Source organism: Cervus canadensis, chromosome 28 (assembly GCF_019320065.1).
Source record: "Cervus canadensis isolate Bull #8, Minnesota chromosome 28, ASM1932006v1, whole genome shotgun sequence".
Taxonomy (NCBI): Eukaryota; Metazoa; Chordata; class Mammalia; order Artiodactyla; family Cervidae; genus Cervus; species Cervus canadensis.
In genome coordinates, this window is record NC_057413.1 from 44,397,329 (window position 1) to 44,468,448 (window position 71,120).

The 71,120-nt window shown below is 51.2% G+C and overlaps 1 protein-coding gene across 2 annotated transcripts; it reads right to left on the reverse strand.

The window, feature by feature from the left end:
- Positions 1–3,479: 3,479 nt before the first annotated feature.
- On the reverse strand, positions 3,480–44,481 carry KCNK5 (potassium two pore domain channel subfamily K member 5). Of its 2 annotated transcripts, XM_043450447.1 has the most exons (6): positions 14,128–14,447; positions 13,629–13,726; positions 10,322–10,433; positions 8,906–9,072; positions 8,481–8,649; positions 3,480–6,042 (listed from the first exon to the last, which is right to left on the reverse strand). In XM_043450447.1, the coding sequence occupies exons 2-6, from the start codon at positions 13,644–13,646 to the stop codon at positions 5,183–5,185; spliced, it is 1,326 nt and encodes a 441-aa protein (XP_043306382.1). In that variant the 5' UTR covers positions 13,647–13,726; positions 14,128–14,447; the 3' UTR covers positions 3,480–5,182. The 2 variants fall into 2 exon arrangements, with proteins under 2 accessions (XP_043306382.1, XP_043306381.1); XM_043450446.1 differs by lacking the exons at positions 13,629–13,726; positions 14,128–14,447 and adding an exon at positions 43,919–44,481.
- Positions 44,482–71,120: the final 26,639 nt, after the last annotated feature.

The window sequence follows — 71,120 nt, forward strand, 5'->3', positions numbered from 1 at the left end:
GAAATTTCTTTATGTCTGAGGCCCAGAGACACGGAAGGGGACAGACGTAACTGGAGAGGGAGGCGGTGCCAGGAAGGGCAATGGGAGCCCCGAGGGGTTTAAAGCTGGAGATAGGGACTTTCCTGCCGGTCCAGTGGTTAAGACTCCAGGCTTGTCTTCCAATGCAGGGGGCGCGGGTTCAGTTCCAGGTCAGGGAACTAAGATCTCACATGCTGTGTAGTGTGGTCCAAAAAAAGAAAAGAATGAAGCAGGAGATACAAGGGGTCAGATTTGAGTCTGGCTCCAGCCTGCTTGTTGAAGCAATGGCTAGGTGGAGGAGACCAGATAAGGGGGCTCACTCATTCATTTGACAAGCGCTCTGTGGCATTCAACCAGGGGTCAGGCCACATGCTGCTGAGGAGGTCCAGGTGAGGGGTTGTAGTGGCCTAGATGGTGGCCAGGATGGAGTGAAAGGGGCAAAGATTTTGGGAGGCTCTCTCACTGCATTATATAGACACAAGCTGGCATCTGAATCCTGGACCAATATGTATGAATCTGACAACTGGGGACCCGTTATTTCCTGGATGGATGACTGACAGGCAGGGCTGAGCCCAAGTCTCAGGGGTCCCGGGGGAGAGGCAGCCATTCCTGGAGACCCACCCGGAGTGGCCCAGCCCAGCCTGCCTCCTTCCTCCCCTTGCCTCTGCCCCAGGCTCCAGAAAGCTTCCATGCAATCCAGGCTGAGAATAACCTTTCCAGTAAGTGGGTGAAACCCAAACATCCCAGTTTCTTTTCCTTGGTGCTGGCACGGAGCTAAGTGACTCCTCCAGGGTCACACAGGAGTCAGAGGCCCAGCTGGGATCCAGAGTCTGTGCTTGTTTTCTATTTCTGAGCGCCTCTCCCACTAAGGTTGCAGGATCTTTGAGAGCAGGAACTGTCTTCTCCGTCCAACTCTGTTTTCTAGAGATGTCTCCCCTAGCAGATTAGGAACTTTCCAGAGGGTAGAATGAAGAATGGAAATACAATTCAGGGAAGCTGTTTTGCTGCCATTAATAGTTATTTGGGGCTTCCCAGGTGGTGCTAGTGGTAAAGAATCCGCCTGCCAATGCAGGAGGCGTGGGTTCGATCCCTGGGTCGGAGAGATCTCCTGGAGGAGGGAATGGCAACCCACTCCAATATTCTTGCCTGGAAAATCCCATGGACAGAAGGAGCCGGGCAGGCTATGGTTCATCGGGGTGCAAAGAGTCAAACACGACTGAAGCGACTTAGCATGCATACACACAATAGTTGTTTGAATTTGTGACAGATCCTGTATTTGCCTCAGTCTCCTCATTTGTAAAACGAGGTTAATGATAATACTACCTATTGTGAGGATTGAGAGATATATGATAGAAGAGACAAGATTTTAAGAGTCTTGGGGGTATGAAGAGGACAAAAATACCAAGCAATACCAAGCACAGACCATGAAAAACAGCCAGAAATGAGAGCAAAGGGAACTTGACGGTAGGCTCCATGAATGGGATTTTTGTTACACGCTGTAGTTTTCCAGGTGCCCGGGACACAGCCTGGTCCAGGATGGGTGTTCAGTGAGCACTAGTTGGAGGAATGAAGAGAATTCCTTCTAATGGAATGAATAGAGTCCAGGTGTTGATGGTGGACAGGGGCGTGCTGGCTCAGAACTAGGGTGGGAAGGCTTCTGGGAGTGGGTAGGGGAAGGTCCAGGCCTGGAGGGCTGCTGGGAGTGGGTATATCTGATCCAGAACCCATAAAACTCTGAGGGTTTCACAATGCACCCCCATAACCTTGCCTGGGTTATGGATCCAGTGTTAAGAGGGGGATTTCCCTGCCAGGATCCTCTCAGCTTCTAAACCACGTCCTCCACCTGCCATCCCCCAGGAGTTCATGGGCACAATGGCAGTGATGTGCGGGCTCACCCCTCCTCCACACACAGGGTACCCCTCCTCGGCCCTTGATGCTTCAAGAATCCCTCCTGGGCCCCACCCTTGGCTCCAGCTGCTGTCCCCCACTTCCTGTTGCTAGAAAGCTCCACTCAGAAAGCTGACTCATCTCTAGTCACAGTGGCCCAAGACCACAACTCCGCTCCTTTTATCATTTGTGAGCAACTCTACAAAGCTGTGACCAGTCAAGTCACACCGAGAGCCTTTGTGGCCTTCACCGCACAGGGGGCTAAAACCCTGTGCAATGGGAGTGCTTGGAGCCACTTGGGTTGCAGGTGGGGGAGCTTTGTGAGATGGCCACGTGCTAAGGTAGTAAATAAAATTGTTACTGGGTTGGCCACAAAGTTTGTTTGGGTTTTTCCAATACGTTGAGGCTGTAAGGGCCTATCGCAAACCAGAGAAGTTTGGGTGTGTGTGTGTGTTGAGAGAGAGGGAGAGGGAGAGGAGAGGAGAGGGAGGGAGGGAGGGAGGTGGAGAGATGCTTTGGCAAAGGGAAGGATGGTATCAAGTCGTTGCAGAACCCGTTGATATTTTAAAGACATATGATCCTCTATAAACACAGCCACACCCTCGTGAAAAATGCGCCTCACTCCTGAAATCACAGAACTTTCCATTTTTTCCAACAGATTCAAACTTCTAACGAACGTCCTGTGCAGTGTGGGAAGGGGACTGGCCCTGGAAGAGGCCAGTCTCAAAACCACTGGGACCACGAACTCTGCAAATCCTCCCCTTAAAGCAGCAGTCTCTAACCTTGTTGACACCATGACCATGGAAGACAATTTTTCCATGGACCTGGGGGGTGGGTGGGTGGGAGGATGGTTTGGGGATGATTCAAGTGCATTACATTTATTGTGCACTTTATTTCTATTATTATTCTTACATCAACTCAGATTATCAGACATCAGATTCCGGAGGCTGGGGACCCCTGCCTTAAAGGATGCAGATAGGCCCAGCAGAGCCTGTCTGCCTGAGCTCAGAAGGGCTGGTCTCCAGGGTCCTTTCCTGGCTCACCCTCCCGGACACCCTTCCAGGGGACGCCAGACAAGCAAGGACAAAGCAGGTGATTGCTCTCTTCTGGTCCTGGGGGCTGCATGGGTTTGAACCCAGGGTCACCATCTATGAAGATTTGCCCAAGTCCTCTTGGGCCCACTTCCTCGCCTGAAAAATGGCGATGTAATCCCTACCTCACGGGACTGTTGTGTAAAGCGTGTAGAACAGGGTCTGGCTGGCTAGCCAGCCATAGTCCCCCCTACTCCTCTCCCCTGGTTCCTGACTCCTTCCTGGTTCTTGGACCCCTTCTGCAATGCTCTACCCCTGTTCTCATTTGGACCTGTCAGCTGTCACCTCCTCCATGAGGCCTGCCCTGACCACATCTTAAGTAGCCTGCCCCTTCTCCACCTCCCCGCCTCTTTGATGAGTTTGCTTCCTTCCTGACTACTCCAGTTCCCCCCTTGGCCCCCAGGCTGCCTTTAGTCCCCGCCCCGGTCCCAGTCCCTCCCAGACCGCCCCCCACCTTGTCCCCACAGCACACACCAGGCTGGCTTGTCCATCTCACGTTTTATTGTAAAAATGTTAAAATAAATTACATTTTACTTCATTTCCAGTATGTACATACAGTGTATGTGATTCCAGGACAGCCAGTGACACCCCAGCCAAGTGGGGTCAGGACACTAAGATGAACTCGTTGAAACATTTCACAGAAAGACAGAAGGCCGCTCCTCCCCACCCCGATGCCAGGCCAGCACACCCCTGGGCTATGGACCGAGTTGGGTGTGGATACCCACGTCCATCACCTTCACTGCTACGGGTGGGCGGGGTTCCGGTCCTCTCTGGCCTCACACCACGGGGGAGGGGCCTGAGGGGCAGAGAGGGTGTTTGGGTGACACCCAGCATGCAGTCGCCTGCGACTGATGCCCTCCCCCCATTCTGACACCATGACCTTGGCTGAGGTCACCAAGAAAGGTCCGACTGGGTTGAGGGGTAGGAGAGTGAACACCAGACATCCCAATGCTTGGGACCCCACTCTTTCACCTTTCCTCCCCGCTTTGGCTCTGAAGCCAACAAGAGATGTTAGGTATTAAAAAAAAACAGCAGTTCATTTAACAAAAGAACAAAACGAAACATGCAGGGCAGAGGCGGCCGGCTCTAGGGCGCGTATCTCGGAGAACCCAAGAACGCTGCCAGTCCCTCGCCAGAAACAGTCTGTGTACAGTTTCACATTATCATGTGCTCCCCCCATTGCAAACCCTTCCCTTTCTTACAAACACACAGCAGCTGGAGGGAGGAGCAGGATTCACATATCTAGCTGGGCCCCACTTGCGAGCCAAGAGCGATCCGGGGAGAGGCGAGGCCCTTGCTCTCAGGGAACGGGGAATGAGGAGCCGGCGGGGCAGGAGCCGGGGCAGAATAAGCCCACTCCTCCAACTCCAGAGTCCCAGCCTCTCCTTCACTGCTCTCGGCTGCCTGCTGTTGCTTGGCCAAAAGGTGACCGAGGGAATGGGGCCCTGGGCTGGGCTCCGTCCCACTGAGTCCACAGGCGAGTCCACAGGCGGGGCCGCGGGCCACGCTCGGGACCTGCTCTGGGTGCCCTGTCATCAGGAGTGCTTCAGCATCCGCCTTGTTAGCGCCCCGCCCCCTCCCTTAGAAAGACTCTTCCCTACTGAGGTTTGCAGCAGGGGGGGCCAGCCAGGCAGACGAGGTGGGACTGGGGGACGGTTAAACACGAACCCCAGGCAGGGCCCCGAGGTGCTAAAGTGCCCAGCGCCCCCCACCCTGGTTCTCACACCACCCTCACTCTCTCTCTGCAATGCCTGTCTCAGTGCCAGGCACACAGGAGCCCGTTAATATTGGTGAATTCACAAGGCCAAGGCCCGCGACCTAAGAGAACCGTGTGACAGTCTTAACCGAACGACAGGACAATGACCCTCGCAGATGCAGACCTTGCTGGGAGCGGTCCTGCCAGCCCAGGTGTCCGTGAACCATCAGATACACCAGCCGTGCTCGGGACAGATGCCTCCCGCTACCAGGGCACCCATTCCGCTGGGGAACAGAGGGCCTGTCCCGGGCGCCGTGTCTGACCTGTGGCATCTAGCTGCAGGGGATGAAGGTGAGGATGGCCCCTGGCCCCCCACTCCCAGTTCCAGGGCTGCACCCCCCGCCACCAGGGGCCAGGGTCCCAGCCATGGCAGGATGCCCCAGGTTGAGAATAGAAGCCTTGGAAGAGGGGGTGGGGAGCCGGCCCCGCCTCACGTGCCTTGGGGGCACTTTGCCTTGTTGTATTCGTTCATCAGCTGCTCATAAGGCACGGACAGCTCCGACTCTGTGCTGGTGAAGGTGGACTCGTCCGAGGAGGGGAACTCGCCCAGGTTCAGGGGCGCCTCGGCTGTGGGCCGCTCCTGGGGCCTCTCCTCCCCGGCCAGGTTGTCCTCCAGCGAGGACTTGGAGGTGTCCTCGTCCAACAGGCCAGCCTCCTTGTTCACAAAAGTGATGCTGGCGCTCTGGAAGATGAGCGGGTGGTAGTCCTGGGCATCCCACGCCTCGCCCTCCTCGCTGATGCGGTCCAGCTGGTTACTGAACACCTCGGAGGTGGGGGAGCCCTCTTCGGGGGGTCCGACCCCGGCTTCCTCTCCGCTGGGCCGCGACACGTGCCCTTTGCTCCGCAGTGTCTGGGATACCTCTTCCAAGCTGGGCACTCGGCTCTTGGAGTAGACCACCAGGGGGCTCAGCGAGGAGGGCAGGGCTGGCAGCCCGCCCCCCGGGGGCCCCGGCCCCGGGCCCCGCTCCCTACCGCTGCCTGTCTTCATGGCCTTCTTCCCGATTTGCTTGATGAGGTCGTTGTAAGTCTCCTCCTTTTTGGACAGGAAGCTGAAGATGTTGACGTCCTTGGACGCCGCACCGCTCGCCACCTGCAGGGCCTTCCTGGAGTGCGGGGAGCTCTCGAAGGACTCCTTTCGCCGCCGGCGCCGCTTCTTAATGGCCTTGTGCACCTCCACGAACATGCTCACCTTCCAGTTGACAAACAGCGACAGCCAGGCCAGTCCCAGGTAGATCCAGAGCTCCACGAAGTAGCGGTACAGGGCGTGGTAGTTGGCGCTGGGGTTCACACCTACAGGTGGGTCAGGAAGTCCAGAGGATCAGGAGAGGGCCAGCGGGGACCCAGAGACACACAGGGGGCCAAAGCCGTGTCACCCGAGAGCGGACGCGGCTCGAGAACACAGCAGGGATGGGGACACACCAGGGAAAAGAAAGGATACCTGTGCTGGACGCTGATGCCCCGTCATCCTGAAGGACCTTGGCCTGGCCACCCGTGTGCCTGTCCCGGACCCCAGCCTGGCCTCCCTCCACTGTGGAAGTCAGGAGAGTGGCTCCCCGGGGTGCGGGAGGCTCAAGGGGAGGGCTTTGGGGGAGGGTGGAGACAAGCCAGCGCCCAGCTCAGGAACTCAGCCATGAACCTTGGCCTTGCCGTGACCAACCAGCACACTGATTCACAACACTCTTTTGTGTACTCTGGGTGTACGTGTTACAGCTCCATTAAAACCTAGACAGAAATTACGTGAGAGGGCAGCTGGCATCCTCCTCCGGGGCATGGATTCCCTCATTTAGCATAAGTGAGGCTGCCGGAGGGGCCTGGAATGTCCAAGAGCACAGGTCCTGGCAAGAATATCCTAGACAGTCTTGATTCTCCTTCCACTGATGTCTGGCCGGCCTCCTGGCTTCCTGTTTCTACCCTCCTCCTCCTGCAGCCCGTAGGGCTCTGCCCTCTGCATACCTTCTCCTTCGAGGCCAGGCTCCAGACACCTGCCCCAGGGAGCCCTCCCGGGTCACCCCACACAGCTCTGGCTGCTCCCCTACCCTCCGAGATCATGGAGATCTCACCTTACATTTCCAGGTATGTTGATCCATATCATTACCTATCCTATGTCCCCCTTCCCGCCCTGAGACTGGGAGTAACTTGTACAAGTAACTGCAGGAAGGGGGCCATTTCTAGAGTGGGGCTCCCTTAGGGCAAGGACTATAAACCCCTCATCAGACTGAAGGGGGTCTGAAGGCAAGGGGCTGTCTCCCCGGCAGACAGGAGGTGCTGTTGATCTGGCTTAGGGCTCTGGTCATAAGCAGGTTATGAGGACAACCAGGGCCCTACCCTCTGCACACCTGCACAGCAACTCATCTGACTGTTTAACACCCTGTGAGTGGTGGGTGCTATTCCTTTTTTTTTTTTTTAACCAATTTTATAGGTGGGGAAACTGAGGCAGAGGTTTGGCATCTTGCTGGAGCTAAGAAAGTATAATTAAAACATTTTTCTGTGCTTCCCTAATGCAAAGGCTTCTCCTTAGCCTGTTCTGGGCCACATCAGCTAGACAAAGATGGGATTGTGCCTCCATCTAAATTTATCTCCCAGGGCAGCAGGCTCAGATCTGCCAGTGTCAGAGCAGCGTTCAGGCCTCCCTTGCTTCTCTCACCCACTCAGCTGCCCAATCCCAGCATTCCAAGTCTCCATTTACAACAGGGCGGGAGGGCAGTGACCTGTCCCTGCTTCCAAGGAAGGGGGCGGGGAGAGATCAGAGGTCCTGGGGCAGAGGTTGGGGTCAGCGGCCAGGGCAGCAGGCACCAGGGGAGCAAACACCGGCTCAGTAAAGGCGAACGGGGCTTTTTCAGGAGGATTAAGAATCAAGATGCCGTGCAGCCCACAGGCACAAGGACATAAGTGGCTGACAAAGGGGCCAAAGAATCTTATCGCCGCCGCCTGGATTAAGGAGAGGAGGGGAGGGAGGGAGAGTCCAGGCCAGAGGGAGCGCGGCAGCTTGGGAGGAGGTCTTTTTGGTCTTTCAAGCTGCCCAAGGCAAGAGCCAAGTTTCTGGCCTCTGAGTCAAGTGTCCAACACAGCGCCCTCATCACCTGTGAGCGATGGAAGGAGGCAGCTGTGATGTGCAGCAGTCCCTGACTCGGCCCACAGGGTCTCGGGGTAACAGACACAAATCCAGCAGGCGGAAGGTCCTGTCTCTAGTCCATAGTGCACCTAAGTCCCTAAGCTCAGACGACGGTGGAGAAGAGAGGAAGAGACCAGACACAAAACAGGAACAGAGGAGAGAAAAGCCACCTTGTAAGACAGGAAAGGGCCTTCCCAGGGGGCGCTAAGGTAAAGAACCCACCTGCCAGTGCAGGAGACCTAAGAGGCTTGGGTTCGATCCCTGGGTCGGGAAGATGCCCTGGAGGAGGGCATGGGAACCCACTCCAGCATTCTTGCCTGGAGAATCCCATGGACAGAGGGAGCCAGGCGGATTACAGTCCACGGGGTCACAAAGAGTCGGATAAGACTGAAGCAGCTCAGCACACACGCAAGAAAGCAAAAAAGAAGATGCCTGCAATGACTCTCTGCCTTGGTTTCCTCCTATAAGCGGCAGGGCCGGGTCAGGATCCCACTGGATGGAGACCCAGGACACGGGACGCCTACCGGGGCCCCCTGGTCAAAGTCAGCTGAGCTGAAACTGGAGGAGAAGCAGAAGAAGAGAGGGCAGGGAGGCAGAGGCAGGGGGCAGGACTCACCAGCCACGAAGTCGCCGAAGCCAATGGTGGAGATGGTGATGAAGGAGTAGTAGAGGCCCTCGATGTAGTTCCACTCCTCCGTCACCATGAACACGAAGGGCGGGATCACCAGGTGGACCAACACTCCCCACAGGATGAAGATGGCCGTGCACGTGATCTGAGCCTTGCGCTGAGGGATGGGCGGGGAGACCAAGTCAGACACAGCGGGGAGACCAGGAGAACCCAGCAAAGCACCCAGAGTGCGCTGAGGAGGTAGCCAGAGGGGAGGCCTCCTCACCTGGGAGGGCAGGGCGCTCTGAAACGGCTCCCTTGCCATCTGTCCTGACACTTCCGTATGGGGACCTAGGGATCCTTCCCACCCCCTACCACGGTCACTTGCCAGGGTCCTCCCCATCTCTGCCCAGGACCCAGGGGTGGGGACATACCAGGCTCACGCCTCTCTTGGTGAGGAACTGGCCCAGCCTCTTGGCACGTCCCCCGAAGAACTTGCCCAGGGCACTGATCCACGTCAGACAGAGCGGTACCCCAAAGAGACCGTAGAAGACACAGAAGAGGCGCCCGGCGGGAGTCTTGGGAGCCACGTTGCCATAACCTGAGCAAGAAGAAGAGAGTGAGGCCAACAGGGCCATAGTGAGGGTGATGGACCCAGACTCAGGGTGGTCCCCACCTCCACCACACACACACACACACACACACACACACACACACACAGCTGGCGCGCGCACACACACACACACACACACACACACAGCTGGGGGAAAGCCCATTCTCGAAGACCACTTGACACTGATCTATTATCAGTACTTAAGAAACGAAAATTTCCTTGAGCATGCTATGATCTTGATCTTTCACAGCACGTGACAGTATGGGCTACTTCTCCATCAGACTGGGAGCCCCCTGAAGGTGGACTAAACCTCCACCATTGGCAAGTCCTCCCCTAGTCTGTACGGCACCCTTGTGCAAATTAGAAGGCATAAGTCAATAGCTTCCCTGGGTAGACACTCCAGAAGCACTGTAGTAGATGGTCTCCGAAGATGGCCATTCATTTCTTTTAAAAAAAAAAAAATTATTTACTTTATTTTTGGCTGTGTTGGGTCTTTGCTGCTGTGCATGGGCTTTCTCTAGCTGTGGGGAACAGAGGCTACTCTCTAGTTGCGGCGTGCAGGATTCTCATTGCAATGGTTTCTCTTTTTGTGGAGCACGGGCTCAGTAGTTGTGGTGCATGGGCTTAGTTGCCCCTGGGTCATGTGGAATCTTCCCTGATCAGGGATTGAACCATTGCAAGAAAGTGAAAGTGAAAGTCACTCAGTCGTGTCTGCGACCCCAAGGACTGTAGCCTGCCAGCTTTCTTTGTCCATGGAGTTCTCCAGGCCAGAATACTGGAGTGGGTAGCCATTCTGTTCCCTTCCTTCAAGGATCCCAACCCAGGGATCAAACCCAGGTTTCCCGCATTGCAGGCGATGCTTTACTGTCTGAACCACCAGGGAATAAGTTATATTCTAAACCCCTAACTTCTGGGATGGTTGGTTATCAAAGATAACCAGAGCAGACACCCAGCTTGGTGAGTAAGCAGAGGCTGGGCTTATGCAGTGAGTAAACCTGCCTGACCTCCCGCATGGCTCTGGCTATTAAGCTGTGTTGTTTCTACTCCAAGAGCCCAGGTCAGGACTTCTGGAAGAAAACATTCTCCCACGCATGGCCAGTCACCAAGCACTTACTAAATCTCCAGGGGTGTGTCAAAAGGACAGCGTGCAACTGGCCCGATTTTAACCCAGACACAAGGTCACGTGACCAGAGCTGGGGCATGGAAGAGGGTATCCTGAAGGTCTCAGAAGACTTACCGATGGTGGTGATGACTGTGGCTGCAAAAATCATTGCATTGGGCCAGTTCCAGTTGTTGAAGGTCTGGTTTCCTGTGATGGCTACGCCCTGTCCTGCAGCATCAGATACTATCTAAAAGGAGACACACAGTGAAGATCAGAGAGGAGGTCAGCACTTTATGAACCTCCTTATAAGCATTCTTATTAAATCATCACAATAAGAAAGTGGCAATTATTGTCTTCAATTTATAGGAGATGAAATATTTTAAAGAGGATCAGAGAGGTCAAGTGATTTGCCCAAGGACACACAGCTGGGAAGACTATGAATCCCAGTAAACTGGATTCAGTAGATCTGGAAGGTGTCAGAGAATGTGCCTTTCTAACAAGTTTCCAGGTGATGCTGACGTTATGGCCCAAGGACCACACTTTGAGAACCATGCCAGACTCTATGCCTCTGAAAGAAGGCAGATATGATATAGAAAAGACAGGAGGACCTCCAGAGTGTGCTACTTCAGGATTGGCCTGGGAGGGACTGCCCCCCCACAGGCCTTTCACACCCTGCCCCTCATTGTCAGGGCACCCGCTAAGGTCAGTTCAGAAGCTTGCGGACCCATCTTCCAAGGGCGGACCCGTCAGCTGGCCTGGTCGTCAAGGTGGTGTGTACTTTTCAGGCTGACTCAAAACTGTCATATCAGTTCCCAAGAAGCTCCTGGCCACTTTGGAGAGCAGGTGAGAGGTCACCTGGGGAGGTCTACTGGGAGGCCCGGGGAGAGGCCCTTATTATCTATTCCAGGAACACAGACAGCTGCCAAACCTGTCCACCTGGCCTCCACCCCATCCTTGAGGGCTGCCTCCATTCACTCCACCCACTGTCAGTGGGGGCTGGGACCTCACAAGGTGGCTCCAAGGAAGGGCTAGGATCTGGGGTCCTGGCCCTGCCCCCAGGGAGAGGCCCAGGATGGACCATCTAGCCCAGAATCCAGGAACGCAGACAAATTCCCCCTAGAAATCAAGCCTAGGACCAAGGAGAGACAGAGGCAAGCATGGGAGTAGGAAGGAGAGAGAAAAACTGGAGTTCTACCCATGGCATGACTGAAGTTTGGTGAGAAAAGAGGGAAGGGTGGGTTGTCCTGGAGGAGCGTGCCGTTTGCAGTGGCAGAAGGCCAGTGTAAGTGGATCTGCAGACTTTGTCAAGAATTTTCCATGATGACATGCTCATCTGACAGGCTGTCAAACCACACGGCTCACTGCCCTGCCTACCCCCTCCCCACCCACCCTGCTATTTCCTGCTCATTTCTCTGCAAAGTAGAAGGACGGTGCCGCAGAGCTGGCCGGGCGCTTTACACTAGGACGTTCAGATAAGAAAGAGGCCAACTGGTCCATTCAGTTGTAGGTCAACCCCAAAGGTTTCCTAAGCCATGACATCTATGTTCTAAGCAGGAGAATGAAATGTCCCAGGGCCTGGGGTATAAACAGATGGCAAGGAAAGCAGGACCACTTGGCTGCCTCTGGCTGCAGTCTTTGCTATCTGAGATACCCATCCTATGGGGGCGGGGGCTGATGAGAGCAGCACTGTCCCGAGGAAGCACAGCCCGAGACGGTTGACAACTGACCCGGAAATCTTAGCATTGGAACCCCACCCCCGGTCAACCCCGTGGAGACTCGGAGGAACAGGAGAGATGTCAGAAGTTGCCTCCCCACCTCCTTCTCATACAAAAGGAAAGGGTGGACTCTGGAAACTCCAAACTGAACTCTCGCTGACTCCTCTCTGGAGACAGCAGAACACTTGGCGGATTCAATGAGGAAGCGCTGGGCACTGGAAGCTGCTAGCGCAGGTCCACCAGGGCAAGTCATGCTCAGCTAAGTGCGTCTCCCACTCCAAAGAGATGGCAAAGCCTTGAAGTTCGGTGGAATGCAGTCAATCCAGATAGCAGCGAGGCAGCTGAACAGATGGGTGCAAAGATATTCGTGTGGAGAAGACAGAAATGCAGGGAGGGACTGGGATTAATCCGGGTCCACATAAAGGCAGATAAACAACCCCAAGAAGTACTGATCATTATCAGTCTGGCCCGAGGTCTCCATCAAGGCCAGGCCCCTTGAATCTTTTAATCCACAGCACAGCAAGGACATAGATGGCTTATCAGTTTAATCTGCAAAGGATGCAAATCTGGGAACAAGGCTGGGGTGGGAAGCTGACACGCTGCAATGGCACCATGGACTGGAAAAACGGGCCCCGGGCCCCTCTGCTGGCTCAGTGGTGAAGAATCTGCCTACCAACGCAGGAGACATGGGTTCAGTCCCTGGTCTGGGATGATCCCACGTGTCACGGACCAACGAAGCCCTTGTACCACAACTACTGAGCCTGTGATCGAGAGCCTGGGACCCCCAACTACTGAGCCCACGTGCCACAGCTACTGAAGCCCAAGAGCTCTAGAGCCCATGCTCTGCAACAAAAGAAGTCACTGCAAGGAGAAGTCTGTGCACCCCATCTACAGAGTCATGCTCACTCACCGAAACGCAAGACAAGCTCGCACAGTGACAGAAGATCCAGCACAGCCAAAATAAATCAACAAATAATCAATTAAAAAAAAAAAAAGAGTTGAGATCTAGCTTAAAAAAAAAAATGGGCCCAAACTAACAAGATACGGCTGTCTTTTAAATTTTTCATGTCTTATACTTTGGGTTAGAAGAGACTGACCCAAAGGGTAGAAGGGAAAAGCCCTTGGGTTTTAGCTGACCACAAACCAACAAACACTAGAGTGGCTGCAAAAAGAAAGAAAGGTAAATACAATCTCGGGCAGTGTCAACAGCTTATCTCTTCCGGGCTGGGAGGCAACCAGCCCACTGTCCTCTGCGGGTCAGGCCACATGTGAGGCACTCTGTTCCATTCTTGGCTGTCAGACTTCATGGTATGCTAACCTAGGGGCCAAGGTCCTAGAGGGGACAGCTGTGAATTTGTTGGATAATGAGCTACGCCAGAATGGACGGCCCCTGATTAGGCATCCACTCCTGATCATGGGAATGTTAGACCCAGGAAGGTCAGTACACATCAGGGATACTGAAGGTGTGACTGCAACAGGGGTTTCTCTGGGGAGGCAGCACCCTCTGGAAAGGTTTGCCAGTGCTGCCTGAGTGGGAGCCTCCTATGTGCCAGGCACTGTTCGGGCACCAGGGAGAGAGCTTCAAGAGCAGCTTCTCACACAACTACTCTTGTGGGTGATGGGGTGGGCAGGGACCAGAGAGGTGAGACCCCCGCGATGCTCAGGACAGCCCCGCCCCCTAAGCCCACACTGTTCCCACTGAGCCACACAGGATTGCCAAAGGTTACCTGTGACTCTGGAACCATTTAGTAAGTGCTGGTGAGTCAGTGGTAAAGAATTCGCCTGCAGGAGACACAGATTCGATCCCTGGGTCGAGAAGATTCCCCTGGAGAAGGAAATGGCAACCCACTCTAGGATTTGTGTCTGGGAAAACCCATGGACAGAGGAGCCTGGTAGGCTGTAGTCCATGGAGTTGCAAAAGAGTCGGACACGACTGAGTGACTAAACAACAATAACAAGGAGACATCACATGTAAGAGCTGGCAAAACAGGGTAACTGAAGAAGGCATTACTGTTGGGAGCCTTGCAGCAGAAAAGCTGGCTTCCTGCCCTTCACCCCACTGATGGTGTGTCCTTTGGGGCCTCCGTCCTGGGTTATCAAGGAGTCACAGCCCTATGCGCTGTCCCCTTCACCCCCATTATCTCTCCACAGACACCCAGAGAGGGGCGGACAAATGGGGACATTCCAAAGAGCCCTGAGCCCCCCAGGGCCAGAAGCGCCACTCACCCTTACAACAGTCCAATGGCAGTGATGTCCACAGGTCAGGTCAGGAGACAGAGGCTGAGAGCTTAACTGGCAGAACTGGGCCAGGTTCTAGACTTTCTCTTGCAAGTCAGCTGGGCTCCTCACCTCCCTCCCTTCCCTGCTCCTGGAGGCCCCAAGCTTCTCTGCCCAGGGTTCCCAAGCAGCTGACCTGGGGCTCAGCCTGGCTCCATCCCCATGCTGGGACAGAGAGCAGGATTTCGGTTCTGCTGTGGGTCAGATGCCTCTTGCCCGGGCTTTTATACATATTCCCTGACTGGCTCTTCCCCGAATCTGCCAGGCATCACCTGACAGGTGAGGAAAGCGAGGCTCGGGGAGCAGAGGTCCGGATGTGAACTTGGGCAGCCTGCCACCTGTTCGCACCCTGGGTCACTGCGGCTCCAGTTGGAACATCTCACTGATTAAGGTCAGGGGCAGGGCCCACAGGCTGGTGGGACCCTCTCCCCCAGAACAGAGAGGCTGACCCAGGACTGAGGGCATCCCTGGGTGAGGGGAGCCATTAGACACATCGTCTGCTCCCCCAGGGTTATGGAAGCTGCTTTCTCGGGAGAAAGTGGACCTTGTTCACGCACAAGATGATTTAACTTGGCTTCCAGATTCACACAAGACAATATTTTCATTTTCCACATCACCCTAGAGAACGATGGGAGAGGGGGATCCCGCAGACAGCCTGGGCCCGGCTCTGGTTCAAGGATGGAATGGAGCTCCCCTCCCCGCCTGTCATCCTAGCAAAGAAGCGGCTGTGATTTATTGGGGGTGGGAGGGTGGGGTTGGTTACCATGAACCAAACATTGTGCTGAGCACTTTATGTGCCTTCAGCTCATTTAATGAGCAAAGAATCCTGCTGGGAAGACACTGTAATTTTTTTCATTTTGCAAACGAGGACCTGGGGCTGAGGGGTTAAGTGAGTAACCTAAGGGATGCTAAAATCCAGGAAGCGGGGTATGCAGGGGAGCCAGCCAGGATCTGGGTCCTGGCTGCAGGAAGGAGGCCGGTGCATACCTCCACCCCTTCGCACCACCTGGAAAAACAGTGTCCTAAAACCAGCCCATCCACTCAGACAGAGCCCTCAGGGAGGAGACATTCACGCCTCTGCCTAGGCTTCAGGCAACATGCTGCCCTGACTCCACCCTCCCAGAATCCCACTGTCCACGAAGTCTGGGTTCCCTACGGCTCCTCATCCCCCAGGGATCCGGGGTTTCTTCCTGTGCAGAGGTAGCTGCCAGACACCCCCATCCTGGAGATGCATTCTGCAGAGCTCCAGAAAGGGCCCATCCTGCCCACCTGCAGTCACGGGCAGTGGGGCTGAGGTCTGGCCTTTCCCTTCATCAGGCCAGTAGGGGAACACTTTCAGGTGGCAGCCAGCCTGTGGATGGCAGCTACGGGGCACCCACAGGGCTCCTCCCCACCCTGCCTCCAGCTCCGCGTCAAGCCTCACACTGGCATCACAGAGCCCCTTCCTGGCCATGTGCGATCGGCCTCAAGGATGCCAGCCTCCGCTGGACCCATGTGTCGGAGGCACACAAGTGGTCGTCCCTCACCATCCCTGGCTGCATCCATCCCTAACCCATTCCACCTCCGCTCATTTGGTCCCTCTGGCCTGCAAGGAGAACGAGGCCAATGGTCATGTGTGCACAGCGCATGGCAGAGTAGGAAGAATATTTACTGTCTCTCATCTGGCCCTCCTAGCCCTCCCAGCCACCTTGGGAAGTAGGTAGGGCATGGTTTATTACTCCTTATTTCATAGATTATGATAATTCATATTTGAATAGTAGCTGATATTTGAGCACTTGTTTTATGACAAGCACCAATCAAAGCATTTTAAATCAGCTCGTTGACTGTTTATAACCTTGTAAAGGAGGTTCTCTTCCCTCCATTTACAGCTGAGGAATATAAGGCACAGAGGCTGAGTAACCTGCGAGGCAGTGGTGGAGCCAGAGCGTGGACCCAGGCCGTCTGGCTCTCAACCCCTCTTCTGTCCAGACAGGGGTGTAGGGTATAGGTTTCTCGGCTACAGGAGTGAACCCAGGTTTCTAGAACACAGTCAGGCAAATGCAAGGGAAATAGCCACAGGAATGCAGGGACTGACTCCCCTAGAAGGTAAGCTCCATGAGGGCAGGACTTTTATCTGTGGGGCATACATTTGTTGAGTGAGTAAGTGAACGAATGAATGAGGGCATCTTCCCTGACCTTGACTGACTCCCTCTCCCACATGCTTCCTTCAACTCCTTCTCAGCGTTACTCCGCAGGCAGATCTCATACACCACCCTGTGGATTGCATTGTTCATCAGCAACACGGCACACAGCTTTATCTGGCAAGAGGGTGGGAAGCAGAGTCAAACCCCAGTACGAGTGGGGCTGGCGGGGTCAGGGGAGGGACGCAGGGCTGCTGGGACCACCAGCATCCAGGGGTGGAGGGATGGGGGCGGTCATCAGGTTGCGAGAACAGAGGGCAGACCCTGGAGGTCAGGGGTTGGGAAAGGGGCCAGGTGAGGGGGGCAAACAAAAGGCCCCTTGTCCAAGACGGCAGAGTGAGTGGCAGTGGGCTGGGAGAGTCCTTGGAGTAACTAGAGGGACCGTCCTTCCTGCTGGAAGAGGGGGGGGCCTGCCCCCTCCAGAACTCTTCTGGGGGGCAGTGGGTGTGCAGAGAGCAGGAAGAGGGCTACAAAGGAGGGCGATACGGTTCTCCAACCAGATCCGTGCCCCCGCCCCGGGCAGAGGCTCATGGACACGTGGGGCGGACCTGGGGACTTGGTGGGCAGAGGGTCCTCTCTCAAGTGCTGGTACCAAGCCTCCGTGTAAATCACACACTATCAGCCTCAGTTTCTCCACTGGTCAAAAACGGCACCCACTCCTGAACACATGCAAAGTCCCGAGGCCACCGGAAGCCCTGAATAAAGGTGACTGCAGTCAGCGTCACGACCACACGGTACACGTGGCCTTCAGGAAACCAGCCCCAGCAGTGACGTGACACCCGGCGGGGGTAGACTGCTGGCACACAAAGATAAATCAAAGGGCGTGGAATGTACGTCTCTGCACCTGGAGGCCAGGCCTGGGTGAGATCAGCAGGTAGGGGCCCCTGGGCCCCTGGACAGCTGGCGTCAGGAGGCCTGAGGGTGTCCAGGCTCCCCCCAGGCAGCAGAGGCACACCCAGGACGCACCACCGCAGCCCTCAGACAGCCCATCTCTCTGGAGCTCTGCCCCGCTAGAGGCTCCCAGCCACCCTGGCCAGCCACCTGCACAGTGGAGTAAGGCGGGTGGGCTGCGGAGGGAGCAAGGACACACGTTGGTCCCCCACCCTGTGCTTGTTAAGCTGGGGCTTCTCCGGACCCCAGTCTTAAAGCCCCAGCCAAGATGTCCCCCGGCTTCACTGTCAGCCCAATGCCCATCCACCCCCTGGTCTCTGGGCTGGGCTCTTCCTGTGTGTCCACGTCTGTCTGTACGTCCATCCTCAGGGCCGGGGGCCGGGGTGGGTCATGACCCCACAGGGAGTTTGCAGCAGTGGGTTCGGGGTGGTGGGGTGGGGGGGGCGAATCTTAACAGAACAGACAGAAGTGGGGATTAGTAAACCTATCATAGGCACTTTTCAGGCAAATACATGCTGAACAAGTTGGGCTTGTTAACAATGTTTCTCACATTCTTTAACACTGCACTGCAAACTGATGAGCAGATAAGAGATCAGGGGAGGACCCCAGAGCCCGTGCAATGGGGCTCCCTGCAGCAGCGTGAGGACGGGGAGAGGCCGGGGGGCAGGTGGGGGGCGGCGCAGAGGGTAGAGCTCGCTTATCCAGCTGTTTGGCCAGCCCTCCTTCTGATGTCTTTCGGGGACTGCCAGCAGACCCACAGTATCAGTATCTTGGCGAGAAGGTGAGCACCTGTTAACCTCTCATTCCCAGGACAAATTAGAGGCGTGAAGACGATTATCTGAGCCCTCCACTATCTCCACTCCTCTCACTCGTCTGGGCGCAGGCTGACTCAGCTCCTCAGTTCAGTTCAGTTCAGTTCAGTTCAGTCACGTCCATCTCTTTGCAACCCCATGGACGACTGCAGCACGCCAGGCCTCCCTGTCCATTGCCAACTCCTGGAGTTTACTCAAACTCATCTCCATTGAGTCGGCGATGCCATCCAACCATCTCCTCCTCTGTTGTCCCCTTCTCCTCCCGCCTTCAATCTTTCCCAGCATCAGGGTCTTTTCCAATAAGTCAGCTCTTTGCATTAGGTGGCCAAAGTATTGGAGTTTCAGTTTCAGCATCAATCCTTCCAATGAATATTCAGGACTGATTTCCTTTAGGATGGACTGGTTGGCTCTCCTTGCAGTCCAAGGGACTCTCAAGAGTCTTCTCCAACACCGCGGTTCAAAAGCATAGAAAGCATCTTCCCCAGCGGGGTGGGGGAGGGACGCTGGCCTAGTCTTCAGATGATAAACAGGCTCAGAGACCGCAGATACCACCCAGCCCCTGGGGCAGGGACTCTCCCCAAACCCAGTGGAACCACCTGGGAGTTTAAGTAAACACAACACCTGGGCCTCACTCACAGGTATTCCTTGTGGTTGACGTAGGTGCCCAGCAAGCAGTTAACAAGCTTCACAGGTGATTCGTCCCCTCATCTGCTGCCCAAGTCGGGGTGACGTGGGTGCGGGGCTCAGGCTTTCAGCTCCCCGGCCAGGAAGCAAGATGTGCAGGATCCTCGGTATTCCCCCGCCCCCTCCCCGCAGCCCAGGTGACCAGGTGTGGCTCAGAGGGCAGGCTCGGTTTAGGAGCCGGGCATTGGCAGGGGCCCAACGGCGCCACCCTGACAGCTGCCTCCCAGCTGTGGGCCCGGCTCACCCCGGCCTTGACTCTCCCGGGCGGGGAGCAGGTGTCTGTGTGGCAGGTGCAGGGATGTGGGGGCAGGGTCCCATCTTGTCTCTGTTAAGACCTGACCTGGGCCCTTGCAATGTGGACTTTGTAGACTTGTATTTTGCTTATCTGCATTTTCACTTTTGCTCCAGTCCTGCTCATCTGCTTCTTCAGTTTTGCCCCAATCCCTGTTGTTTAGTTGCTCAGTCGTGTCCTACTCCTTGCGACCCCATCGATGGCAGCCTGCCAGGCTCCTCCGTCCATGGGATTTCCCAGGCAAGAATACTGGAGTGGCTTGCCATTTCCTACTCCAGGGGATCTTCCCAGACCAGGGGTTGAGCCCGAGTCTCCTGCATTGGAAGGCAGATTCTTTACCACTGAGTCACTAGGGAAGCTCGCTCCAGTGTCTACCGAATACCTGTCATGCTTTTAGTAGAAAGTGTTAGTCGCTCAGTCATGTCTGACTCTTTGTGACCCCATGGACTGTAGCCTGCCAGGCTCCCCTGTCCACGAAATTCTCCAGGTAAGAAATACAGGAGTGGGAAGCCATTCCCTTCTCCAGGGGATCTTCACCCCCCGGCGATCAAACCCAGGTCCCTGGCACAGCAGGCAGATTCTCTGCCATCTGAACCACCAGGGGAACCAAGAAGGAAAGACACATTGCGGGAGACTTGGTTGGTACACTAGGAAGTTAATGTAGAGTCTGAAGACCCTGATTCAGCTCAGGTCACTTACTGAGATTCTCCAGGATGCAAGGTTGGCCTAGGACCACAGGGGTCCCCCTACCTGAGCAGGTGACACTTCTGTATAATTCACATTTTCCTCTGTCCAGAACCATAACTTCTGAGCCTAGTTCAGCACCTCCCAAGCCCCACTCCCCCCACCCACCACCCAAAAGAAATCCACAGCCCATTTGAGAAAATACATTATCATTATCAGGCTTCAGCCTACTGGCCACCAGCTCCAGCTCTTCCCGAGGCCCCAGCAAGCCAGGCTGCTTGAGTCAGAAGCGAGTCTTATTCTTCACCCCGCTTCCTTCCTCGATCCCCCCAGATCCCACTGCAGGATGAGGAAGGCGCCTCAGTGTGCCTTGGTCCCTAAAGGACAGTGCCTAGTGCCAGCCAGGCTGCCCTCCCTCAGCCCAGGGAGGAAACAGCAATGGGAGGATGCCCTGGGGTACAAAATACAATCCCTCCCTAACCCCAGAGACCCACACATCCTCATCAGGGGAGGCAGAAAGCGGCACCCCAACCCACCCTCAATGCATCTCCCGAAGGGAGGGGTCACCAGCACGGCTTATTAACCGGGCTGCACGTAGAGACCACCCGGGGTTGGGGGCAGCTTGGGGAAATATTCCTGCCTGGGCGCTACCCTGGGAGATTCAAACAGCAATGGTCTGGGGTGTGGGCTGGGAACCAAGATGCTGAAAAGCTGCCCCAGGTAACTAATATTATGTGCAGTCCATTTCAAACCCATCGTCCTAGACCCAAACCACCCTCTCTTCTAGTTACGGAGAAGGCCCAGTCCAGCCCGCCCCAGGGGTCAGCACGGCAGCCAGGGATGGATGGCTGTCCTCCCGTCTGCCCTCAGGTTTCCCCTCCCTGGCCATCTCTCAGCAGCCTTTGCAGAGCTCAGAGGCACTGCAAGGTCTCACGCTCAGCGGGGAAAGCCCGGGCCAGAGGTAAGCGCGTTTTCAGCAGAAACCTCTGGGTTTCCGACTTTCTCAGGCCCGGGAGCCCCGTCTGCTCTCATGAGGGACAATGAAAACAAGGCAGGTGACCCTGCCCCCATTGTTCTCAGGCTGGGTCGGTAACACGCCTCCTCCTCCCCTGGGGCAGCTGGGCGCCTCTCCATGAGAGCGGAGGCCAGGGCAGAGCCCTGCAGGGCCCGGCTGCCCTGGAGAGGGCTCTGGGTTTGGTTAAATCAGACAGACTAGGGCTGGAGGGGCCGGAGCTCAGGACGGGATGTCAGCGAGTGTCCTCAGGCACCTGGAGGGCCGAGCTGCTGAGTGACGCTGGAAATCCCGGTGCGGGCAGACACAGGGGGCCTCCAGGGCCAGTCCTGGTCCCATAGCCGTGCTGCCCGAGAGCGACCCTGGGGAGTGGGAAAGAACCCCCTCCCACCCAAACAGAGACACTAGACGACCCCCCAGAGCCATGTTCTCAGACTCCACCCCCTGCCTCATTTTCTGAAGGACTCGGGGCAGGTGGAACGTCCAGTGAAGCTTAAGTGACAAGACGGACACCCTTCACCCACCTGCAGCTTCCTGATCCCCAAATCACAACCACTGCCGTGCTCCGGGGTGGCTGTGACCTGGCCCCTTCCCTGCCCCCAGAATCCAGATCCTGGGGGTGTGGATGTCTTTCTACTTTGATGGATACTCAAGAGACATCTCCCAACTTCTGGGCCAACAACTCAAGGGCAGGAAATTAGTCAGCCAGGACCCCTCAAACAGGCCCTCCTTCCTGCAGGGGTGTGGGTCACCAGGGAGCGAGAGGTCCCTGCGGGGCATATGGCTCCTGGCTTGTCCTTTCCAGGCAAGCTGACAAACCTATCTGGGCCCCATTCAGCTCCTCTGTAACAAAGCTCTGGAGGCAGAGAGAGCATCTCCTCCTTCTGGCCAAAACCCCCATTCATCAGGTATCTTTCCTACCAACAACTCCTTTGGCCCTAATTTCTTTCAAGACTCAAGACCTTGTAGGCAAGGCAAGCAACATATTGTATTCCCATTTTGTAGCTGAGGAAGCTGATCAGAGAGGGCTAGTGACACAGAAGAGGTCACACAGCAAGCTCATGACGAAGGACCGAGCAGAACCAGCCAAAAGCCCCCTGAAACTCAGTTGAGGGCCCTTGCCACCAAACAAGTAGACTAGCCACCCCGCCCCCCACCTGGGGTCAGGCTCAGAAATGCCAACCGAAGTGGGGCAAGGAAGGTGAGTGATAGAAGAGGGGCAGACAGGGGTCACAGGCGATGGAGAGCTATAAAAGGGTGTGCACTCTAATCCTGCGATGATATCAGGTGAGCGTTTCCTTGTGTCCCCCGCTCCTCCCCAGAGACGCCTTTGGTTTACCCCAGCCTGGCAGCGGGGTGGAAGGAGCAAGTGTGGGAAGTCACCAGCCCCGCAAGGTTTCTAAAAACAGCGCTCAAGCAGGCCACAGGGGAGGTCACGGGGACTGCTGATCCGCCGTCTCCCCGTCCTGGGCTGAGGACCTGATGGAGATCGGGCTCATCAGCAGCCCCTCCCTGTGCCAGCTTGCCTTCCCCGCCCTCACGGCAGCCTGGACAATACATGCTGGCACAGCTAACCCACTGGGAAACCACACCCGTCAAGTCTGGAACCCTCTGCTGGCAGCCCCGGGGCAGAGGAGCTAAGACTGGGCTTTGGCGCAGACCCACGTGGCTTCAACCCCTGGCTCCATGGCCCCCCAGCGGGTCACCTGGGACAGCTCCTGTCACCAATCGGAGCTTCCCCTCTGCCTCTGGAAAGCGGGGGCACCAAGACTCTCTTGGGTTGGGGTGCAGATTACGTGAAATGATGTATAGCGCGGTGCTGGGCATACAGGTGTGTGCTGGGCAGAAAAGTAAACTGGGAAGAACAGTGGGGTGGGGAGGTCCCCTCCATTCTTGGGGTTTGTGCCCAGGGCACAGGGCCTCCAGAGCTGTAGACGCAGAGCTGGGCAGGTGTCACCAGGAACGCCCTCCTTCCTGGCGACCACTACCTGGAAGATCAGAGCTTGGGACAGTACTTACCGCCCCATGCCCCAGGACGTTCTACTAGGGTCTGCTGTCTGACTGGTAGTCTACGAGCTCTGAAGGCTTTCAGAGAAAGAGGTCTCCCTCATTCCTCATTCCCAGAACTTGGCATTGGCAGGTACTCAGTACTGGCCAAACAAGGGACTCAGTCTCCAAGACGCAGCCTTCCAGGGCACGGAGGTGCGTGCTGAAGCTGTATTTAACACGGGTTCTGGTGATGTGAGGGGGGCAGTCCTGGCAGATGCAGCTGGCCCGGGGTGATGGCTCTGTGTTTCTCTGCCCAGTGAGCCTGTCACCCCACCCCACCCCACCTGTCTGCCAGGCCGGAGCCCCCAGAGGTCCCAGTCCTGGTGACTCAGCTGCATGGCAGACTTTGGAACCATCAGGATTCCGGAGGAAAGAGGCTGGCGGGTGACGAAGGGTGGGGGCCCAGAGGCGGGCAGCGGGGAATTTCAGGGTTGGTGGCCACAGGTCCCCCGCATGTGCCGCTGCTTTGTGGCTGCTCTGGCAGAGGGGGGAGAAAAACGAAGCTCTGTTCCATAAAGCTCTCTGGGCCCCAGGGTGCTGCCAGCTCTGTTCCTCTGGATGCAGAAACCCCCCACCCCGCCCCGTCCTGGGCCCCCTTACTGGGATCCTGAGGACAAGGCTCCCCATGCAATTGACACCCCCAGGTCCCCTCTCCAGGAGATGAGAGCTGCCCCCACCAGCCCCACATTCATGCCACCTGGGTATGCCCGTGCCCTTGGGAGAAGGATGTGGCTGACACCCTCACCTCTGGCCCTCAGAGGACCACATCCCAGACCCCCTGCAAACTGTCCCCACCCAGGGGCCCCAAGAGCAGCCTCTCCATCTGCCTCTCCTCCTTTCCTGCTCCCTTCGCTGTGGCCGCAGCTCCGGGTAATAAGTAACTGCCCATCCTTGAAGTTTAGGGTTCTGATGATAAGGGATTATTAAGTCCACCCATTTATCATCATCTGTTTAAGATGACCAGGTGGTTAAACTGTAAACCTCTTCACTAATGAAAACAAGAAAAAGCCAGAAAGATACTAGGCGATGGTATTAGCCCTGCATGAGGAGTGCCAGCAGAGCCTCTCCATACCTATGAGGTCACCCTCCCCGGCGGTTTATTACAAACCACCCCTGTCTGCCCCAGCCTGGCCCTGCTGCCTCCACGCGTGACCCGACCTGACCCTCTTCCCTCTCCACAAAGCCCCCTGCAGGAGCCCCCTGAGAGCCAGCCACCTGCCACAAAACCGTTCCTTATTGTCTGCCTCCAACCTAAATCCCCCCACCGGCTGCAGTCCAAGTCCATTTCCTTTGGTTCAGTCTCCAGCTGGAGACGGACAACAGCTGGTCTCCATCGTCTCTGGAATAAATTGAACAAGGAACCACCAGCGCGCTGGCACAAGCGTTTTGGGGTGAGTGGTGGGGAGCCTTCTGCCTTGATGGCTCTCACCGCCAGATGAGAGATCAGAGCCAAGACCACGCTGCTGACAACTGTGAGCATCCCTGGGCCAGATGCAAGGAGGGGCTGGGTGCCCTGAGGTGCAAATTCCCCAAGCCCCTGGCCAGGCGGCCAGACAGAGATACCGCACCACACCAGTTGAATCAGGGCTCCAGCCACTAAGGCCCCTATCTGGAGATCACAGGGATGAGAAACGAAAGAGATCCCCAAATAGGGGGAGAGGAACAGAGCCTGATACACGCAACTGGTGCCCCCCCACCCCGGCCACTCCACCACCCTTGCCTTTGCTGCCGCGCACAAAGGCCTAGCTACCTCTGCTTTTTCCACCCTACAGGGACGGACTTCCCCACCTTCCGCCGGCCCATCCTGGGCTGACTGGGGCATGACCAGGGTAAAGCAACACAGAACTGTTCTGTACGAAGGTATGGAAAAGTACAGCCAACCCTCCTCACACCTCTAGAGGCTGAGCCGAGGTGAGGGGTTGCGGTGGAGGTTAGGAAAACCTCCTGCCCTCTGACCTGGGGCCCAGGACCAGGGACAGGCGAGGCCACAGGAAATGGAAACTCCCCCAGTGGTGCAGCGGGAGAACCCAGACTCTGAGACAGCCCTGTTGTGAGACACCGGGAGGCAGGAAGGACCAGGACCAGGCACATGTGCTCTTGTTCTCCTTCACCAGGGCTGCGATTTTAAGCAAGGGCATTTCCAAGCCTGCTTAACGCCCCCAACACCCACCCATGCTCCGGCAGCCCTTAACCTTCCTAGGATCATGCAGGAACTTTCGACACCCAGGCCTGCACAATATCAGCTGTTTCCCGACCCTCCTTGTCATGACTTCAGTTTCTTGACTGATCCAATGGAAACAATGCTGTCCTCCCCTCTCCCCTCCCCCCACCAATTCACAGGATTATGGGTCGAAAGACTCAATAGACATGAACGTGATGAGCATGAAGCAGGTGCACCAATTAAGCTGAAGATGCCCCCGACTTGGAACTCCTAGTTTCTAAATGCCTGCTGCTGTTGGCGGTAAGGCTTTCTCCCAGCCTCCCGGTGCATTGTGTGTGGCCAGGGGAGGCTCAAAGACAGGAAGGCAAATGCCAGCAGATTTCCAAGTCACGCAAGGGTCAGCGGGGGAGCGAGACCCGCTCCTCAAGTGGCTACATCCTGCCCCCCTGCAGAACCGAGTTTCTCATGAAACACTTTGAGTGGCAGCTGGCGTGGCCACTTCTCAGGTCCATCCAGGGAGGTCCATCTACCCCCCAGGTCTGCTGAAGATGGCAGTCTCATCTGGGCTGCTTAGGTCTAAACTAAAGACCTAGCAGTGGGCTTCCAGGACACAGCCTGCTCTTTGCCCCATGGGTCACCTCCCATCAACAGCAGGGTGATGTGAGGACCGGATGGAACAGGGCTCCTTTCACCCCTCCTCGCACCCGGAGGCCCTGAGCCATTCCCCTTTCTGGAGTTGTTCCCGCCCCCATGTTGTGGTTCAGTCACTAAGTCGCATCCGACTCTTCTCGACCCCACAAGACTACAGCACGCCAGGCTTCCCCGTCCTTCACGCACGCCCAGTATATATGCCACAGCTGGCCAGACACCAGCCCCCAATGCCTGTAGAGAAACAACCGCCCAACCTGAGCTAACCCAAGGGAGCATGCGACCAGATCCCAGGCAATCTTTCCTCGCACTATGCAGCTCAGGTCTATTGATTCCTTAAGTACTTGCTGAGCACAAAAGAAGAGACGAACAAGACAGGCCCTTCCCAGTGGGACCTCACATCTAAGGACAGACCGGCAGATGGGAGGCGTTACACGACAGGGGAAGACAGCAGGAGAAAGCAGCTGACAAGCCAAGGCGAGGCCGGGCCAGTCCCTGCCAAATACACACTCATCGGAGTCTGGAGGGACGGAGCGGGCAGGGCAGTCCACAGACCCTGGCAAACCCACCACCGTCAACCAGTCTGGTGGGGATGCTCAGCTCCGAGGAGCTTGCAAGAGTCCCGCTGCGGGGTGGGGACGGGGCAACCAGCTCCATCTATGGGTTCTCGGCACCTCACCCTCCCCACTCCAAGGCTGCCGGCCAGCTCTGCCCTCACCCACCCCAGAGCAGGATGGAATTTAACTAGACACCAAAAGAAGCCAATGTGCCCTTAGGAGCCTCAACAGATTCCACTACCAGACTCTCTGTGTTGAGGGAACCCTGTGGCTACTGAGCCCTAGGATTGTGGGCAGTGTGACAGAGGAACTAAGTTCAAATTTTATTAATTTAATTTTATTTTTTTTTTTAATTTTGGGACCATGCTGTGTGGCATGTGGAATCTTAGCTCCCTGACCAGGGATCGAACCCACACCCCACCCTGCACTGGAAGCACAGGGTCTTAGCTGCCAAGGAAGTCCCTAAATTTTATTAATTTTAATTAAAAAACTAAACAGCTACAATAGTTAGTAATATCACGTTAAAACTGATTTGTGGCCTGTGAATGGTAATTACCATACTGATGCAGTCAGATACAACACATCCTACCTAGGCAGGGAGGGCCTGCCTTCCCCCACCCTGCTCCCCGGCCCCCGGCCCCGCAGGGCTCACCCAAGCCTTGGGCCGCAGTCTGCAGCGTACTCTTGACTTTGAATGACATGCATGGTCATGGACTGTCCCAAATCTTTCCTTTGCCTGCGTTTTCTTTTTTTTTTTTGGGGGGGGGGGGGTCGGGGGATGGGGCAGTCCATCCCCAAAGGCAAGGAGGCAAAGTCTTCCTGGGCCCCAGTGGGAATTTTAAAAGAGCTGAATATACAGTGAGGCCTTGGTCTCCAGAGCATCCCTTTCCTTGTAGGAGACACTGACCCCAACACAGGGGACAGACCCTGGGATTCCCCCAGCTCTGCAAGGCTTCTCCCGGGGAACCACACTCTCTTCTTGGTGACTACCAGATCATGTTCAATCTCAGACTTCTTGGTCTGTACACTGAAAGCCTGCCTGGTTTCCCCAGTCTTTGAGACCCTTCTCTTCAAAGTATTCAACAGCCCGGCTGCCTACAAAAAGTTCAACAGCCCTGCCGCCTACGAAGTCAGCCCTCCGGAAGCTGAACTGAAAAACAATCACACATTGTTTAGCAATTTCAAAAGTGATACTAGTTTCAAAAGTGATACTAGTTTCAAAAGTGATACAGGGTGCATGCCGCAGTTAAACCCACGTTTACTTGTGCTTTCTGTACCTCACCCGTTAAAAATAGCCAGGGTAGAAGTGGCTGATGCTATGTGCTTGCATCTTACCCTTTCAGAAAATTCAATTTCTCACAGTACAATTGCAATACAACAGCATTTCAGAAAATTAGGGAGGCAGAGAAAGAAAAGGCATCAATAACGCTGCCTCCAATTCAGCACTGCCTGCCTTCTGTTTTCACATCATTTCAGTGATTCAACCCGAACACGGCACCAACTCAGAAAACGGGAGTCTGGGCTGCCCTCCCCCCCGTCTTGCTTCTGTCTGACTTCCAGTCTGGCTCATAGCTCAGCCCCACTGAGAACACCAAATCGAAGCCCTGGAAAACCACCCCCATTCCAGGGCCCCAGCAGGTGCCCCTGCTGGTCTGTCTGAAGGTCTCCCACCCTACAGGTCAGAGCCCACCGGGTCACTCAATAAGCAGGGATCCAACTATAAGCAGAGCAGGGGGTGAGGTGGGGGGAGCATGATGTGGGGGGGCTGGGGGGGAGTGGAGTGTGTGTGCCCAGATGGAAACCAGCTTCGGGAAGGGAACATTTTCAGACTTGGACACAATGACTCCAACACAGAGCAAGTAGAAGAGACAGGGGATCAGGCAGCTCTAGGCTCTGAGGCATTCCAAAAAGAGTGGGCACCGCTCACTGAAACCTCTGAACTCTGAACCCCTGGCTTGGTGGAGGCGGGCACTGTCTAGAGCAGGACTCACAAGTGCCCACCCCCCCCCAGCCCCCCACATGACTTGGACGTTGCCCTGGCGCGGGCCTGGGGAGCCAGCTCTGGGTCCCGACATGCACACCTGGGGTGCAGAGGGGGCAGGGCGTGGGGGACAGGGACACTGACGCTCTTCTCCAGGCAACCTATGGACCGATCCCAACAGAGGGCAGAGTGTCCCCGCTCAGGGCCACTGTGCACGTGAGGAGCAGGGGGGTGGGGGGCAGTCCCAGAGTTCTTGCGGGGTCGGGGTAGAATCTGGCCAGGCACGGCCCCCACTGGAAAGACAAGAGTTCTCCAGACTGGAGGTGGGCTCTGATGGTCCTTCCTTTGGGACGTGGGGGCTGGGGGACAGAGGCCAAAGGAGACGGAGATATGGCATCGTGGCTCGGATGTCCATTAATCATTACCCTCTCGCACAGCGAGACGTTTCAAATCCAGTGGGGTACAGTCCAGGGCCCGATGGGAGAGGGGGAGGGGTGCAGACAAGGCACAACCCTAGAGCAATGTGCTCTAATGTGGGGCAAGGAGGCGCTCAGAAAATAAGGGGATCCATAGAAGGCAACCTTCAAAGTCAGGGGAGCCCTCCCTGGCAGCTCCCCCCATCCCCCACCTACAGCAACATTTCTACCTTGGAGCATATGACAGGCCCCTACAACCTGCTGCACCTGCACAAGCCTTCATATACATCGCAGGGCCACAGGTAGATAGGTAGGTAGGTAAGTCATGTACAACTCTTGTGACCTCATGGACTGGAGCCCATCAGACTCCTCTGTCCATGGAATTCTCCAGGCAAGAACACTGGAGTGGGTTGCCATTTCCTTCTCCAGGGGATCTTCCCAACCCAGGGATCGAACCCGAGTCTACCACATTGCAAGCAGATTCTACCAACTGAGCCACCAGGCCTGGCCCAACCTCAAAGGCAAGGCTATTATCTAAACATGGCTCATAATTCCCACAAACCTTGAACCAGCACTGGGCAAAGTGCTGGCGCTCAGTGAGACTCTAATTGGCCTTAGTGAAGAAGTCCTTTGGCTCAGAGAGAGGCGGGGACCCTGCCTAGTGATACAGCAAGTCCGCTCAGCCAGGCCCAGGACCCAGCTCTGTCTTTGCGTCCTCGGTCCTCAGGCCACCCTTCAGTAGATCTCAGGGCTGCGGCTGGAGTCTGGGGGCTGGGGGAGGGAGGGTGTTGAAAAGCTGATAACCAGGACACCCTCCCTTTTCCTGCTCCCCGGGGGGTGCTGACAAGACATTACTGTACCAGCGAGCTCAGCCCACTCAGCACTCTCCCTGGGCCAGAGGCAGCCCTTCCACCCGCTGCTCCAGAGGGGGCGGGATGCTGGCGGGCCGGGGGGTGGGTGCAGGGCACACATCCAAAGCTAACACTGTCAGGATGCATTCCTCGACCCGGGAGGCAGGCGAGAGAGTTTTATTTGAACAGGAGCTATGGGGAGGGCATGGGGCTGCTGTTCTTTCTCCTCCGGCTAGTCTGAACAGGTGCCGTCCTGCACCCAGAGGCATGGGGGGTACAAGAACCTTGAATCAGACACAAGGGGCACCCAAGCCAAAACCAACACTCACATCCATGAAAGGCTCACCCACCCTGGGGGTCCTCTGCTCACCGCAAAATAGCCAGCCTGACCCCAGTTGTGCAGGCAGATCTGAGCGGATGGGGGCTAAAGGGGAGACCACAGTCCCATGAGGGGTTAGCCCTGGGGAAGTCAAGTGGGGGACGTGTCACAAGTGTGGCTTTAGCTGCCAGGGAGATTCAGACAGGAACCCCACGGCCAAGAGGCAAGCTGTATCTCCCCCTTCCAGGTCTTTGATTTTTCTTCTTGAGAGCTCGGTCTCTGGGTGCCCTGACCCACAAGTCCTGCAGTGAAGGGTCAGGGCCTGATAGGTCCATAAAGAAGCCAGGGGAGCAGGCTGGGGGGCAGGGATGGAGCTGACGACACCTGCCCTGAACTGTGGTACCTACTTACCTAACCCAGGCTTCTCCTGCTTTCAAACCTTTCACACTGCAAATGATGAACAAACCTAAATCAGGTCAGGAAACAGCGGTGTCAGGACTCACAAAGGCTGAAGAGAGCGGTGCTCAGCAAAGGGCCAGTGAGCAAGCCCGGTGAGCTTCTGGGCGGAGGGGGCGGGGAGGGGATGGCTAGAGCCAACAGGGTCCAAGGAGAAACCCAATGTCTAGGAGGGGCTGGTGGCCCAGTGCATCTGGTAAAACAGGCCCTGATCTAGGACACCACGGAGCCTAAACGGGGCAACTCTGCAGGGCTCTGAACCCAGAGGCTTAGGTTCAGGCCACTAACTATCTTTTGCGTGACCGGGAATGATTTATTTAATCCTCTGCCTCAGTTGCCTTATCTGCACGTGAATTTGCACAGCGCCTATGGTCCCCCTGTCGGGAGTACCTGCGGTGTGGGACGGCTCCCACCTGCCCTTCCTTCCCCAGGTGCCAGCTGCGATCCCTGCTGTCGAGTGACGGCTGAACGCCTCTCTGCCACCACCTGCAAGGTGACTTATGTTATCAGCGGACACAGACCTGAGTTCCTGGTAAAAGTTGAGCCGTGCTGTGAGCGTGCAGGGTTTTAGACAGCTCCCCCCGCCCCTGCCCTAGGGGCACGGCCTCCTGTCTGCAGCAGGGATCAAGGGTAGGGATCCAGACAGAGGCAAGACCCCATAGGGAGCAGAGTCCAGATCTTTTGGGGCCACTGCAAGGACCCTGGCTCTTGGCAAGGACCAGACTGAGAGCCTAGGTCTCTGCAGCGGCCCATATGCTCTGGACTCTGCTCCCCCCGCCTCCGTGTGGTCTAAGTCTGCGGGGGAAACCACGACAGGTTTTCTGAGTCGGTGGTCCTGATGCAACTCTATCAGAATCCCTGACTGCTGCAGCAGTGACCACCTCCCACTTCCTGAGGCCACTGCCTCCAAGAAGCCTTCCCCAACTGCCCCACTTAGCAATACCTCCTCTTTTATTGTACCTGCCCTGCCCTGGAGAGCACAGTAACCTTGGAAAAGTTACATAACCTCCCAAGGCCTTGGCTCCAGGACTGTAAAGGGAGGCTAGTTAGATAACCACTAACCTCCCTACAGCTTCACATTTTACGACTTGCTGCCAGGAGGAGCGCCCAGAGCCTGACCCTCCTCCTCCCCAATCCCCGCCAGCCTCCAAGAAACCAGCCAACAACACTTCCTTAGGCTCAAACACTTGGGGAGCAGGTTCCTGCAAAGGACCAGCAAGGCATCAGGTTTGGATGGCCCCCAAAAACCCTGTGCGGGGAGGGGGATGACCATAATTTCAACCTCTGCCTCTTATTCCAGAAAAACTCACTAGTGGGTAGGGAAACTGGCGCTCCAGGAAAGGGTGTGCTGGGGTGGGGCAGGTTGGGAAATCACGCCAGCTTAGTGTAAGTGAAATAAAGGCTCGGCAACCCAACATACATGAAGATTTTTGATTTAAAGGCTGTTCAGGGCTTCCCTGGTGGTCCAGTGGTTAAGAATGTGCCTTGCAACGCAGGGGACACAGGTTCGATCCCTGGTCAGGGAAGATCCCACATGCTGTGGAGCAATTAAGTCCATTCTCCACATCTACTGAGCTCACACATTGCAACTACTGAAGCCTCTGAGCCTAGAACCTGAGCTGCACAACGAGAAGCCACTGCCTGGGCACCGCAATGAAGAGGAGCTCCCACTCACCCCAACTACAGAAAGCCCGCGTGCGGCAAAGAAAACCCACCACAGCCAAAATCAATAAATGAATAAATGCTTCCCACCAGGCCTCAGTTTTCCCATCAAGCAAATGGGATGACATTTCCCAGTCAGACCTCACAGAGGTCACAGGAAGGCACCTCAGACGAGTGGCTGTGCAGAAGCCCATAGTAAGGCCAAGGGTGGGAATCGGGGGGAGGGGGCACAGGGGGCTGCAAACCCTAGAGGTCACCCAGGTGCTGCACGGAACACTGTGCAACAGTCCTGCTCCATCCCCTGGGGCTGACATCCTAGTCAGCTCAGCCCTGAGGGTGGGCCATGGGGTAAAAAAAGGCCCAGGGCAGGCTGCAGTCAGGCCAAAGGGTTAGGAACAGCCCTGCCTTCCTCCTTTCTCCCTGCTTCTCCCCTCCCCACCCCCCTGAACGTCCACGTGCCCTCGTGGTTTCCATGGCACGTTGTCTGGGGACATTCCCCGACAGGTGGGAGGACCTGCTCATCTTCTTTTTGCAGCAGGTTTCCACCAGGCCTGCACACACACTGGGTAAACATCTGCACAGAGGAAGGACTGGGTCTCTGCTCTGTCTCAAGTTCCTTGAAAGCAGAAATCACCTCCTGTGGGGAGGACAGGCCTCCTAGGCCTGCTCCCTAAGATGGGCCTTGCTAATCCCAGGGGAAAGGCGTAAGGGGACTCCTGGAGATAAACAGACCCAGAGAGGCAGAGCTGTTTGTCTTGTAAAGTCCCTCAAAGGGGAAAAGATCAGAGTACACCTTCCACATGTGTCCTTGGGTGGTCTCTCTGCCCAGCGAGATGGGAACCATCACTTTCTGATGAAACCAGAGGCTCAGGGTCCAGCTTTCGAAGGCTGTGTGACTTGAAAGACTATGTTTGACCACCAGGCAACTTGGCCCCACCTCATGCAGCTTTATTTTGAGAAAGCCGCCTCCCTTCTGCTCGCTGGTTTGGTTTACCCAGGTAACCACCTTGACCTTGCAGGAGGCTCGTTGTTGTTCAATGGCTAAGTCGTGTCCAACTCTTTGCGACCCCGTGCACTGAAGCACGCCAGGCTTCCCTGTCCTTCACTATCTGCCAGAGTTTGCTCAAACTCATGGCCATTGAGTTTGTAGGAGGTTGGATCCCTTGTGACTAGACTTCCAACCCAAAGGCCCACACAGCTCTCTGCCTCCCCACCAGAGCTGGGTACACTGCTTGAGCACCCAGGGGTCCCAGAGACAGATTCCAAGCAAGTCGCTTACTGGGCTAGAACTAGGCTAGATGAGCCTCTGCCCACACGGGGCTCCTGCGGTCTATGCTGGGTCTGTGTGTGTTAGTCACTCAGCTGTGTCCGACTCATTGTGACTTCATGGGGATTGAACCCGGGTCTCCTGCATTGCAGACAGATTCCTTACTGTCTGAGCCACCACGGAAGTGTGCAGCCTAGCTAGGCCTAATTTAAGAGGCCTGCTAAGCCTTCTTGAATGAATGGATGAACTTAATTCAAGGAAGTGGGACTTCCCTATAGCTCAGATAGTAAAGAATCTGCCTGCAAATGCAGGAGACCCAGGTTCGATCCCTGGATCAGTAAGATCCCCTGGAGAAGGAAAATGGCCACCCACTCCAGTATTCTTGTCTGGAGAATCCCATGGACAGAGAAGTCTGGCGGGCTATCGTCCATGGGGTCGCAAAGAGTCGGACACGACTAATCGACTAACACACACACACACACACACACACTCCAGGGAAGTGGAGTCCAGAGAGGTGAAATCTGACCAGGGTCACACAGCACAAACCAGTACTGCAGGGAGAATCAGAACTGGAGTTAGAAGCAGCTATTCCCTTCACAGAGGTTCAGACAAGGGTTTCCCAGCCCCAGCTCTGGCCCCAAGCACTGGGCACACAGGAGAAGGAAGGAGCTCCACTGAGTCCTCGCCAGCTGCTGGCCTACCAGTCCCCAGGCAACCCACAGGACCAGCCACTAGGCTACAGGAAGAGCCAGGCTGACCCTGCCCCCAGGTCACCCCCCCCCCCCACCGCTTCTCACAGCCCTATCGGGAGGGGCCAGCTAGGCAGCATGATTACAGAGTGCCATGGGAGGTGACAGCAGCCAGAAGTACACAATCCTGCCTAAATATTTCAGCAGGAAACCCAAATATTTAGAGAGAGGAGGGGAAAAACAGAATGCACACTTCAAAGCCAATCAAAGGGACCTGGCTATCAAGGACCCATGGAGAGGGGAGGTGGGTGGTGTCTGACCCCAAGGAGGGCACAACTTAGACCCCATATTCTGTGTGACCAACCCTCCAGGGATGTCACCCATGAGGTCATCTGGACCCAGGATCCTCCGGAAGGGAAGAGGTTTAACCCAGGCCTGGGATAAGCCAGGACTCGTCCCCTTTCTCCAGAGGAGGAGGCAGGGCTCTGCTTCCTTATCTCCTGGGAGGTGGGTGAGTCTGCAGGAAATGAAAAATGGTGGGTGACTCCACCAGGAGTTCTGGTGGGTTTTATCATCCGTGTCTCCATCTCCAGATTGGGAGCTCAATACATGGTGGGGCCTGAAGTAGGCATCGGGAACAGCCCCTAGCCCAGAGGTGGAGGTGCCAGAGTGAAACTGAGTGTGGCCCTGTGGGGTTCCCAAGCTTGGACGCCTTTCTGTCCCCCATTTCTTGCAGGCAAAACTCCAGCCTCCATGACCTTCCCCGAGTTCCAAAGGGCAGATTCGGAATGGCGGCTAATCAGGGAAGGAGCAGCCATGAAATCATCTAAGGCAAGATTAAAGGGACCAGAGAAACTTATCAATATTAGGAGTTGACCACCTGAAACTCTGCACACCCTAATCCCGTCAAAGAAACCCCACTTTTGACTCACTATTCTAAACCCTCATCAAGTTCTTTGATGAGAGACACCTACTATTTCAAGAGACACCTATTTTTTTTGAGACAGAAGCTCAGTGTGTTTCCCTTTGCCTGGCAAAGCACAATAAAGCTATCCTTTTCTACTTCAGCCCAAACTCTGTCTCTGGGATTCGATTCAGGACTGGTGTACAGAGAGGCCGAGCTTTTGGTAACAAGAGCAGCAGCTAACAGGAAATCACCAGTTGCTTGGGCTGGTCAAGTGTGTTTACATGGATTCTGCAGGAATGAGGGTAATGCTATACTACAGACCCATTTCACAGATTAGGAGACTGACTTGCCCAAAGTCACACGGCTAAGTATTCAGCCAATCACAAAGAGAACCTCCCGATGCACCCTAGGATTCTGCAGCCGCCACACACACCCTGTACTTTCCCACCTCCGGGCCTTTGCTCCTTGTTTTTGTATGTTTCAGAGTGTGGGCTCTGGGTTCAAATCCACATTCTTCCACCTCCTCGGGCAAAAGGGTGAAGTTGTAGGAGCCAGTCGGTTGCTCTTGCCCTAAGATGGGGTTGCTAAGAGCACCTCCAGCAGAGGGTTGCCCCAGGACTATGAGATGATGCACACAAACCATTCCCACTGCTGCTGGTGAAGCAAGTGCTCAGTAACTGTTAGGTGGAATCACCCCCACCCTCGGGCCCCAACCCCTGCTCACTCCCATCACTTCCACCTCCTGACTCTACCTCCCTTCAGATCCAAGGCTCTGAAATCAGCAAGGCAGGGTGACTCTCAGCCTCCAGCTAACCATGCTGCCCTGGGTAAATCCCCTGACCTCAGCAGAGCAGTAACACCTAACCCACAGGACAGGTTCAATGAGATCAAGTAAGAGCCAGCCTGGCACATGGGAGGTATTTGGCAGAAAGTTCAAGGGGGCTGCAGCCCACTCCACTCATCACTTCTGCCCACCTCAATGCTCCCCCCTCCACTTTAAGTTCAAGAGCAGAAATTCACCTCTCAACGGTACACGCCTGGAACCTCCAGCACCTATGAACACCACTCAGGTAACAAGCTCCTTACCTGTCTTTCTCTAGAGTAAGGGCTCCCTGAGGGCAGCTGCAATGTTTTGCTCAGAGCCAGACCCCTCCCCACCACAGCCCACAGGGCTCTACAGGCAGCCCTCAGGAAACAGGAACTGAATCATCTGGGACCCCCTGACCCTCGTCCATCTCTCCAGCCTCACCATCTGCAACCCATCACTTGGCACCAGGACTATATTTCCCCTCATTTCACCACCATGGTCCTGTTTCTCTCCCTAGCTAGACTGAACTCCAGAGGGTTCATCTGGTTTCTGAGGCTTCGAAGTGAGGTTTCTGTCGTACCGAAGTGACAGCTGGCAGGCAGGGGCCCCCTAGTGAGCCCCCAACTCTGCCCAGGTCTCTGAGGTTTGGGATGTCAGATGAATTGCTCACAAAAAGCCGAGACACCTCAGGCAGCTATTCGGAGCTGAAGCACACCACCCACCATGATTACCAAAACAGGCAACTAAGGCATCATCTGGGAATGTCATCATCAATGTGGGGGACCCAGACCTGGACCAACAAGGAAGGGAGAGAAAGGTACCCTAACTGCAGGCTGAGTGTAAGGGAGTGTGGGTGGGCTCTTTTACGGGGCTGTGAGCTCCGTGGGCTTCAGTGGAAAAAACCACACTCCGTCACATCAAGAGAAAGGGGGAGGAGGCTCTTTATCAGAACACCCAGGGGGGGTGAAAGGATCAGCCTGCAGAAACGTCAGTTTAGAACAGAATGCTCCACTTCTTTTAAGTTGCAAACAGCTTTTAAGTTGCAAACAGTTGAAGGAAGAGGAATCTTTCTGAAATGCTGTTCATTCCCTTACTGGAAAGTTGCAAAAATTCATTGAGTTCAAATTCTTTGGCTCAACCCAGAGAGCCTGGTCATCTGACCCTCACCCCTCTGTCCTGTGGCTGCAGCCCAGAACCATCAGGCAGTTTCACACCTCCCTGAGGGCTGCAATGAAAATGGATCCTCCATCCTACCCTCTCTGTAGCTTTTTCACAAGGGTGGCGGAGGGACTTCCCTGGCCGTCCAGTGGTTAAGACTTCGCCTTCAATCCCTAGTTAAGGAGCTAAGATCCTACAGGCCTCCTAGCCAAAAAAAAACCCAAAACAAAACAAAACATAAAACAGAATAAAACAGAAGCAATATTGGAACAAATTCAATAAAGATGAATGGTCCACAACCCCCCCCTCAAATCTTCAAATAAATAAAATTCATACAAAGGTGGTTCACCCAGAAGTGGAATTGCTAGATCATATGGGCTTCCCTGGTGGCTCAGACGGTAAAGAATTTGCCTGCAATGCAGGAGACCCAGGTTCGATCCCTGGGTCTGGAAACCCCCAGGAAGAAGTTATGCAACCCACTCCAGTATTCTTGCCTGGGGGAGTCTAGCAAGCCACGGTTCATTGAATTGCAAAGAAATGGACACGACTGAACACACACACCCGGCAGTCTATTTTTAATTTTCTGAGGAATCTCTATACTGTCTCCCGTAGTGGTTGCACCATTTTACACCAAAATATAAACACTATGCAATTCCACTTGTAAGGTGTCTAGAGTAGCCAAATTCAGAGAAACAGAAAGTAAATGAAAGTAAAACTCAGCCCTGGGGTGAGGTGGGGGGAAGGAGAGCTGTTTAACAGGTCTAGAGTATCAGTTTTCCCAGATGAAAAAATTGTGGAGATCTGTTTCACAGTAACGTGAATACACGTAACACTACTGAACAGCACTCAAAAAAAAAGATAAAAGGGGTATATATACTTTGGTATGTGCTTTTCACTATAATTTAAAAAAAAGAAAGTCAGCTGCCCTTTCTTCTGCTCTAGGAAGATCTTCTGACTGTGCCCTCTACACTGGGGTATGGATGGGGCATCACGTAGAAGTGGCATTTAGGAGCTCAGTGGCAGCGGCAGCTAACACTTCATGAGGCTTGCTGTGTGTCAAGCACTGTTTCCAATAAGCAACCTGTGAAGGTGATAGAACGCCATGCATTGAGGCCACCCGTCGCCATCAGACACACAGCTTGCACGGCGACTCAGCAACAGTGAGGGGCCCACACCGATAAGCCAAGTGGCAGTGGGACAAACACGCCTGCCGAGAGCAGCGGGTCCTCTTATCTGTGTCAACGCATCCTTGGGGAGAATGAGGAGGTCAGGGCTCCTCCACTTATTCCAGTGGTCCAGAGGGACTCTCAGCAAAAATCTCCAAGGGAATTCGCCTCTGTCTTCTCTGCTCCCCCAAAGGAACATCTGGAGGTGTTCACATGCTATTTCATGCTCTCCTTCGATCACCTACGCATGGGGCCTCTCTCTGCCACCCCAGTGATAGACGTCACTCCGTTCTCGTGGTACTACTCGGCTCTAGCATCTCAGTTTGTACAAAGACTCTCCTTGGGGTTCCGTCTCAGGAGCCTGGCTTCCCTGTTCCCCAAAGCCTTGTATTTCCCTGTCCCCTGCTTCCCCCGCCCCCTCACCACACACATCGAGTTCAAAGGCTGAGGCCAATCTAACAGCAAACAACCAAGATCAAGATGAAAGCTCTTGGCCTGAGGTCAGAGCCAGCCAAGCGCAGCCTCCAAAACCGGAGGACTGTGTTTCTTTTAAACGCCAGACTATAAATAGGGCAAAACCCCAGGAAAATACTAAGAAGCAGCAGTCATCACCTCCCTTGTGCCCCCCTCCTATAGGACTCCCCCCACCCCCATGAGAACCTTTCAACACCTGCTAATCTCTGCCCTCAATAAGCCTCTATTACTACGCCATCTGTAGTCATCCTAAGGGCTCTAGTAAAACTCTTAAAATGATTCAATAAAAATTCACCTTAACTGTTAAAATTCTAACCAGAGTAGTTAACCAACGCAAATTTATCAATCTGAGAATTTTTTTTTTATTATTATTTTGGCTGCCCTCGACGTTGAGCAGAACATAAACAAGAAAATGGGCCTTTCGGAAAGAACCTCTTCTGTTTCCTCTCAAAAAACCCCAACCTTCCCAGAGCACCAGGCCTGAGCACTTGTCTCATGCATCCAACCTGGGCTGATGATCTGTTTCACAGAGGGATCGGGTGGAGAGGGAGGTGGGAGGGGGGAACGGGATGGGGAACATGTAAATCCATGGCTGATTCAGGTCAATGTATGACAAAAACCACTACAATATTGTAAAGTAATTAGCCTCCAACTAATAAAAATAAATGGAAAAAAAAAAAAACAAGAAAAAAAAAACACCCAGCCTCTTCACTTCCCACTTCTGCAGTCCTCGACGGTGAGAGTTCAGTTTCGAATGAATGACCCAGAGGCTTCTGTGATCCTGGATAATCAAAAGATCGATTGTGCTCCCTTTACTTACAAAGGCAGTTAAGTGGACCTGTGCGCATTACAATTTCCAGCAAGGCTTGAAACAAAAGAGGCTTTCATGTTAACCCTAGGTCCCCCCCGCCCCCCACCACCAAATTCAAGTCATGTGCCCAGTCTGAGCATTCGGTCAGATGTAATTTTACATGATTCGTAGTTAAATTTTTTTAAACTTTTAGGAGGAGGATTGGTGTCAGAGCCTCAGTGTTGGAATCAGCCTTACACTGTGGACTAGAATATGTGTGGGGGAGCGTGAAGGGTGCAGAAGATAAAAGGAGAGCGACTGGGCACATACAGAAAACCTCGGAAAAGGACGAGGCAGGTAAGGAGGCCGGCGGGATCCAAGAGGCTTCCAGGAATGGGTCAGCTCTGTGAGCAGTCTAAGAAAACCTGGTCAGGGGTGGGGTGCCCCAGCAGAAGGCAGGGCCTGGGGTTACCCCGGCACCCCCAGGAAACAAAGGATTCCCAAGAGCCACATCGTGAAGCCTGTGGTCTCCCTCCTGGCCGTCGGCTAGGATCCTCTTCCCGCTCTCCTGCTGTGTTGTTGTTCAGTCACCCAGTCGTGTTGACTCTCTGCGACCCCATGGACTGCAGCACGCCAGGCCTCCCTGGCCCTCACCATCTCCTGAAGTTTGCCCAAGTTCCGGTTCATTCCATCAGTGATAACGTCCACCATCTCCTCCTCTGACGCCCTCTTCTCTGACAGCCTCATAAATTCCCAGTTCCCACTCTTGGGAATCCCCTGGTGGTCCAGGGGTTAGGATTCTGCGCTTCCACTGCAGGGGGAACGGGTTCGAGCCCTGGTTGGGGAACTAAGGTCCTGCATGCCGTGGGGTGTGCTCAGACACTCAGTTGGGTCCCACTCTTTGGGACCCCACAGGCTGCAGCCCACCAGGCTTCCCTGTCAATGGGATTTTCCAGGCAAGAATACTGGAGTGGGTGGCCATTTCCTACTCCAGGCTGTGGGGTAAGGCGCTGCCAGAAAACAAACAATAAAAAAAAACCATATAGTGATCAAGATCCCACTCTGGCTGGAGGGCATCTCCCCCTGAGAGCTCCCCCTAAAGTCAGGCTGGACCTGGGGGCCCTGGCGCACTGTCTTGTCAAGGTGGCTTTTTCCATTTTCTCTCCAGCACGCCAGTCTGAGCCTGGCTGTGTCTAATTCATCCTTGCATTTCCAGTGCTCTGCCCACTGCCGCACACGCAGCAGGCGCTTAATAAACACTTGTTGGCTAGTTCCCATATATTCTGCAATATACTTCAATTTCACTTCAATTTGAAACCTGACCCTGTACTGTAAGATCCTGGGCAAATTACATCATCTCTTCAAGTCTTCATCTTGACTGAAAAGAGAAGACTAGATAAAAATCAAAGCATAGGTAAAGTGCTTATTCAAAGTCCTGGCACACAGTCAGCCCTGGAAAACCTTCCTGTTTAGGATCGCTGCAGAGGTGAAGGTTGAAAAAAGTTCATTCCTGCCCGGCATCCCAACCCTCTGGTTCTTCTGTGCTTCTCAAGGAGAAGTGGGGTGGGGTGGATGGCTGCCGTAAGGGAGGAGGTGCCAACTCAGCCAGGCACAACATAGGAGACGCCTGCATGCCCATGCCTGTTCTAGGGGAAATAGAACATAGAATTGCCCAGCCGACCAGAGTCCAGCAGAACCAATTTATTAAGCTCACCGACAGACCAACAGCTTCACATGCCTAAGGGGGAGAGCGAGGGTGTATGGACAAGGAGCAGGCTCTGGTGGCAGATGTCCAGGTCTTAGCCAAGTCTGTGTGTGCCCTCCTGGTCATTCCCCTGAGCTTCAGTTTCCTTATCTGAACACATAAGGGTGCTATAAAGAGTACCTGACTCAGGCAGGTAAAGCACCTAGAAGGCTGCCCTGGTCACCGTGTCCTCAGCGTGTGCAGTGATGGGACGCTCGGTGTTTTCACACCCGATGCCACTTATCCCACTTATCCGAACCTCGCCAGACCCTCACTTTGCAGATGAGGAAAGAGAGGCCAAGTCAAATGGTTGGATGGGTAAATGGCCAAACCAGATGGCAAAACCAGCTTAGGACCTCTCTCGTAAAATGTTGATTGCCGCCCACAATGCCCAACATGCCAGGTGCTCAGCCAATGCCAACTCCTCTTGTGGGAGCCTCTGCAATTTAGGAAGAGGCTGGGGGAACGGGTCACCCAGCAGCTGGAGGAGCAGGCTTGGGAGCAAGGGTTCAAGATGGCTCCAAAGGCTGGAAGGAGGGCGACCACGTGGCCTGGGGCCAGAGTGGCACAGAGCGACTGAAAGTCAGCCTCCTCCGCCTCAGTGCAACCACAGCACCGAGGGAGGAAGCACCTGACAACTCAGGGACTATTTCCAAAGATCTAAAGAAGGGGGGCCTTAACTCCCTCTCTCTCTTTGAAAGAACACACAAAATTTCCACTCTAAGAAAAACCTCATAACCAGGTTGCACTCCCCCCTCCCTACCAACAGCCCTAGAGGCAGGGGGTTGGCCCCCACCCCAGGAATTCCTAACCAGGGACTCTGTTAGGATTACAAAGGTGATTATTCCGAACTTGATAAAAACACAGAATTCAGGTGGAAAATGCTGGAGCAGCTATATGGGTAAGAAGATTTTTGAGTTTTCATTTTCCTTAAACCAATTTCCTGAGACCTGAAGCAGTGCCCCAAGTCCCACATCAGAGAGCAATGCCAGGCAGGTTTCTGTGGACGGAAAGCAATGCTGGCATAACGCTTCCACTGGTTCATTCTCATTTCTGGGGTTTTTCCTATGAAGGGAGGGGACTTGCCATGTTGGATATGGCTTGAGAGGCTGGCCTGTCTATAAGCATGTCCCAATCAAACTAACCTGAGGCCCAAATCTTTTTCCTAAAGTTACCTGCTGGATTTGGGGGGGGAGGGAGGGGATAGGGGGGTGCTAATTGCTGGCGGATTTAAAATGACCTCAAAAATGTCAGGCTTCTTGCTTGCTTCAACACCTTAAGAAAGCTGTCTAACCTCCAAAGCTATAACCACCAGCTGCACCCGGGTGCCTCACCCGGACCACTCCGCCCCCCCTTTCCCTATTCCTCGTGTTTTGAAGTTTATTTTCCCACATTCAGCCTTGAATTCTTTCCTTCCTTCCCCTGCAGCGGCGGAGGAGCAGCAAAGAGGGAAACACTTCGAGGGCAGCTCGATTCTTTATCATCCCCGCCTGCCTTCCTCCCCCTCTAAACAAAGCCCTGGAGTGAAGTAAACAACAACTCTTCTCCAGAGGAATTGTTTCCTCAAGGGAAATTATAAAGTGACCCCCCCCAACACGCACACACAGGGCAGACACCCAACCCAAGGAAAGCACAGCCACCCAGATCTCCTGCTTTTAGGACTGACCTCACCCAGCTCCCTCCTGAAGCGCATCCTCCCACCAAACTCATCTCCCAACAGCCCCCAGCCCTGGAAACTGCTCCCAGACAGGAGACTCGCCACTAAAATCCAACACCCAACCTTCTAACCTAAATCTTCCACTGGCTCCTAAGAGGACAAATTTATTTGACCAGCTGCCAGCAGGCACCTATAAGCTCACCTGGGGTATTTAGGTGACCATCGATTTGGGGACCATAAGGGGAATCCACAGGCAAGACACTGTCATGCTTTCTAATGCTTTCAACCTTCCAACAGACCAGAGCAGGAAAGACAGATGAAGACAGGTTCGTTCCCATTTTACATACAGGGACATGGAGGCGGGAAAAATGAGAGGCAACTACACAGCCATAGAGGATGGGGGAGGCAAAGTAGATTAAACCTTGTTCCTCATCAAAGTTCCTTTCTGACCTCTTTCACCCCAAGAGAAATGTCACACCTTGGAGGATATCTGTACTCCACCTCACCACCTAGAGCCTTCACCAGCTCTTACCCAGGTCTGGAGGTTCCGCTGGAGGGAGGCCATCACGGTAGGCCAAGGAGGGTGAACGGTTAAAGTTAAGAACCTTCGAGAAACTGGGGTACAGGCCTTCGGTCCCCAAACAAGCCCCGCAGTTTATCCCAGTGGGATTAATGTCAACTGTAGTACATACGAATCTACCCCAACACGGAGGAGAAACTCTCCCACCACCTCCCATTCTGCACAACCTCTCCTCCCTTCCCCCACCCCCGAAAAGGGACGCCCCGGGTGCTGTCCTTTTGTTCCACTGGTTACTTTCACAAAGTTGAACTCCAAGCCCTTCGGGGATGTCTCCAAGAGATAAGCCTTCCCGGAAGCCTGCGCGAGTCCCCAGCGTTCCCGCCACCAGCCCGCATCCCGGAGGGGTCAGGCCCGACGGAGCCCCGGACCGCCCCCCCCCCATCCCGAGCCCTGCGAGGGGCGAGGGAGCCTCGCGCCATTCCCCCGGGCTGGTGAAGAAAGGCCGAAAAAGAGCCGGCGGGCTGCCGCTGGCCCGGGAGCTGGGAGGTGGAGACGCGAGGGGGTGGCACCCGGCTGGTACCCCGAACTCTGGGAGCGTCTCCAAGGGAAGATAAACGCCCTTATCCGCCCCAAAGCCTCCTCCAACCAGGGAGATACCCGCGCACCCACACAGAGCCACCTCGGGGCCGGGTCAAGCCTAAGTTCTCTCTAGGCACAAACTGGGTTCCAAAGAGTCTCCGCGCGCGTGCGTTTATTCCTGTGTCCACGAGAGAACGACGGATTCCAGTGGTCAGACTCACGGTGAGACATCCTCACCGATCACCCCCCAGCACCACCCACAGAGAGTGAGGGTCATCCAAAGCTGCGAGGGACTCCCCTTCAGCACTCCTAAACCTCCGGCTCACCTGCAGGATCTTGTCCAGACCATCCTGGCCCAGGCACGGGAACTCCTTGAGCAGATGCACTTTCTGGGTATAGTAGTTTGTCTTGGCCTCTTTCCAATGCGGCTCCTCTAGCACCTCGAAGATCGCCGCCCCGATGGCCAGGTAGAAGATAATGGCCGAGGTAAGCAGAGGGCCCCGGTCCACCATGGCTCCCGAGAGGCCGCCTCCTGGAGAAAGCCTCCCCTAGCCCCAGCGGCTCCCAGTCCCACCCGCCCTCCAGCCCCTGGAAACAGCTGTTTGAATTTGGAGCTCCGCATGCGCAGTGCTCCGTTCAACCCGGCGCGGCTCCACCAACAAAGTTGCGGCTCCAAGTTGGTCCACTGAGCGCGGGGGAGCTGTGTGGACCCTTCTCACGCGCGCCAGGGGTGGGCGGACACAGAAGGGGCCGTGGCAGGGCCTCGGCTCGCGGGAGGGAAAGGAGCTGAGGGAACCCGGGGCAGAACTCCCGGAGGCACGTGCGCCACTCCTCCGCGCGCCACAGCAGTGTCTACCGCGCCCGCCTCCGCGAGCCTCTTTAACCCGGGCCTGCCGCGCTCGCCCGGGAGGAGGGGCCGCCGAGGGCCCGCCCCCCTGCAGGCCCCGCCCCGCGCAGGGCCGGCGGCGGGCCCCGCAGTCACCGCTAGGTGCGCGCTGCAACCAGTTCCTGGCCCCGTGCGCTCTCCGCGCAGCCCCAGGCCACAGCCAGGGTCCGCTGCGCGCCCCGAGTCCCCGCAGAGGTTGTGGTCTCGTGGCCTCACCTTTCTTACTAGTGCTGGTGTATGAACTAAAATGAGTGTGTGCCTCATGACGGGGGTCAGGAAGTTATTACTATTGATGTTTTCCTCATAAGCCAATTTTCATTTGCTCATGTTTCTGCCAAGAACACCTGATTGTCTCTTTCTGTCTCACACACCTTCCTGTAAGACTGGGGAAAGGCCATTAGAAAGGGACTGGGGAGGCTGTAGAGAGTCTATCAGGAACTAAACCAGTCAATAAGGCGGACATGACTCCTCCCTCTCATTCCAGTCTCACCTGCCCTGGTGAGAGCGCCCCTCCAACCCACCCCACCCCTCCGTATCAAGGAAAGAGCAGTCAGAGGCAACCCTGTGCATACCCCTCCCCGCAAACACGCTGTGACTCTACAGGAAACTCTTGACCTGTTTCATACTCCCAAACATCTTTAAAATGGCAAACACCCCCTCCCACATGCACACAGACCCATAAACACACATACTCAGTCACACACCCACACACCCACACACACTCCTTATCCCCCTTATTGGTCTTATTTTCTTCCTGGCACTAAATTCCTTCTCACATAAAACACTAAAATGATGACAGCTGTGAAGTCTGGACTGTTTGCTGACATAACCCCAGTGTGTGTTATATAGCAAACAGTCAAACATTTGTGAAATGGAGTGAATGAATTTATGAATTTGTCAAAAGCACACACCCAAAGCCAGAGCACTTAGGCAGGAAAAAGAAAGAAAAGGTATCCAGATCTAGAGCAAGATCCTTTGGCCCAGCTTGGTCCTGTGCGGCTGGTCAGCGAGAATAAGACCTGTAGGTGTGGCTCTGTTCACGCCAGGATTTGCTTCAGGACAGAACATTCCAGAACTGTGCTGCTGTCATGAGGCCTCCAACCCAAGATGGGGATCCTGCTGCAGAGCTTCAGGGTACCATCCTCAGTTATCTGCGCGTGCTGCCCGACTCACACGGCCTGGTAACCACAAATGTCTAGTCTGCCCACAAGGGCAGTGCAGAGCTAGGGAAAGTCCTTGGGAATGTCCTCTGATGAAGAAGAATCTGAAGGCTCATAAGATAGTTTTGTGTGGAATGTTGGTGTGCTGAAAAATAGTTCTGTGTGTACCCCTCTGGGGTGGATCAGCAGGGCTCAGGGAGCAGGCATGTACAGAAGTACGAGCAAAGACGGTTTGGAATCTGAAAAACTCCAGGGAAACTAAAGATGACAGAAAGTCTAGTGGAGAGGACAGAATTGGGGAGGGGACAGTGGTGGTGGCAGCAGGAGTCCTGTCTACAGTGACAACAGCCCAGCAGGCACCCCTTGGGGTCCTCATCCTAAAATCCTCCAGCCGGGTGGTTGGAGAAGCTGCAAGATCTTGCGTGGAAGGGTGTTCCCATGTTGGCAAAATTAGAGAACAAATGGATCCTGAATTAAAAAAAAAAAAAAATTCAAATTGGAAAAAAAAAAGTGAAATTGTCAGTATTTTCAGATGATGTGTTGTTTGTTATACATAGAAAGCCCCAAAGATTCTACCAAAAAAAAAAAAAACCTGCTAGAACTAATCAATGAATTTAGTAAGGTTGCAGGATAAAAAGTATGTTGTGTTTCCATACACTAATAATGAGCTATCACAAAGAAAAACAAAAACAGTTCTTTTTATAATGGCATCAAAAAGAATAAAATACCTGTGGATAAATTTAACTAAGAGGATGAAGGACCTGTACACTGAAAACTGTAGGACATTGATGAAAGAAATTTAAAAAGGCACAAATAAATGGAATGGAGAGATATCCTGTGCTCATGGATTGGAAGAATTACTATTGTTAAAACGTCCATAGTCACCAAAGCACTCTCCAGATTCAATGCAATCCCCATTGAAATTCCAATTTTTCACAGAAAAAAATTGTTCCAAATTTTTCACAGAAATATAACAATCCTAAAATTTGTATGTAATCACAAAAGATCCAGAATAGTTGACACAATCTTAAGAAAGAAGAAAATAGCTGGAGGCAACATACTTCCTGATTTCAGCTTATATTCCAAAGCAACAGTAATCAAAACAGTAAGATATTGGCATTAAAAACAACTCATCGATCAATGGAATAGAAAGGACAACCTGGAAATAAACCCACAACATGGTCAATTAGTTTACAACAAAGGAGTCAAGCATACACAATGGGGAAAGGATAGTCTCTCCAAATAAATGGTGTTGGGAAAACTGGACAGTCACATGCAAAAAAAGAAACTACACTACTGTCTTATACCATCCATAAAGATTAACTCAAAATGGATTAAAGATTTGAATGTAAGACCTGAAACCATAAAACTCCAAGAAGAAAGCATAAGTGGTAAATTCCTTGACATCAGGCCATAGTTTTTTGGATCTGACTCCAAAAGCCAAGACAGCAAAAGCAAAAATAAACAAGTGGGACTACATTGAATTAAAATGTTTCTGCCCAGCAAAGAAGATTATCAACAGTGAAAAGGCAACATTTTGAATAGGAGGAAATATTTGCAAATCATGTATCTGATAAGGAATTAATATCCAAAAAATATTAAGAACCCATATAACTCAGTATTATCAAAAATAAACAGTTCAATTAAAAAGTAGACAGAAGATCTGAATCGACATTGTTCTAAAGAAGACGTACAAATGGCCAACCCAACTGGTACATGAAAAGATGCTCAACATCATGAATCATTAGAGAAATACAAATCAAAACCACAGTGAGACATCACCTCACACCTGTCAGAATGGCAATCGTCAAAAAGACAACAAATAACAAGTGTTTGCCAGGATGTGGAGAAAAGGGTTCACAGTAACTGCCAGCACTGTTGGTAGGAATGTAAATTGATGTAGCCACTATGGAAAAGAGTATGAATGTTCCTCAAAAAGTTAAAAATAGAACCACCATATGATCTAGCAATTCCACTTCTGAGTATATATCCAAAGAAAATGAAAACACTCACTTGAAAAGCTACATGCACCCCTATGTTCACTGCAGTATTATTTAAAATAACCAAGACATGGAAACAACCTAAGTGTCTGTTGATGGATGAATGGGTGAAGAAACTGTGGTATATATATAACTGTGTGTATCACAGCAAAGTGTGGAAAATTCTTCAAGAGATGGGAATGCCAGACCACCTGACATGCCTCCTGAGAAATCTGTCAAGAAGCAACAGTTAGAACCGGACATGGAACAGCAGACTGGTTCCAAATTGGGAAAGGAGTACGTTAAGGTTGTATACTGTCACCTTGCTTATTCAACTTATATGCAGAGTACATCAGGTGAAATGCCAGGCTGGATGAAGCACAAGTTGGAATCAAGATTGCTGGGAGAAATATCAGTAACCTAAGATGTGCAGATGACACCATCCTTATGGCAGAAGGCAAAGAGAAACTAAAGAGTCTCCTGATAAAAGTGAAAACGGAGAGTGAAAAAGCTGGCTTAAAACTCAACATTCAAAAAATGAAGATCATGGCATCTGGTCCCATCACTTCATGGCAAATAGATGAAGAAACAATGGAAACAGTGAGAGACTTTATTTTTGGGGGTTCCAAAATCACTGTAGATGGTGACTGGAGCCATGAAATTAAAAGACACTTGCTCCTTGGAAGAAAAGCTATGATCAACCTAGGCATATTAAAAAGTGGAGACATTACTTTGCCAACAGAGGTGCATCTAGTCAAAGCTATGGTTTTTCCAGTAGTCATGTATGGATGTGAGAGTTGGACAATAAAGAAAGCTGAGCACCAAAGAATTGATGCTTTTAAACTGTGGTGTTGGAGAAAACTCTTGAGAGTCCCTTGGACTTCAGGATCAAACCAGTCAATTCTAAAGGAAATCAGTCCTGAATAGTCATTGGAAGGGCTGATGCTGAAGCTGAAACTCCAATACTTTGGCCACCTGATGTGAAGAACTGACTCCTTGGAAAAGACCCTGATGCTGGGAGATTGAAGGCAGGAGGAGAAATGGACGAGGATGAGACAGTTGGATGGCATCACCGACTCGATAGACATAAATTTGAACAAGCTCTGGGAGTTGGTAAGCCTGGCGTGCTGCAGTCCATGGGGTCACAAAGAGTCAGACACGACTTAGCGACTGAACTGAACTGACTGGAATACTAAAAAAGAATACATAAATGAGAAAGAAATAATACTGCATTGCATATTTGAAAGTTGCTAAAACAGTAAATCTTAAAAGTCTTCATCACAAGGAAAAAAATTCCTTGTAACTGTGTATGACACATGTTAACTAGACTTACTGTGGTGATCATTTTGCAACATATACGAATATCAAATCATTATATTGTGTTAGGTTAGTGAAAAAGTAATTGTGGTTTCAAACTGTGAATTTTAAATCATTATAAACTAGGTTCGAACACAACTTTATTAATCAAAATGGGAAACATTACAATCAACATACTTTGGCCAATGAGAAATAAGATTGTTTATTTCTGTAGCATAAAAATCCATGCCTTGGGATTCAATGAACTCTTGGAAAGCATTTTCTGCCTTCTGTTGGTTGTGGAAGCATTTTCCCTGCAAAATGTTGTTGAGGTGTTTGAAGAAGTGGTAGTTGGTTGGCAAGAGGTCAGGTGAATACGATGGATGAAGCAAAACTTTGTAGCCCAATTTGTTCAACTTTTAAATCACTAGTTGTGTTACGTGCAGTCAGGCATTGTCATGGAGAAGGATTGGGCCCTTTCTGTTGACCAATGCTGGCTGCAGGTGTTGCAGTTTTCTGCACATCTCGTCGATTTGCTGAGCATACTTCTCAGATGTAATGGTTTCGCCAGGATTCAGAAAGCTGCAGTGGATAAGACGGGCAGCAGGCTACCAAACAGTGACCATGATCTTTTTTTGTGTGTGTGTGAGTTTGGCTGTGAGAAGTGCTTTGGAGCTTCATCTTGGTCCAACTGCTGAGCTGATCATTGCTGGCTGTCCTATAAAACCTACTTTTCATCACATGTCACGATCAGATTGAGAAATGATTTGTTGTTGCTGTGTAAGAGAAGATGACACTTCAAAACAATGATCTTTTTGATTTTCAGTCAGCTCATGAGGCACCCACTTATCAAACTTTTCCACCTTTCCTATTTGCTTCAAATGCCAAACAACCATAGAATGGTCAATGTTGAATTCGTGGGCAACTTCTCACGTAGAATCAGCTTTGATGATGTTCTCAGTTGGTTGTTGTCACCTTCTAGTGGCTGGCCACTACACTCTTCATCTTCAAGACTCTCATCTCCTTTGCAAAACTTCTTGAACCACCGCTACGCTGAACATGCATTAGCAGTTCCTGGGCCAAATGTGTTGTTGATGTTGATAGTTATTTCTACTAATTTACAACCCATTTTGAACTCGAATAAAAAAAGCAATCGCATGTGCTTTTTGTCTAACATCATTTCTATAGTCTAAAATAAAGTAAACAGCAAGTAATGTCATTAGCAAAAATCACAAACTGAGAAATGTGTGTTAAAATGATATATATGTGTACTTAGTCACTCAGTTGTGTCCGACTCTTTGCGACCCCATGGACTGCAGCCTGCCAGGCTCCTCTGTCCTTGGGGATTATCTAGGCAAGAGTACTGGAGTGACTTGCCATGTCCTCCTCCAGGAAAATGATGTATAAACACATTTATTTAAGAATGTATTCCAATAGGAAATGGCAAAATTCAACAATGCAAAAAACGCAATTACTTTTGCACCAACCTAATATAATACAGAGGATGAGATGGCTGGATGGCATCACCGACTCGATGGACACGAGTTTGAGTAAACTCCGGGAGTTGGTGATGGACAGGGAGGCCTGGCGTGCTGCGATTCTTGGGGTCACAAAGAGTCGGACATGACTGAGCGACTGAACTGAACTGAATATAATACATCTGAAATTAATGTTATATTTCAATTATACCTGAATTTTTTTAATGAACCAGATTTATTTTTTTTAAAAGAACAAACAAAAAAGAACAAGAACAACAACAAAAAACACTTACCCAGGTTTTTTCTCATTCACCTTGCTAATATTTACCAAGTGGTTGCTCAGTGGTTAAGAATCCACCTGCCAATTCAGGAGATGCAGGAGATGCTGGTTTGATCTCTGGGTTAGGAAAATCCCCTGGATGAGGAAACAGCCACTCACTCCAGTATTCTTCCTGGAGAATTCCCCGGACAGAGGAGCCTGGCGGGCTGCAGTCCATGGGGCCACAAAACGTTGGACACGACTGAGCACAGCCTAATAATAAATAACATAAGCCTCAGGCTGCACTATATTCTTTCCAGGCATTTTCATCAGGGCCTGTCATTACACTCACTTTGCAGTGAGGAAACTGAAGCCTGTGTAGGTTAGTTTGTTCAAAGTCAGAAGTTAGGATGGGGGCACTCTCCCTCCGGCACCCTGTAAGAGAGCTGGCCCTGACCCCGGCCCCTCTGTGGGGGCACGCAATGCAGTGGGCTGCACACTGACCCCTGGCCAAGGCCTTTTTTTGGTTCACATTGGGGGAGAGGGGGCCTTTGCTCAAAGGGTCCAAAGTTAGGGTAGTTCTTCCTTGGGGGCTGGAAGATGATACAAGGGATGCAGTTTTGAAGGAGTGCCCTGGGTTTGTGGATTTTTCTGTTTCTCCTTTGTGGAACCATGTGTGTGTCCCCTGCAGGTTGAGACAGGAAACTGGGAAACCCCAGGTTCTGCATTCTTGAAGCCTTCGGGAGCCAAGTCCCCTCAACAAAGGCCTTGGGGTGGCCCCCTCTGGAGACCACCTACTCCCCATCCAGAGCTCCTTACCCACTCCAGACAGACGCTGCTTTCTTAACCCCTGCCCCGCTATCACGCTGCACAATGACGCTCCAGTACTCAGCCTGGAGGGAGAGCAGACCCCTCTCTCTGGATAGTGTCGGGGACTGCAGTGTGAAGAGTTTACCCAGGGTGGGGTCGGGGCAGCTGGAGAGGCCACAGGCTCTCTCTGTTTGGAAAATTCTCTCCCATTCCTCTCCCACCTCTGGTCTACGTTCTCTTCCTAAGAAAATAAAGGGCCTCTTCCTATTTCAGTCTCAGTGTCTCACAAAAACACTGCAGAAGAGTTTGGGGTGAATTGGCTTTTATTTGAGGATTTTTTTTTTTAATCATTTCTACTTTATCTTTCCACGCTATTTCTCCATTCCCTGACCCCTTCCTCTTTCTCGCTCCCTCCAGGTCACGTTCATTCTCTCCTCACCCTCTCCTTCTGCGGGCCCCCTTCCTTACCTTCCTGCATTTTCCCAACCCCCTTAACCCAGCTCTCCGTTCTCCCTGCTCCAGCCTCTCCCTCTTTCCTTTGGCTCCATCCTACAATGAATGTTCTCCTCCCCTCCTCCGCCCTTTCCCTGGCCCCATCCACACATTTGGATCAGCAATTTCTGATGGAGATCAGGAGCTGTGCCCATTCTCTGCACAACAGACAGTGGGGGCTTTGGGAAATCGAAACTGTACTGAAACCTGTGAATGTCTGGACAGCTGGAGCCTCAGGGACAGAAAAGGAAAATGTAGGTATATGGGGGGAGGAGGTGTATTTTCTTACACCGCTAATAAAAATACATTCCAATGGCTTTATTATTATGCTTATGGGTGGTAATTGCTTTGGAGTGCTATTTTTTGCAAGGCAATCAGCTTTGAGAATGATTGAATTTCACTTTGGTACTAGACTAGACCTTCACTCGAGTCAGCTGGGTCCCAGCAGAAGCTGGTAGAGCAGATCAGTTGTTTTCTCCAAGGCCATGCTCCCAAACCCTGGCTGCAAAATGATCCCAACTCACCTTTGTCATTTCTTCAATTAGATGAAGGGTCTATCCTCTTGGTGAATGAATGGTCTGATGATCCTTTAATAATGTTAAGATATTTACTGTTTTATTTCTGCTTAGGATTATTTCTGTTTGTATTTTGCTTAGGAATTTCAGAGGGAATAATCCTCCTCTGAAATGCATGACTGATCTAAAGAGGCATATAAGAAACCATTGAAAGAATAAAAAGTTGCCCAACATCAGCTGAAAACCTTGTATCCTTAAACAAACAAAAAACTTTATAGCTCTCAACTCAAAAGGTTTTATTTTTATTTTTGTTCTTGTCATATTGCTTGGAAGAGAGACAGTTACAAATGCTTATAAAATAGCTTGCACTGTGAAAGACTATCAGTTAATTTATAAACTTGCTTTGTTTCTAATGGATCATTTGGAAACCTGGGGAAAATATCTGTTAAATTTTCATGTCTACAAAGCCTCTGTTTATTCAATTAGAAAGGTTTCTGAGTAGTAAATTCAAGGTACGTGATAAGACTACCTTCATGTTTTATACCAGGAAATACAAAATGAAATCACAGCACAAAATGAAATCTCAGAGCAATATAGTTGTAGCAAAAAAAAAAAAAAAAGTAGTGAAAATGGTATACACAGATAATAAAATATTATTTGGCCTTAAAAGAGAAGGAAACCCTGTCATATGCTACAACATGGATGAATCTTGAGGACATAACGGTAGGTGAAATAATCCAGTTACATAAAAGACAGGTACTGCAGGCTTCCACTTATATGAGGTATCCAAATTGGTCAAACTCTTGGGAACAGAAATTGAAACAGTCATTTCCAGGGCTAAGGAAAGGTAAAAAAGAATTATTCACTGCGTATATAAAGTTTCGGTTTTGTGAGATAAAGAAGTTTAGAGATCTGGTGTCCAATGAGATACATATGGTTAACTCTACTTGTGCTGTCCACCTCAAAGGGGTTAAGATGAAAAATTTTATGTTATGTATAAAATTTAAGGTAAAAACACAGTTTAAAAAAAAGTAGTGAAAACTAGACTTGTAAATCCAGTGTTAGCTATTTGAAGGGACAATAATTAGCTGGGCACTGAGAAAAGAGATATGGCTAAGTAACCATAATAAAATCACGTAAGTGTTGCCTTATCAGGGTTTCCATCACTCAACACCAAAGCTACTTGTCCTTTGCTCTGAGAGCCAGTTAAGCTATGGAGAAACGTGTCCTCATAAATTAAGGGTTGAGCTTGAACATGGATTCTGAATTATTTGTATTTGAAGATTTCTGATAGGTCTCTATTGCCCTTTTAATGTATCTTCCTTTATGTATGTTTGTATGTATTGCTATGATCTTTGGCTTGTGGGATCTTAGTTCCCCAACCAGGGATCAAACCCAGAGCCTTGGCAGTGAAAGCAGTGTCCTAAACACTGGACCACCAGGGAATTCCAAACGTCTTTTTCTTTAAAAGGGAACATGATAATATTAGAATTTCATTGCTGTGTGTCAACATATGAAATTTCTTCTGCCTCCAAAATAACGCAGTAACAAGAGAGGCCCCCACTCCAACCAGTTTAGACATCACCCTGAAGCTATTCCTTAGATGGGGTCATTTTTAGAGCAACATAGCAGGGCGTGAGTTATGGGACCTACCTCCAAACTTTTCTCTCCAACTATCATTGACCCTTGAAATTCTACCATTTGAATCATTCCTTTGTGTTAAACATTGTCCTTCCCGCTAAGATCTCTTTTGAAACTCAGGGAAGGAGTAGGTCGTTAAGACTCTGTGCATCTTAATCTTTTTTTATCTGTTTGCTTTGAGTATTTATGGACATTTTCTCAGAAAAAAAATGCACTCATGCAAAAACTGAAAAATTTTTTTACAAGTTCTGATGGTTCACAGGAACACCCCACCCTGACCGCCCACCAAAGTTGTTCCTGGCTGGGTGACTCTGTAAGCACCTTGGGTAGGGAGACTCGGGGTGATTGAATGGGGCTAGGAGGGAGGCTTAAGAGGGAGGGGAAATGTGTCTACACATGGCTGATTCACGTTGCTCTATAGCAGAAGCTGACACAAATTGTAAAGCAAGTATATGCCAATGAAAAAATAAATGAATAAAACTGGCAAGTGAAACAAAAAGAAGAAAAGGTGAGTGGAGAGGGTGGAGGACCCAGGGAGCTAATTTGTGTTTTCAAATTTGCCTGTAGCAATAACAATTAGGTGCTTTTTAAGTGTTCACTATGTACTAGAAATGCAATAAACACTCAATGAGATAATGCAGATCAATAAAGCATTTAGTCATTATTTACTCATTTGATGGTTGCAGTGACACCATGGGGGATTATTAGCCCATTTTACACGTGAGGGACGCTGAGGTTCAGGGAAGGGAAGTACCTTGCCCCAGGTTCCTTGCTCAGGGTGGTCTGAGCCCACAGGATGTGGCTCTCCTTGTCGACTTGGGCAGGTGCTGTCCCATGGCCTCCTCCACCTTCCCTGCAGCCTCCTGGTTTTTCCTTCCGGGCTGAGAATCCTCACCCTGCCGGCTCAGGCCCCCTGTACACTGTGGGGCTGACCGCCCATGACTGGGTAGGCCTGGCGGCCCCGTGGGGATACCTCTGTTATCTCTGTCTTTCAGTGAGCAACTTCCCCCGTAGCCTTCCTCTTTGGGAGGTGGTGGCCTGTCCCCGCTGCTCCCTTCCAGCCTGCTCCCTTTGGGTCACCCTTAACACAGATAGGAGCTTTAGACATAAGAAGAATGAATGGTCAGTGGAAGAATTGCTCTTTGCCTGTAGGATGATGGTACCATATTGACCCTACCAGAGTGGTCAGGTGACTGTTTACAGGGCTTCATATTCATACATTCATGTATTCACTCATTCATTCCTTTGATTTTTTTTTTTTTTTTTTTTGAGCAACTACTTCATGCCAGACTCTGTCCCCGGAACTGCCCTTGTCCCAAAGGGCCTTCACATGACCAGGACACACAGCAGCAGTAAAAGTCTATCCAGAGTTGAGAGCAGGAAGTATAGAGGAGAGAGTCAATTCTATCTGGTAGAGTCAAGTAACTTCAAAGAGAGGCTGACCTTGACATTCCTTTTGGATGCTAGCTAAGAGTTCACCAGGTGCTCTGGGTGGGGACAAAAATCAATCCTGAAGGCAGAAGGCAAAGACATGAGTTGGACTTCATGAACTTGAACGCAAGAACATTTTATACTTTTATTTGAACTAACCTCTATCTGAACTTTAGCATCCTCTTCAAGGACAAATTGCGGTAGTGCTTACAGCCCCTGAGACTTGGTCACCCACAGACAGCATGGTTCTTTGGCTATCACAAGAAAAGGGTGGCAGATATTCAACATATTGTCAACAAACAAAAAGATGTCAGCTATTAGACCCACTGATATACCTTGTAATACTACATGTTATTTCAAAACCACATATACTATACACAAACTTTATTTTTAAGAACTATTTTGACAATGGTGTTTTGATATAATTGGTTGCCTTTGGGACATGGCACATTTTATTTTAGGCATTGAAAAACATTTTACTAGGAAGAAGTCCACAGGCTTCACCAGACAGCCAGAGGAGTGTATGAAACAAAAATAAGTTTAAGCGCTGTGCCTGGGAGTGTGCAGCAAGTGTCCTGACCCCTGCAGCACATTCAAGAGCTCACCCAGGCAGCTGTGTCCTTTAGGAGGGGATGGCCACAGTCCAGGGGGGAGTCGGTGGGGACTGGAAGGGTGGTAGAAGCAGGGGCAGTGAGAGACTGGGATGGCTCAGGAGATGTTAAGCAGCTCTGGGGCTCATCCCCATGTTCGGAGCCCCCTACTTTACACTGCTGTAAATGTTCCAGCATTCTGGAGTCTGGCACCCAGGATGTACTGCCTCCCATCCCCCACTGCCCCAGTCCTTGGCTCACACATGAGCCTCTCCCCTGCTTCCTTCACCCCCTGGCTGCTCTGAGCCACCCCAGAAGCCTTCCTTCAAACCTACTGTCTCATGCCTGCGACAGCCCCATCCAGCCCCACCACCCAAGAGACATAAAGATCTCAGAGACAATTGGCCACTTGTCCCCCAGATGGGAGAGGTGCCTGGGGATTGGTGGAGAAGGGGGCGGAGAGGGGGGGAGGAGGAGGAGGACGACGATGCCAAGGGGAAGGAGGACGATGCCAAGGGGAAGGAGGAATTGGGATTCCTGGAATTTCTGCTTCCTGAGCCAACACCCAAGAGCGAGCCGGGCAATAAACAGAACTTAGGCACACACAGGACTTTGGCCTTGGGGACCCGAGACATGTGTATCTGGGCGATGGCTGACCAGGCACTGGGGCTCCAGAGGCTCAGAGCCCCACACCTTATTATGGGATTCATAACACATAAGGGGCTATTCATTTAATATCATAAAGGACTGGAATCTCTGCCCTGGTCACAAAGAACCTCAGTCCTCAAACCAGCCACCCAAACCTCCTATCCTTGTATTGGTGACCCAAGCTGACCTGGTCTGGAAAAGCCTTTGGTTGGGACCTTACTGAAGGTGAACATGTTGGGAGCACGGTCCAGCCCCTTTACTCTTTCCCACCGTACTGTCAGGGGACGGAGGGGGCTAGTCTAAGCCGTGCCATGGTAGGAGTCAAGGGGAATGAGTGCTTCTTACGTCAGACACTGCAATCAGCGCTGAAACACGTCACTGCATCTAACCTCACAAGGACCCCTCTAAGGTAAGTCTGGTAATTATCCCCCTTTTACCTGCGAGGGAACTGCGGTTCAGGAAGGGGAAGGAACTCACCCAGTCCAGTGGGTGGGGAAGCCAGGATGGGGACCCAAGTTGGCCTGGTGGCAGAGACCTCTGAACACTCAGACAAGGTGGGACCCTAGTGAGTTTCGTGCCTCCAGCATCTGGTCCCATATCCCTCCAAAGTCAGATTTTTACCTACTGGGGCACAGCAGTGCTGGCCCTGCTACTGATTTCAAAGCTGAACACCTAAGGCACAAGGAAAACCCAGCTGAGGGTGTCTTCATTTGCCAGGAGGAGGTACCTACACAGGAGAGCTTCTCTACCTAGGGTGAGAATTATTGGCGCTCAGAGGTAGTGGAGAGAAAAAAGTCCAGGGACCACAGCTGCCCCTTCTTTCCAGCAAGCCCTTCCCAGAGGAACAGGGAGACACTGCAAGCCACCTCGGCCTCCAACCTGCTCTCCCCTCCCTGCCTGATGCCAGGGGGTCATTCCTGAAGGACTGGTGTCCTAGGCAGTGACTGTCAGTGGCTGTCAACCTCCCCAGAAGGGAGACAAAGTGGTGTCCCCATGGGAAGTACCCAACACCACCCTGAAATAGACGTACTTCTAAACTGAACTTGAATCTGATCAAGTCTCTAGCTACAACTACATTCCTAGGGAATACAGGGGACAGAGGAATATGTTAAACTAAACCACAGGGGCTTAACTGATAAAATCCAAGTCAAATAATTTGATTTCTTTAACAAATAAGTCACAGGGGGAAAAGAAAAGAAAAAAAGATGAGAGGCAGGGAGAAAGATTCAGCAGAGATCTATGGATTTCAAGGGACTTTAAAGAGAGCAATTACATGTGGAGACTTTGTTTGGTTCTTGATTCTAACACTAATAAAAATAAAAGAGCTTAACAATTTCTAACATTTAAGAAATAATTAGAGCTATTCTGTATAAAATAAGCCACAAGGATGTATTGTACAACACAGGAAATATAGCCAAAAGTTTGTAACAACTATAAGTGGAGTATAACTTTTAAAAATTGTGAATCACTATACCATACACCTGTAACTAACATAATATTGTACATCAACTATACTTCAATTAAAAAAAATTTTTTTAAGAGACAATTGGGAAAGTGAACATCATCAAATGGACGTTTGATGATATTAAGGAATTTTGGTTAATTTTTTGCTGGACCACTGGCTATCTGATACCTATTTATTTTTTTATTGTGACAAAATATAGTAACAAAATTTACTACTTTAATCATATTTAAGCTTATAATTCAGTGGTCTTAAGTACATTCTCAGTGTTATTAGACCATCACCCTATTCATTCCCAGACAGTCATATTTTTAAGGTATAAAATGGCATTGTGGTTTTAGAAAAAGACATTCTCATACTTCCCTGGCAGTCCAGTGGTAAAGACTCAACGCTTCCATTTCAGGGGTGTGGGTTCCATCCCTGGTCTGTGAACTAAGATCCTACATGCAGCCTGGCCTAAAAAAAAATAACACATTTTTCTTTTTAGAGATTAAATCAAACATTCAAAGAATCTTGTCACTTCTCTGCTTTTCTGTTGCTCAAGGATAAAGTCCTACATACCTACCATGACCTCTGGATCCAACCCCTGCCTGCCCCTCCGGTCATATCTCCCACCACCATCTCGGGCCACTCTCTCTGACTCAGCCATGTGGCATTCATGCCAGGACCACATGGTGACTTTCAAGGGCACTTCTGCCTTTGTGGGGAATGTATGCACTTCTTCCATACATTACATTTTACAAATATATTAACATGAAGAACAATGCATGAATATTTACACTTAAAACGTTTTCTTCAACCCAAAGCCCATTTCTTTTCTTCTGAGTTTAAAAAAAATTAAAATATTTGCATGAGCTCCTTTCAGTGTGGTGGGACCCTGACACCATATCCATGATGGCTAATGGAGATATCAGTCTTTTCATGATTTCAGTCTCTCCCTCCCCAAACACTCTTCCCCCCTCCACTTCCATCTTGGTGAACCCTACTCTTCCTTGGAGAATCCTTCTCTGACCACCCCAAGTCCTCATGATGAGCTCATGGCCCCATCATACGTCCTCATGCTTCCCTACACCCTGGCTTCATGAGCAGCATCACAGTTGAGAATCATGTATTAATGCGCGCTGTTCTTTTATTTATTTTTTGGTTGCACTGGGTCTTTGTTGCAGCTCACAGGCTTTCCTAGTTGCTGAGAGCAGGGGCTACTCTTGTTTGCCCGGTGTGGGCTTTTCATTGTGATGGCTTCTCTTGTGGAGCATAGACTCTAGAGCGAGGCCTCAGTAGTTGCAATGTGTGGGATCTTCCTGGACCAGGGATTGAATCCATGTCCCCTGCATTGTCAGTTGAATTCTTAACTGCTGGACCACCAGGGAAGTCCAATACATGTGATTCTTTGCTGTCTTCCCCACTAGGCTGTCTGTCTCTGTGATCCTAGCACCCAGTCCTGTGTCTGATGCTTAGTAATAAATATTTGCTGAACAGATAAATACATTTGAGGTGGGAAGGAATATCAGTGGTGTTTTAAAACAATCAAATAGGAGAAAGAAAAATGTCTGAAGAGAAATACACCAAAAGGTTAACCATATTTTTAGGGGGTGGGGAGAGGGTTAGGGGAGGATAGCAGGAGTTTAGAAAGAGTGGTAAGTTGAAGAGTGAATTTTACAAAGTTGCTAAGAAACTAGATTTTAAGCTAAATGTCCTCACCACAAAAAAAGTAATGATAATTATGTAATTGAGGGAGGCTCTTAGCTAATGCTATGGTGGTAATCACATTGCAATACACAAACGCATTAAATCAATGTGCTGTTTACCTTAGACTTGCTCAATGTTATACGTCAATTGTCTCAACAAAAAAAGAGAGTGATTTTTAGTTTCCTGGTTATACTTAAGTGCATTTTCAAATTCTATCTCAATGACCACCTGTGGCTTGTGTCTTAAAAAATAAAAACCAAACAGCAGAGAGACATTCTTTCCATACAAGTGCTAAAAGAAAAACTCTATTGTCTACAACTCCTTGAAGCATGACTGTGTCTGTCTTGTTCTCTGTGATATCCCTTGCTATGGGCATATTGTTGTGGTTTAATCACTTCAGTCATGTCCAACCCTTTGCAACCACATGGGCTGTAGCCCACCAGGCTCCTCTGTCCATGGGATTTTCCAGGCAAGAACACTGGAGCGGGTTGCCATTTCCTTCAGGTGCTCAGTCATTGTTACTGATTGACCAAATGCTGATCCTTGGGGTATGGATTAGAGATGGGAGCCGCTGACAGCAGGAAGGAGGCTGCAGTTTTGTCTGGATAAGGATGAGAGGGGAATGATGCATAGTCTGCAGAAGTTGGAGAATATGGGACCTTTTAGAGGTAGGACTAACAGGACTGAGAGAGAAAGAATTCATTTAGCCTGGACAACTGCACGGATTGCAGAGAGAGTCCAGTGAAGGGGGAGAGATAATGAGCTCACCTTGAGCTTTTTACAGGTAAGATGCTCTTGGCACACCTGGAAGAAGAGGCCCAGACAGCAGTAAGGATGAAGGACCGGGAGTTCAGGAAGCTGAAGAACCAGATTCGGGGGTCACAGCACCCAGATGGTGTTTGTTGGCAACTGCCTTCTCCCCAGTGGATCAAACTGCCCCACTCCTGTTCTCGGTCTGGAAAACCAAAATGTTGGCAGCTGTGGCTTGCTTCAGAGCTCTTGGAGAGCAAGAGGAAGCTTCACTGAGACAAGGATGCAAACTGATCCCAGGGGTGAGACAGAAACTGGGGAGAACCGGTTCAGCCAAAACAGACATCAATTACATGTATTGAGTCAGAGTCCAAGCTGAAGTTTAAGAAAGCAAGCTCACAGGGACACAGAGAAGCAGATCTTTCTGCTCAGTAACAACCACCGCCTAGGACCAACCGCATCGCCTTTCGGCTCATGCCTAGACGGGAACCACTTCTCATTCCTGGTGCGTCCTTGCTCTGAAATGGGCCTATGAGTCACTGGGAAAAGAGGATTCGATTAACCAAGATTCAATTCGACTACAGCTGTGGCCAAAAAGTAGGGTGTGCCTGCAGGACAAGCCTTCCCGTTGGGCAGCCAGGTTGCCTTGTACCCCGTTCAGGCCTGCTGTCTGTCACTGTGCCCCAATCTTACCATCAGGGGGAGTGCATGATGGGGAGAAGGCATGACAGCCTCCAAAGATCTTATTTCAAAATGTAAATGTCCCGTTAGGGTAGCACATCCCAGAGGCTAAGAATTTGTTGTGAATTTACTTCTCAGTTCTCTTTTCTCCTGGAGGGGTTGCTAGGACCAGCACTCTGGGAGAAAGGAATATTAATGAGGGAGAAGGAAAGGACAGAGGTCGTTGTGCAATTTGTTGCCAGGCATGGAGTGGGAGAGGGTTGGGTGGTGCAGCTTGAAAGCTGTGGGCATGAGGCAGGGAAGGGGTCTGCAGGAAGCACAGCCGTGCTGTTCCAGATGTGCGTGGGGACCAGTAGAGCTGATCCTCTAAGTAGCTCACATCCTGGATTGTTCTGAGTGGTCCATGAAGGGTCCATGATTGTTTCTCAACATAGAAAGCCTCTTCTTCCAGCGACCTTTTCTTATACTGACAATGATCTTTGACTCTCTTGGCATCACACCGGACAGTCTCTGTTTTCTAAGAAGGGCCCATCGTTAGCTGGAAGACAAAAGCCCAGCCAGAACCCAAGTATCCAGAAGGTATAGTCATCACTTTCAACAGATTTTGCACACACCTATAGCATCTGCATATAAGAAAGCGCTCCACCAACAGCTGCAGTCTCGACAAACAGCTGTAGGCTCTGCAGATACCTTCAAGTTCGGCAAACAGCTATATATTTCAAAGCAATTGCTATTGAAAATTGTGATTTGAAATTTAAAAAACACTGACAGGATTTCCCTTGTGGTCCAGTGGTTAAGAATCTGCCTGCCCATGCAGCGGGCATGGGTTCAATCCCCAGTCTGGGAAGATCCCACATGTCTTGGGGAAACGAAGTGTGAGCACTCAGCACTGCTGAGGCCTATGCGCCTAGAGCCTGTGCTGTGCAGCAAGAGAAGTCAGCGCAATGAGAAGCCCGCCCTGTAACCAGAGAGGAGTCCCCACTCACTGCAACTAGAGAGAGCCCATGTGCAGCAGTGAAGGCCCAGTGCAGGCCCCTCCCCACCTAACCAAACCAAACCAAACCAAATAAAACAAAATCAGAGAAAAATGTATAGACCAGAGGCTATGGAAATAAGGGTAGGCTCTGCAAACAGCTGTGCCCGCTGTGAGATGTGTGAATAGCTACAGGTTTTGCAAAGGAGACAAGCTCTGTGAACACCTATAGTCTACAGGTGCCTGCAGGTTCTACAAACAGCTATGGGTTCTGCAAACAGACTACAGGCTAAAAGTATCAACCACAGACCCAAACCTGAGAATACTATTAGAGCTTTGGAAACTGATCATCCCTTTAAACAGGAAATACTTATTAGAATAAAAATGGGAAGGGGTGGGAGAAGGGCAAGTAAATTTGATAAATAATGGTTAGGGGCTCTCTGGTTGGGTTGAAAATGTGTCCACATAATTCATCAAACATTTGGATGTGCTGAGAACAGTGCCAGGGACAATGAGAGATGCCCCCTGGGCCCTTCCTGATAGCCCTTGGGAATACCTGCACACAGCCCAGACTGGCTTCCTTCTGAGTCATGATTACTGTGTACTGGGCTAATGCCCTGGTTATCAACCAGAGCAATAAAAGCATATCACAATCCACTTGAATCCTGCATGCAAAGGTGATTGACACCTCTGCCAATGGCTGCTGGCATCGGGGCTGGGACAACCTTGCCTGTGGGGACACAGGTAATCTAAGGGCAAAGAATGGACCAGGACTAGGGCCAGGACTCCACGCAAGGCACCGCCCCAGTACATGATCTCTGCATGCACCTGTGTCCCTTGGTTCCAGAGAAGCATAGGAATGAGGCTGAAGCATTTGCTTGATTAAAGCAGGCTTCTGGGAGGAGATGATGGGCTTGGAGCATAGACACAACAGCTGACAGGAGGGGAGAAAGATGGCCGTCCCTGGTGGATCAGCTGGTAAAAAAACAAACAAACAAACAAAACACACGCCAGCCAGTGCAAGAGACAGAAGAGATGCAGGTCCCATCTCTGAGTGAGGAAGATCCTCTGGAGAAGGAAATGGCAACCCGCTCCAGTATTCTTGCCTGGGAAATCCCATGGAGATTTGGAGGGGTACAGCCCATGTGGTCGCAGAGCTGGATAGGATTGAGCACACACGATGTGCCATAATGTACGAGTGAGAGGGAAGGAGTAGTCCTGGAGGAACGCTGAGGCCAATGCACAGACACCTTCTGGCTGTGTGGCCTTGGGAAGATGATTTAACCTCTCTGAGCTTCAGTTGCATATTCTCTGGAAAGTGGGGATAGTAATATAGGACCCACCTCATAGTCTTGTAGTAAGCATTAGATAAGTAAAGGGCTCGGAATGGCAAGAAGCTTGGAGTTCTAACCACTGAACCTAGAGGGAATTCCCTGTCTCACTGTTCTTTATTGTCTCACAGTACAATAAGGTCAAGTCTGAGACTTGACCTCAAGTCTGAGGTCAAGGTGTTGGCAAGGCTGGTCCCTCCTGAGAGTGTGAGGGAGCATCTGTTCTGTGCCTCTCTCCTAGGCCGGATGACAAGCGTTGGCATTCTTTGACTTGAAGACCCATTACCCCAATCTCTGCTCTCACACGGCATTCTCCCAATGTGTGTGTCTATGTCCAAATTCCCCCTTTTTATAAAGACACCAGTCACATTGGATTAGGGCCCACCCTAATGACCTCATCTTCTCTGACCATCTGTAAAGACTCTATTTCCAAGTAAGGCCACATTCTGAGTACTAAGAAATAGGGTTTCAATGTTTTTGGAGAAGACACACCCATAAAAGTAATGATGAGGATGGCGATGGTGACGGTAGTGGTGGTAACGGTGTCTCTCGTTTTTTGTGCCTCGCTGTGCCTGATTGAACAGTTTAAAGAAATGCCTGCTCACTGCCTGATGTTAGGCCTTGTCCATTTTAGGCTCATAGTAAACATCCACAGCAGGGCTTCCCTGGTGGCTCAGTGGTAAAGAATCCACCTGACAATGCAGGGGATGCAGGTTCGATCCCTGGGTTGGAAAGATTCCCTGGAGGAGAAAATGGCAACCCACTCCAGTATGCTTGCCTGGGAAATCCCATGGACAGAGGAGCCTGGCAGGCTACAGCCCAAGGAGGTCACAAAGACTCAGACACGACTTAGTGACTAAACAACAACAACAACAACAACATATTGAGTGCATTGACTCTCAGTCAACCCCACCCTGCCTGACCTTGCTGGGTGACTTGAAGTTGGAAAGTCCCTACTCCTTGTTCTGGGTCCCCTCTCCAATCCGAGACAGAAGACTACATGGGGTGGGAAAACTCAGCCCAGGAAGCAGGAAGCAAGTTGTTTGAGCCAGCACCACTGTATCGATATTCCCAAGGTTCTGAGCAAGCAAGGCAGGAGGCCATGTGGTTTTATACATGTCTGTATAAACAGATGGCAGGGAAATACGCCGATGTGACAGGAAGGGATGATAAGGCATGAAGAGTCATGAACACTTTGGCACAACCTTCATCCCAGCTGAGCCCAGGCTCCATGTTTGCTCAGGTGTGGCCCTTCTCTTGCCACAGCTCGGATTGCATCACCTGTTGCTCCAGAAGAGAAGAGGTTAATCTGGGGGATGTAAAAAAAAACAAGCACACACTCCTTGGCAACACTGCCACCCACCCCCTTACACGCACAGCATACCTCCTGGGAATAATCACACATTCTAACACGCTACATAACAACAGTCCCCTCCTTAGCTTCCCTGCAGTTTGCAAAGCATTTGGGTACACTTTATTTTACATATCTTAAATATTTTAAGATCATTTCAATTCTACAGAAACTCTGCAAGGACAGTGCTAAGAATGCCCTTGTCCCTTTTATCCAGATTCTTCAACACTTCTCCACATTTGCTTTGTCACCTTCTCTCTCTCTCTTTTTTTAACATATTTAATTTAATTATTTATTTGGTTACATCTAGGTCTTATTTGCGTCATGTGGGATCTTCTCCTGTGGGCCCAGTAGTTGCAGTGTGCAGAACTCAGTTGCTCTGTTGCATGTGGGATCTTAGTTTCCTGACCAGGGATTGAACCCGTGTCTCCTGCACTCTGCAACAAGAGAAGCCACCGAAATGAGAAGCTCGTGTACTAGAGAGTAGCCCCTGCTCGCCACAACTAGAGAAAATCCCTCACAGCAATGAAGACTCAGTACAGCCAAACATAAATAAATAAATGAAATACATTAACAATTAAAGCATTATTTGTTTAACCATTTATATATGACAAACTTTAATAGCCCAGATGGTAAAGCAACCGCCTGCAATTCAGGAGACCCAGGTTCAATCCCTGGGTCAGGAAGATCCCCTGGAGAAGGAAATGGCCACCCACTCCAGTATTCTTGCCTGGAGAATTCCATGGACAGAGGAGGCTGACCGGCTATAATCCATGGTGTTGCAAAGAGTCAAACACGACTAAGTGACTTACACACGCACACACACACACCATTCTCTGAGCATTTTGTTATACTCTGGCACGAGCAAATGTCCCAGGCTCATTTGTCCTTCCCTGCTCTGGCCCTGGAATCAGCCATACCTACAGGAGCCCTGGTTTGTTCTAGTGGAGGGTGGTTTAGAAACTGTGATCTGGGGGCTTACTGGGCTGCCGTTACTGGGGTATCATTACCTCTAGGCCTTAGGAAGGAGCTAGGACATGTTTGTATAAACAGCCACTTTTCATTATTTGCAGTGGTTGTGTTTTATAAAGTCACTACAAACACCAAATGGACTATTTAGGGGAACACTGGACCATTTAGGAGAAATGGGAACCAACAGCCTCAACACAGGGCTAAGTGATCTTCTGGCCCCAAAGGAACTGGTTCCAATCCAGGGCAGACACAATATGTGGAATAAACTCCAGTTGTGCAATAAATACTCTGCCTAGTCACCAGATGGTGGAGATGACGAACCTGACGGTGAAGAAGAAGAGTTGGCTGTTTAAGGAGAGTGCTCCTGGCTGGCGGCAAGTCCACTGGGGAAGCCCAGTGGCCTCTGCCAAAGGAGAGCGGCCCTTGTTCATGGGTCCAGCTAGAATTCTCTCTTCTATGACTCAGCTACACTAACTCTTACTATTTTCCACTTGCCTGGGCCAGGGGACTTTCAGGGGTCAGTGGCTCTGTTCCTGGGAGAAGTCTAAGGTCCTGGGAAGGCAGAGGCCCATGAACTGGCCTGGTCAGGAGATGGCAAAGGGATGGGAGTAGAGAGGCCAGATAGCTGCATACCCCCAAAGAATCTGACCCCAAAAAAGAATCAGCCAAACTCCAATGCAGTGCCCAGTCCCAACTTAGCTGATCTTGATTGGGACATGAGTGGGAAAACGAGTTCCTTGCTCAGAACAGCTCAGAGCAGGACTTCTGAGCTGGGGGCCTTGCCAGCTGACCCTGCCACCCCTTCCTGGCCCTTCCTGGCCTCGGAGGAACACGATGAGGTGGGGCAACCACCCCCGGGGGTACAGTCTCTGTTTCTGTGCTTCTAGCACTTGAACACCCTCCCCCTAGCCCCACCCCCCCACAGTCCCAAGTCTTACTCCTTGCCACCACCACCCCAGCACCCTGCCCCACCCCCAGTGCTTAAACATTTACCAAAGCCTGTTCAGGTGATTTTCCAGGGGCTTTGGCCCCGTCAGGCACTGATGAGCACTGAGCGTCACTCAGCGGTCCATGGAGCAGAATTGCTGACGCTGACTTAATGCCCCCCACCCCCTACAAAGGTCCCCATTAAGGCCCTTGCCACTCCACAGCCCTTCAGCCTTGGCCTACCTCCCAGACCCCAGGCACCATTGTTCTGAGTTATTTTCTCACCAAAGCACCAGGTTTGTCTCCAGAATACAAGGAGAATGGGAGGGGAAGGCAGGGGCCGGGTGGAGGGGTGGTGCGGGGAGGCTGGGTTGTTATAGTCACAGCCACGTCTGAGTGACAGGTCAAGGAGCTGGAGATCTGGCTTTCCACATCTTAGGCAAGTGATGTCAACCTCTCCGGGTCTCAGTGTCCTCATCTATAAAGTGCAAAAACCTAGATAGATAGATACTAGAAGTTTTTTTGTTTGTCTCAATACGACTGAGCGACTAACACACGCAAGTTTTGCAAATCTGAAGCAAGATCATGAGTATTTTTAAGTTGCTGAAAATAGTAACGATCCACAAGAAAAAAAAGTTTAACTCTCACTTGACTTCTTTTATCAGCATTTGTGTAGCTGTGGTACCAAATGCTACGGAATCATATGTCCAGCTGTGAAGTCTTAGAAGCCAAGAATGTCATAAGTTGGATAGCATTACTCATTTATTTAAAAGTTTCTGACATTTTCAACACTAATACATATTGGGAATTGCCAAAAAAAATGTTTTAAAGGGCATTTCAGCACTTTTTAAAACTTAAGTGTTTTTCAGTAAAATATATATATATATAAGAGATGTATTATTAAAGTTTTATAGTAGAGTTCATTTTTAATTAAAGTGTGTATGTTAGTAAATCTGTCATGTCCAACTCTTTGTGAACCCCATGGATCGTAGCCCACCAGGCTCCTCTGTCCATGGGATTTTCCAGGCAAGAATGCTGGAGTGGGTATCCATTCTCTTCTCCAGGGGATCTTCCCAACCCTGGGATCAAACCCAGGTCTCCACATTGCAGGCAGATTCTTTACCATTTGAGCCACATAATGTGTAAAGACTAATGTTGAGTTTTTCCAGTGTGACTGCTACTTACTATCTAAGGAAGAACATGATTTGTTGGATAACTTCAAAATGGTAAATTATATCATGTTTAGATAGGAATTGAATGTATTTAAAAGTGGATTGATACTATTTTGTATGTTAGAACTTCAACAATTTCAGGACATGGTGTATGGAATTCTTGCATTTTCCATCATGAATAATCAACAGGTTCCCTGCCATACATTTTAAGCCTGGTTTCTACTCAGTGGGAGAGAAACTTTCAGGCTGGTTTTTCTAAGCATGTCTCCATATTTAACACTATACAGTCTCCATTTCCAATAAAAGCAAAGCCGAATTGGAAGAAATCAGCATTTGCTTTGTTTTAATTTTTTTTTTTTTTTGAAGAATCCAAGATGTCTTGTTGTGTTTTAAATACTGGGTTGGCCAAAAAGTTCTTTTAGTTAGTGAACATGTTGCTCAATAAAGTTCTTGGTGAAAATGAAAAATATGTCTTGTATTTTCACTTAAAATCGAACAACCTTTTTGGCCAACCCAATAATTTCAATCAAAGATGAATGCAAATTATAAACCTGGCGATGAACACTTTGAGGCAAATTTCAAGATTCCTCGTGAAGTTGCTATGCTTCAGCATCAGTATTTTTTCTTTCTCCTTACTAACCAACCAGCCATTGTGGTTAGACATAAAATGATAAATGACAGTATTGAAAAACTATTTAAAGTTGTTTAATGGTCAAAAAATACACATCGACTATCATGTGCTGCTGAGTAAGAAGCTGTGCCCTGGAGAGGCCAGTCACAAGAACTACTTGCTCACTCAGTAAGTACGCCCATTGCTCTGGGGGAAGCTTTTTAATTTGTTCTAATTTATTTTTAAGCAGTTAATAGGGTTAGGTGGTTTTAAATGTAAAAACTACAACAGCAAAGTGGAATTACGGGGTTGAATTCAACATGCATTTATAATTTCAATAGCTGTTGCCAGACTGTTCTCCAGAGGGTTTGTTCCAATTTACATGCTCAGCAGAAAGATCTGAGTGCTGTTTCTACACATCTTTGCCAACTCAGGGTATGTTCTGACGAATGTTTGATCTTGGCCAATCTGATAGGTGGAAGTGGTATGTTAGTGCTAGTTTAAATATGCAGTTCTCTTATTGCAGGTGAGATTGGCATCTTTTCAAATGTTTGAGTCATTTGAATTTTTTTCCGCCTGCAGATTGTCTGTTGATATCCCTTGTTCATTTTTTTCTATTGAGGATTGTAGGTTTTGTGTTTTTTTTTAAAACTGATTTGGAGGAGCTCCTTATTTATGATCTGGAGAAGAAAATGGCAACCTACTTCAGTATTCTTGCCTGGAAAAAAACCGTGGATGGAGGGGCCTGGCAGGCTACAGTCCATGGGATGACAAAGAGTCAGACACAACTGAGCGACTAACTATTTATGAGGGAAAATTAGCTGTATGTTTATGACATTAACCACAAATACTTTTTCAAGTTTGTTGTTTATCCTTCAGTTTTGTTATCATAGTTTCTGTCATGCAGAAAATTTTGAAATATATATGTATAATTTTTTGGAGTGGAATTTATCAAGCTTCTTTTTTTATGACTTCTGGGTTTGTGTCCTAATTAGAAAGGCCTTCTAATTAGAAAGGGTGAGGAAAATGATTATTTAATTTAGTAAAACTGTATGAAATAGAATTGGACTAGACGCCATCATCTCCTTAAAAAGTCCCCTGCGAGGAAGACTTCACTCTGGGAGATAGTGAAGGACAGGGAAGCCTGGTTGTGCTGCAGTCCATGGGGTCACAAAGAGTCGGACAAGATTAAGCCGCTGAACGACAACAACAAGGAAGACTTTGGGAGACCTTGGGCTCTCACAAGCCTTTGGTTGGTACAAACGGATTTATCCCAACCTCTGCATTGAATCAGTGTGAAGGCTGATACCCAGAGAGGGCAAAGTCCAGTCAGGGTTGGTGCAGAACTAGCCCAACCGCTTTCCCTCAGGGGGCACTGCTTTCTCTTCTCAAGGCACCCCCAGGTGAGGGTAAGCGCAAACTGGGCCATATTTCTGCATAGAGCACGCCTCGCTGACTCTGCTGAGAAAGGGGAAGAGAGGCTGCCACTAGCTAAGTCGGGAGGCGGATTCCCGGAGCCCACGGGGGTGGCGGAGAGGGCGGGGGAGGGAAGGTCAGCCAGGTGTGGGTGGAGCCTCAGGCACCGCCCCTTCCTACCGTCTTCTCGAGGCCACGCCCCTCCCGGGCCCCCTCCTGACCTGTCAGAAAGTTCCTCAGGGCCCAGCGCCTTCCCAAGAGCCTCATCTGCAGGATCAGCTCTTTCGTTCATTTCTGCATTTCTAAGAAGCAGTGAGCTGGGTTGACAGCAAAGCTCAAGAAGCTGCAGCTTCAGCATCTGCCTCGATTTACCACAGGTCCTTCCCCGGCTGCGATGGACCCCGGCGTGGTGTCGCCAGGGTCGCATATTTTTGTAATCGCCACTTGAATTCTCTTTCTGAGAGAGCTCTCCCACACTGGGGCTTCCAGTCCCACAATCGACTGCGGATCTACAGTTAAGCGATGATAACCGATAACCGTTGGGGAAACCAGCTCAGGGGGGAAAGCCCCGCGTGGGGGTGGGGATCTTCCCGTCACGTCTAAAATCACATCGAGCCAGGGGACCTTCTTTAGTCACAAGTTCGGCAGAGCAATGTCAGCCTCCCAGCGAGCCTGGCCCCCCAAAAGCAGGGCTCTCACGTCTGGAAATTCTTTTCCAACCCACATGGGGACCACGACCCTTATGTATATTAAAGGGGGCATGATATAGTGACCCAGTAAACATAGTCCTGATTTAAATAATCTACTATACAATGGGCTTCCCTGGTGGCTCAGATGGTAAAGAATCTGCCTGCAATGCAGGAAACCTGGGTTTGATCCCTGGGTCAGGAAGATCCCCTGGAGAAGGGAATGGCAATCCACTCCAGTATTCTTGCCTGGAGAATTCCATGGACAGAGGAGCCTGGCGGGCTACTGTCCATGGGGTCACAAGGAGTTGGACATGACTGAG

Bases quoted from the DNA above. Each gene is read 5' to 3' on its own strand.
- KCNK5 (XM_043450446.1), bottom strand. From the start codon at position 44,104: ATGGTGGACCGGGGCCCTCTGCTTACCTCGGCCATTATCTTCTACCTG. The intron at 9,073-10,321 runs GTAAGTCTTCTG...CTTCTTGCTCAG, and splicing joins CACAGTCATCACCACCATCG to GTTATGGCAACGTGGCTCCC. The intron at 6,043-8,480 runs GTGAGTCCTGCC...ACCCACCTGTAG, and splicing joins CTTCGGCGACTTCGTGGCTG to GTGTGAACCCCAGCGCCAAC.